The sequence below is a fragment of the Prosopis cineraria genome, unplaced genomic scaffold (genome assembly GCF_029017545.1).
Source record: "Prosopis cineraria cultivar Desert tree isolate PC_DT_omini unplaced genomic scaffold, ASM2901754v1 PC2, whole genome shotgun sequence".
Classification (NCBI taxonomy): Eukaryota; Viridiplantae; Streptophyta; class Magnoliopsida; order Fabales; family Fabaceae; genus Prosopis; species Prosopis cineraria.
In genome coordinates, this window is record NW_026555333.1 from 13,607,032 (window position 1) to 13,679,120 (window position 72,089).

Genomic DNA, 72,089 nt, shown 5'->3' on the forward strand with positions numbered 1-72,089 from the left:
ATTATATAATTGTGCAATATTATTATAAATTTATTTGATTATTGTGGGAGGTGTTGGGAGACTTGCTATTGTTGTTGTATTTATGTGCCACGTGGTAGCCCCTATTGGAGCTCAATAGGTGGGTTTGTAAGGACTCGGGCTAATCTACCTTTGGCCGGGTAATTTAGTACCGAGTGAGGTCTACGGCTCGAGGTTAATGGAGGGATATAAGGATGGTTGTTTGTGTTTATTATAATATTCCTTATATTTGTTGGAATTATATTATTTTTAATTCTCACTTAGTAAGCACACACTTAACTGTTTGTATACACTATCATAAATTGGCTTTGGTTACTGGGACTTTTGAGTCTCATTATGTGGTTAACAATTTTCAGGAGAAGAGCCACGAGTGACACGTGGAGGAGTCCCAGAGGCTTAGTGGTATAGATCCACTGTCTCTTTTGGGTATTTAATTTATGATTTATAATGTATATTGCCAATATTAGGGCTTTTTGTTTATTGTCAATTATATGAATATATAAATGTAATCATGCCTTTCAAACTATTTTTATTTTTGGTACAATTTGGATGACTGTAATTTTAATATTTGGTTTACTTTGGATTGGTTAAAATGGCATGATTATAAGGCCAAATAACTGGCTTGTGTTGAAAATTGACTAAATTGCTTATTTTACTTGTTGGGAGTATAAGGATGGACAAATGTGATTTAGTTTACTTGTTGGGAGTATAAGGATGGACAAATGTGATTTAGCCTAATGGCATGTGGGAGGTAAAAATTTATCTGAAATGTTATAGTGTGTGAGTTGAAGCCAATTATAAAATATTTTATATCAAAATTATTGATATAAAAATGTGTTGGGTGGCTGTAACCCAACTATGGTTGAGTTAAATTATAAAAAAAAAAATTTGGTGTGTTACAAATTTTGGTATCAGAGCTACATGTTTCCAATTCTTATAAATTATGAAATTGTTATACATTAACCTAGTTTATTGGCAATATACATTATTAAATCATAATGCTTCTCTATTATTTTTTCTTGTCTTGAGATTAGTGTTAACTTAATTATGTGACTTCCATCCTTTAGGAGGGGAGAGATGGTGTCTAAAACTAGGAGAGGTGGCGAAATTGTCGGTGATTCTATAGAGCCAATAGGAAATGACATACCTTCACTGCCACAACCAGAGCCCACACAGCAACAAATTGGGCAGGGCGAGCCCATACAGTCACAACTAAGGCAGGATGAGCCAACCATGAGACAAATGATGGATCTACTATATAATCTTAGTGACTGCATGAAGAGACAAGAAGAAGAATTGGCCGCTTTAAGACAATATAAGGAGAATTCCAACCGAGAGGGAAATGGCCAACAAGAAGGAAGCCATACCAAGGTATTAAATGCGAGCCAATTTGCTGATGAAGGCTTACCTCCCTATTCTCACCATGAGACTAGTTCGAAGAATGTGAGTCTTCACTCTGACCAACAGACATCCACGATCACAAAGATCTGGAGTACTTTTCGTAAGTTTAATCCTCCTACTTTCGATGGAAATCTTAAGCCAGCGGTGGTTGAAGAATGGATAGATCAATTGGAGAGTATTTTTCGTATGGTTGTGTGCACTTCTAATCAAAAGGTGCAGCTGGCAATATTCCTATTACAGAAGAGTGCTAAGAAATGGTGGGAAACATCAGGACCGAAGGATGATTCCTCTCTTACTTGGGAAGATTTTAAAGCCATATTGTTCGAGAATTATTTTCCTACTGCACTGAGAGCAGAAAAGGAGGCTGAGTTTCATGCATTTCGTCAGGGTGATTTAGATGAGGATGAATTTATTGAACAATTCTCAGAATTATCTAAATACTCTACTTACCTCCAGAAACATGAAGACACGGAGTGGATGGCTGAACGATTACTAGAGAAGGCGAGGCCTGATCTAAGGGAACAGTTAGCCCCTTTTGAGATCAAGACCTTCAGTGAGATGTGCAATAAGCTTCGAATAGTTTCTTGGAGGAAGAGAGAGGCTAGATTAGAAGCTGATAGAGAGAGGAGGAAAGAACCTCATGGGAAACCCCCTATCCATACCAGACCCATTGGTGGAGTAGAGAAGAGGAGCAGTCAAAACTTTGGAGGCTTTAGAAATCAGAAGAAGAAGGGCTACTACTATAAGGGCCAAAGCTACAGAGGGAATTAGAGTGGGAGTCAAGGGTCTTACAGGAGCTCAGCTACCTTTAATCCTACTCCTGGTGCTGCTAGTAATCAAGCATGCAGTAAGTGTGGGAAGTTTCATTCTGGTGATTGTTGGGTTTGTTACATCTGCCAGAAGCCTGGTCATATTGCCCAATTCTGCTATCAAAATCAGAATAGGGGTAATGATCAGAGACCTACAGTACCAGCACGAGTGTATGCCCTCTCTGGGACAGAGGCTGCTAACAACCCTAATGCTATCCGAGGTATAATTCGAATCCTTAATAATGATGTTTGTGCTTTGTTTGATTCGGGTGCTACACACTCTTTTGTGTCTGATGAATGTATGAAAAGATGTAAATTGCCTGTGTGTACCTTACCTTTTGATGTGAAGATTTCTACTCCTGCTGGTTTGACTGTAAGGACTGCTAAGGCATGTCTAAATGTAGAGGTTGAGTATAAGGGTCGAAAGACCACCATAGACCTCATTTGTTTGTCTTTGTCTGGGATTGATGTTATTGTGGGGATGGATTGGTTGTCTGCAAATGGAGTTGTACTTAATTGTCAGAAAAAGAGTGTGTCACTTTCAGCTCTTACTGTAACCCCTGTAGAGTCCCAAAGTCCTATGTTGTTGTCTGCAGCTCAAGTAGAACAGTGTATAAGAAAGGGCTGTCAAGCTTTTATGATTTTCTTCTCAATCAAGGCAGAGATTGAAGAAGGTGTAGATCAGATTCCAGTAGTGAGAGAATTCCCTGACGTCTTTCCTACTGAAGTGATCGGTTTGCCTCCAGAACGAGAGGTTGAGTTCTCAATTGAGCTCGTACCTGGTACGGGGCCTATTTCTAAGGCACCCTATAGGATGTCTCCATCGGAGTTAGCTGAGTTAAAGAGACAAATTGAAGAGTTGTTAGAAAAGGGATTTATCAGACCGAGTGTATCACCATAGGGGTCACCGGTACTGTTTGTGAAAAAGAAAGATGGAAGCCTTAGATTGTGTATTGATTATAGACAATTGAATAAGGTAACCATCAAGAACAAGTACCCTTTACCTCGAATTGATGATTTGTTAGACCAATTAGTCAATTCAGCAGTGTTTTCTAAGATTGATCTAAGATCAGGGTATCATCAATTGAGGGTTAGAGCAGAGGATATCCCTAAAACTGCTTTTAGGACTAGATATGGGCACTATGAGTTCCTAGTGATGCCGTTTGGGTTAACAAATGCCCCAGCTGTCTTCATGGATTATATGAATCGAATCTTCAGGCCTTATCTCGATGAATTTGTTGTAGTCTTTATTGATGACATACTTATTTATTCTCGAGATGAGGTAGACCATGCTAGACATCTTAAAATTGTTTTGGAGATATTAAGAGAGCACAAGCTCTATGCCAAGTTGAGCAAATGTGATTTTTGGCTTAAAGAAGTCAAATTCTTAGGCCATGTTGTTTCAGAAGAAGGGGTAGCAGTGGACCCTAGTAAGATAGATGCAGTGATGAAATGGGAACAACCTCGAAGTGTGACAGAGATTAGGAGCTTCTTGGGTCTTGCAGGCTACTATCGTCGTTTCATTAAGGGTTTTTCACAAATTGCAATGCCCTTGACTAAGTTGACCAGGAAAGATGCTCCATTTATTTGGACGAACGAGTGTGAAGTTGCCTTCCAGGAGCTAAAAAAGAGGTTGACCACCACACCGGTGCTCACCTTACTTGTTCCAACTTCTCCTTATATCTTGTATACTGATGCTTCTAAGAAAGGTTTAGGTTGCGTATTGATGCAGGAGGATCGAGTAGTGGCTTATGCCTCTCGACAGTTGAGACCTCATGAGGAAAATTACCCTACTCATGACTTGGAGCTTGCTGCTGTAGTATTTGCCTTGAAGATTTGGAGGCACTATCTTTATGGTTCTTCTTTTGAAGTCTTCAGTGATCATAAAAGTTTAAAATATTTGTTTGATCAAAAGGAGCTCAACATGAGACAGCGCAGATGGATTGAGTTTTTGAAGGATTATGACTTTGAGTTGAAGTATCATCCAGGGAAAGCTAACGTAGTCGCCGATGCTCTGAGCAGGAAGCTTGTACATACTGCTCACATGATGGTCAGAGAACATGAATTATGGAGTAGTTTTCATGCAGTAAATGTAGAAGTAGTCGAAAATCGTTTGGCTGCTCTACATATTACTGAATTTGAGAATAATTTTTGGGAAGAAATCAGAATTTCACAGCAGAAGGACGATTATTTGAATAAGATTAGGGTAGAGATTGGGGCTAGAAAGGCTGAACATTTTGATGTGACCGATAATGATGTCGTAAGATATAAAGGTAGAGTGTGTGTGCCTAATGATACTCGATTGAAAAATATCTTACTTGAGGAGGCTCATCAGAGTAAATATACCATTCACCCAGGAGCAACTAAGATGTATCATGACTTAAGACGTGGTTGGTGGTGGCCAAGGATGAAGAGAGATGTAACTGAACATGTAACTCGTTGTTTGACTTGTTAGAAAGTCAAAATTGAGCATCAGAAACCAGCCGGGATGCTACAGTCTCTTGATATTCCAGAGTGGAAATGGGACAGAATTAAGTGAGAGAACTGTTTTGGGGCCGGACATTGTTGATGAGACTACCCAAAAGATTTCTTTAATCAAGCAAAAATTACTCACAGCTCAAAGTAGACAAAAGAGTTATGCGGATAAGAGGAGAAGACCGCTTGAGTTTGAAGTAGGTGACCATGTATTTTTAAAAATCTCTCCGGTAACTGGTGTTGGAAGAGCTATTAAGGCTAAGAAGTTGACACCAAGGTTTATGGGGCCTTTTGAGATCTTAAAACGAGTTGGACCAGTAGCGTACCAAGTAGCATTACCACCCCAAATTGCTGGAATACACAACATATTCCATGTGTCACAACTGAAAAAGTATCAACCAGATCCTTCCCATATAATTGAACCCGAGGAAATTGAACTCAGGGAGAATTTGACATTCAAAGCTGAACCAGAAAGGATTGTGGATTACAAGGACAAGCAATTAAGAAACAAGACCATTAGATTGGTTAAAGTAATTTGGAAGGGCACGACTCCAGGTGATGCTACGTGGGAGACCGAGGACAGTATGCGACGTGATTATCCTCGTCTTTTTGATTAAGTGAGTAGTTAATAGTTACTAATTTTAAATTTTGAGGACAAAATTTCTAAAAGGAGGGGAGAATTGTAATATCCCAATATAAATTTTAATAGTTAATTTGGGTTAATAGAAAATTTAAAAAAATAAATAAAAAAATAAATAATTTTTAAAAAAAATAAAAAAAATAATAAAATAATATTATTAAATTATTATTATAATAATAAAAAAAAGAGAAAGGAAGAAGAAGAAGAAAACGAATTTGCTTCGTCCGCCGCCTCAACAGTAACAATAATAAAATAATAATAAAAAAAAGAAGAAGAAGAGAGAGAAAATAATTTAAAAAAATGTGGGACCCACTGAATTTTTATAAAAACTCACCTGTTACTTCATTTCTTCATTCCTTCTTTCGTGCGTGAGCTTCGGCAGAGAGAGCATCTGTGAGCCAAATTCACCGGTGCAGGGTTTTAAGGTAAGAGTTTTTAATAGGATATTTAGGGTGTGATTTTAAGCTTTTCAAAACTAAGTAAGTGTTCTAAAATTTTTTCTTAGTCATCCTTTTCTTTGGTTTCTGAGTTTGTAGTGGTAGAAAATTTAAGATCTGGAAGAGGGATGAATTTATGTTGAATAAATATGGTTTTTAAGGTTGTTAGTAGTATAATAAATATTCTAGAGTATAAATTTATTGGTGATCTTTGAATTTGTGGCTTATGGATCAAATTCTAGACTAGATCTAAAAATATATGTTGATTTATTGAGGTTTAGATGATTATTTGGGATGAGAAATAAATTATTATGGCTATAGGATTATGATTTTAAGCTAGAGACTTAATTTTTAATTTTTGGGTATTTTAGGTACGAATTTATGAAATAAAAAGAAAATTTTGATAATAAAAATTAGTTTAGAAGTTGATTTTTAGATTATTAATGTTTATTGATAATTAAAAGAGGAGTTAAAAATTATACTTAATAGTATTAACTATAGATTTGTATTAAGATTGAGATTAAGAATTATGTTATATTTTTAATTCTATTATTAGAATTATTTTATTAGTTTCAAAAATTGAAACTAATATTTATAAATAATATGTTATTTGTAGATTGTATTACTGGTGAAGATTGTGGTGAGAGAGAAATTTTAAGGAATAATTTATTGAAAAAGCCACAAGGTAACCATGCTTTTAATTTGTGATTAGTGTTACTTCATGTTAATTGGGTGATTATTGAAAAAATTATGAAATTTTTTAATATTATATAATTGTGCAATATTATTATAAATTTATTTGATTATTGTGGGAGGTGTTGGGAGACTTGCTATTGTTGTTGTATTTATATGCCACGTGGTATGCCCCTATTGGAGCTCAATAGGTGGTTTGTAAGGACTCGGGCTAATCTACCTTTGGCCGGGTAATTTAGTACCGAGTGAGGGCTACGGCTCGAGGTTAATGGAGGGATATAAGGATGGTTGTTTGTGTTTATTATAATATTCCTTATATTTGTTAGAATTATATTATTTTTAATTCTCACTTAGTAAGCACACACTTAACTGTTTGTATACACTATCATAAATTGGCTTTGGTTACTGAGACTTTTGAGTCTCATTATGTGGTTAACAATTTTCAGGAGAAGAGCCACGAGTGACACGTGGAGGAGTCTCAGAGGTTTAGTGGTATAGATCCACTGTCTCTTTTGAGTATTTAATTTATGATTTATAATGTGTTATATTGCTAATATTAGGGCTTTTTGTTTATTGTCAATTATATGAATATATAAATGTAATCATGCCTTTCAAACTATTTTATTTTTAATACAATTTGGATGACTGTAATTTTAATATTTGGTTTACTTTGGATTGGTTAAAATGGCATGATTATAAGGCCAAATAACTGGCTTGTGTTGAAAATTGACTAAATTGCTTATTTGACTTGTTGGGAGTATAAGGATGGATAAATGTGATTTAGTTTACTTGTTGGGAGTATAAGGATGGACAAATGTGATTTAGCCTAATGGCATGTGGGAGGTAAAAATTTATCTGAAATGTTATAGTGTGTGAGTTGAAGCCAATTATAAAATATTTTATATCAAATTATTGATATAAAAATGTGTTGGGTGGCTGTAACCCAACTATAGTTGAGTTAAATTATAAAAAAAAAAAATTTTGGTGTGTTACAAGGGCTGCTCTGCTTCTTTTTTTTTTTTTTGTCCCTGGAGTTTGGTATAATCCGATAAAATATGTTTGATTTTTTAACCAGCAGAATAAACATGTTTGATGTGCCGTGGAAGGAAGTTCACACTTATGTTTATTTGCATAATAATGTCCTCATACAAATATGTTAAAAACGAGTTATTAATTTTATAATTAATTAAGAATTCAATTTTAAAATAATTTTTAAAAATAATAATTAAAACGAAAATAACTAATTTCTTGAAAATAAGAGTGAAAATTAATTTTATAACCTCGTAATTTGAAAATGAAAATAAAAATCATGTAAAATTTATTATAAAAAATAATATGATAATTACAAGATAATCAATTACATTAACTTGAGTAAATAAACAGAATTAGTATTAGATGATCATATCCAAAAGAAAAAAAGTTATATATTTATGATATTATTTTTAATCAAATTAAGATATGTGAATTTTATTTAATAAAAATATATTAAATATATAAGTTATTGGAAAAATTAGATATAAGTCGTATGGAATTGACTTATTTATAAATAAGTCCTATAAAATTGTAAAATAACAATTAGATTGAAATTTGCATAAAAAAGATAATGTCCCTATTAAATATATTTACATTATATCAATGAAATAATTTATAATTATTTTATCAATAATTTATAACTATAACTTTAACTTTTTATAACTGTAATTTCACATATTTAATAATTAAACTGATTGAATATAAAGTTATAATTATAAAAAGTTGAAGCTATGGTTATAAATTACTAATGAAATAGTTATAAATAATTAATGTAAATTTTGTTAGTAACGTTTGATTATTTAACTATTTGATATATGAAATTACATTTATAAAAAAGTAAAATTATAGTTATAAAATATTAATAAAATAGTGATAAATTAATTATTTAATTAATATAATGTATGTTTAATAAGAATATTATTATTTTTATAATTTAATTTTAAATTATACTCAAATCTTAATAAACCTAACTGTAGTTTTTAAATTTTATAAAATTTATTTATAAAGAAGTATGTTTTATAAAACTTATTTATAATGTTTCCTAAGTTATTCTCCATTCAAAAATCACCGGGGGTGTCATTTCAAAGATGAAGGTCCTTTTAGTCATTGTACATTTACGGAATGGAGCTCCATCGTACAGCAGATGGAGGGGAATGCCGACGTTCAGCTTTTGTTTCTAGTTTCTTGAAGCCATGTCAAGGAATCTTTTTTTTTTTTTTTAACCTTGACTTTTTTTTGGTTATATTTTGATCATTTTGTTTTTTAAAAAAATGGAAATGCCGACTAGCAGCTTGGTAATCTTTTTGTAAGAATGATTCTCCCCATTGCAAACACATAAATGAATTCAAGTGGTTTGAACTTGTATGATTCAAATAGTTTGAATTTAAACCTTAGAGCCTGATCTATTTAATCAATTAAACAATAAAGAATTGATTAAAGTAAAATAAATTATAGAAATTTAATTCAAAATTGATAAAAACACATAAATGGATTCAAGTAGTTTGAACTTGTATGATTCCGATAGTTTGAATTTAAACCTTAGAGCCTAATCTATTTAATCGATTAAACAATAAAGAAGTGATTAAAATAAGATAAATTATAGAAATTTAATTCAAAATCAATAAAAACTAAAAGGAGCAACACGCTAATTTTCCCTTTTAATTTTTGTATCCACAGTTGCTAATGCATTAAGCAACAAGGACACACAGAATCTGCAATAATTACTAAACAATAGTAAGCCTTGATTTACGGTTTGCCTTATGTTTATGGTGAAACCTCTCAGAGGCATTATTCCCCAATTAGGTACCAAAAGCATAGAGCGCACCAAGTGAAAATAACAGTGTCCTCTCTCATTCATTTCATTCACATACTTTTTTCTTTTGTTGCTAATAATAATCACAAGCATAGACTTTTAAAGCATTGATAAACTGGGTCATTGTGATTGACGTTCCCGCCAAAATTCTAAATTACTAGTTAACAAACGATATGGTTGCTTTGTCTCTAATTAATCATATGCAATAATTAATTATACTTGATCCCCCTGGCCTCAGCATTCCGTCTCTGTAATAATTATTTACTGTGGATTCTACAATTCCACAGAGTCACACAAATGACGGTGGAAAGTTTTCATAAGGAGATGGGGTTAAAACCAAAAAGTGTTTTGGCATGTAGTCGGAGAAATATATCCAGGGGGAGACAAGAACTAGCAAAATTGTACAGAGCAGGTTCTTCAGGAATAATCATACTTGGTCTCCATTTGCTTGTCCCTTTTTCCCAATTCATATGTTTAATAGTGAGTTTCAGTTCTGCTAATTTTTTTGTCATTTTTCAAAACAACATGTAATATAAGCTTAACAACAAGCTAAGCTGCACTAGCTTTACATGAGAATAAACAGTGCAGTTTATTAGTCTAACTTTATACAAAATTTATGAGCCCCACGGTTCATTTTCTTAAAAAAAAATTACAAATACAAGATGTATGAGATAAATGGCCTACACGAATTCCCCTGTGTTGCGATTGCATACTTGCTTGCATTTTAAAATTATGGAATGCTGAAAACGAACAATTAACCACATCGGATAAAGGTTGAGATTTAACTTTTAATGGACGTATGAGCATATTTGCTGGAGCATTAATCGTGTTCTTGACAGAGTCTTCCTGTATGGGAGTGAAGTTGTGCTGTTTCTAAGAGTCTAAGGGCTTGACTTTGAAAACTCTCATTAAAAGAATATGGACACAAGGCCAAGTAAAGAGTGTCAACTGAAGTGGCGTACAATAGTTTCATGCACACTTATTTATGTTGAATAATTGATTCAAATCATTGTCTACTGTATTATTTTGGGTGGGTGAAACCGTATCTTGTAAAGTAAAAGACTCAAGTCTTTTAGACTTTTTAAAGTGATAATATTTTGTAATCATTTTGAAAATGGTAGGGAATTGTCAGCATATTTTTAAAATGAAAAGATGTTTTTTAGAAAATCAAATTCTTTTGAAAAGTCTTGTCTTTATAAATTTTTATGAAAATTTATGTAAAAAATTACAGTCACCAAGGTCATATTTCTTTAAATTTTAAAGGTACTTTTGGAATGGTAATAAAATCAAAAGGTGTCATTTGATGAAATGAAATGTATTTCAAAAAAATTTTATATATTAAAAGGATGTTTCTTTTCATCAAAGGTTGTTTTAAATATTCCTTGGTTGGTATTAATTATTAAACTATGTAAGTACATGAACTAACATATGGGTGTTCATGAGTTAATATAAGATTGTTCATGAATCAATATAAGGGTTATGAACTAACATTAGTTATAACTTTTGAGGAGAGTTTTATTACTTAAAATGCACCACTTCAAGGCATTGTTTCAACATCTATAAATACCCTTCACCATTGCCCATTTGGTACTTCAAAGAACATTCAGTTCTTGAAACTTGCTACCTTGATTCTTCAAGTGCCCTAGAAATGAAGTCAAACTTTTACTTTGTATAAACCATTATTGTCTCAACTTAAGCCTTGATAATGTAAACCATACTCAAGGATCTTTATTATATCCTAAAAGAGAATTGCCATCATAGTCGGGGGCTAATTAAGCCTTAAAGAAAGTGATGCCCATACCTTAAAAATGACGTGCACAACTTTCGTTTTTATCTCTACTTCTTTTGTTCTTTAGAGAGCCATGCTCGTTAACAATCTTTAAGCCTTTTTCCATTGTCTTCATGCTAAATCACTTTTAAAAAAAGGATCTTGATATCACTTGTTAGGCTTGAGGAGCATCTTAGGGGAGGGAAGAATATAGTTGGGCTGTCTAATGGTTTCAAAAGAATATATATATCTATATATAAGTGAATTTAACATTACATGTTAAATCAAAATTTTAAGTCGTTAAGTTTATATGTCTTTTTCACTTGTATATTTCTTCTCTAACCTAATTACATACAATGTGAGACTTTTTCCCTATATTATGTCAAGCTTGGACCACACAAACATGCTCCTTCCATTTGCTCACACTTTGAAGACATTAACCTGCTACAAATAACTTGGCCTAATAACACTTATTGGCTTTCAAGGTTGAAAAGTAGTTGGTGGCCATAAGATTAAAAAGGGTAAATGTTAAGATTTTACTCTTGACAGACCTGTAAACATATATTTGTTGGAGCATTGATCATTGTAGTATTTTTAACAGAGTCTACTTGTATGGGAGTGAAGTGATGCCATTTTTAAGAGTTTAAGGGCTTGACTCTAAAAACTCTCATGAAAAGGATATGAACACAAGGTCAACTAAGAGTGTCAACTTAAGCGGCATACAATGGTTTGAGATCTTATATGTAAGTCATGCACACATGTTCACATGGAATAATTGTTTCAAAGCTTTGTTTATCATATTATTTTGGATGGGTGAAACCATGTCTTGCTAAGTAAATGTTCATGTATTTTAGACACCTTTATTGAAAGCATGATATGTCCGAAGTGATAAGATAATGACAGTTTTGTAATCATTTTAAAAATGGCAGGAGATTTTTGGAATATTTTTAAAATGAAGATATGTCTTTTGAAAATTTATGTCATTTTAAAAAGTCATATCCTTATAAATCAAGAAGTTATGTACTTTTAAGGAATTTGTATGAATGGTTATATAGAAAGTTATAGTCACCAAGGTTATGTCTCTCTAAATTCTAAAAGTATCTTTGGAGGGTTATAAAACTAAAAGGTGTCATTTATTAAAAAGAAATGTATTTAAAAAAATTTTACATATTAAAAGGATGTTTCATTTCATAAAAATTTATTATAAATAATCTTTGGTTAATTTTAAATTTTAAACTACGTAGGTTCATGAATTAATATAAGGGTTATGAAATAACATTGGTTGTAACTTTTAAAGAGAGTTTTGTAACTTAAAAGACATAACTTCAATATTTATAAATATGCCTCTCCACCGTTCATTTTGTATATTCAGTTATTAAAACTCATTGTTTTTATTATATCGTGAAGGAAATTTATCATCAACCTAACTTGCACTTGAAGACTGTAATAAGTTGGGGCGAATTAAGCCTAAAAGAAAGTGTTGCCAACACCTTGAAGACAACATGTACTACTACTCTCTTCTTCATCTCTATTTCTTTTGTTTTTCATAGAGTTATTCCTACCAACAATCTTTAGACTTAACTCATTAGTTACAATGACTTCTTTAAAAAAGTTGACAATGAACATTGTAAAGTTGAAAAGATTTGAAGAAGGCAACTTTCTCACGTGGCAAATGTAGATGAAATTTTTTTCTCGTGGCTTTAATTTTTTTTATCCTTTAATTTTTTGTTGGTTAAAAGTTAGTTCATCAAAAATTTATTTAACAAGAGTCTGTTATTGTAAATAAATTTGTATTTAAATATACATATTATTTAACGGTTAATTTGATAAAAAATTTTTGAACAAAAAGTTAATTTGATAAATTGAACCTACACCATATCAAACAAAATTACATAAAAAGCAATAGAAAATGAGATAAGTATGAAGTAAGCAAGATGCATTCATTCACACACGCACGCATGGAGTCCCCCACACGTGGAATCTAAGCGGGAACGGGAGGGACAGAATTGGGACAGGCGTTTGGAAAGTATGATTGGGGATGATGAAGGAATGTGGAGATTAATTAATTAGGATTAAAGATAGGGGTTTGAACCTTAAAGCATGATTAACGCAACACACCTGAAAAATATGAGTGGTTCATCTGTAGGCATTGTGGGAGGCTCTTCACTGTTCACCTTTTCCTTTCCCCATCAACGTTCTTCACTTTCCCCCGACATTCCCCGACACGGCCTCGTGTCATTCATCATGCCCTCTAATTCTCTCTTATACCCCCGGCGTCTTCCTTATTTTCATTTCTTAGTCGATCACTTTTAATTGTTTAAGTTCCAATTTTGAGTTTTCTAGATTCACAAATTTCTTCTTGTTTTCTTTTATGGCGTGATGGAAAAAATTGAATGGTGCCCTTATAGATTTGAATTATGTTAAGTGTTTTTGTTTTGATGTGGTTGTCTTTACAGGCTACAATGGGGCTTGGAAAGTGGGTGGAGTGTCATAATGGAATGAAGATCCAGTTTGTGAGCAGATATTTGATCCAATTACGTGGTATATGCTTTTAGGGAGCCATAATATGGCCATGCACTACTTTGTCACCAAACACCCAGGATTGTGATGGCATGCCATCATCACTTCATCTTCCTGTCTTTCTGCTTCAATTCCATCTTTTGTTTAATCACCACTTGCCCAACTTAGCTTGTAACTTCACATGATTTCACTTCTTTTTGAAATATAATCATGTCTGACTATATTATATTCAAGTATTGCCAGGTCCAATCATAAATAGTTCTCCTAAATTTTTTTTTATAGAATTTGAACTTGAGATTTTGTGTTTAAGCAATTATAACCCTTTCTATTATAACCAATGGATATACATGTTTCCATCTATACTATTGTATGGTGTAACTTGTTAGTTGTTATAAAGTTTATACTTTATGTTGAAATTGATGGTTTTCAGGAATTGATGTTGGTGTACCTCAAGCTGATGAAATGTGCCTTAAAAAAAAAAAATCTGAGTTAGATCCTTGAAGTTAGCAGAGCTCATCTTCTATATATCCTATTGGACTAAAGTGAATCTCTTCCATATGTGAGTATCTTTTTCCTCGAGGTTCAAGTGAAACATAATTTTTTTACGCAGACCGTTCCACTCTTATTGGATCAGTTCTCAGCCCATATATATTATATATATTCTTACCCATTTAAATGGACAGGCCCGAAGAAATAAGGAGAATAAGGCCCACACATATTCATTTTGATACATGCTCCCCATGCAAATGCCAAACAATGAGAAGCTTAATGATGAATCTCCATATAGACCAGCAAACAGCGGTAATAAAAGCGACAAGCCCAAATAATCAAAATTTGATGAATAGCAATCTGGTCCTTCAAGATATTATAATTTTATTAAAGTTTTTAAAAATTTTTGTACTCATAAATTTTAAATTAAAAAGATCGTCTTACTCTCATCATCAAGTTATGCTTTCTTGTTCAGTTTTTATGATTCTTTGAATAAATGTTATTCCTTAAATAAAAGTTGTGATTGATGTTTGTTATTTTGAGAAATTATTTTTCAATAATAAAATTTATATTTGATAAGTTATAATTTATCATTCAATTTATAGAATAAAAGGTATTATTCTCTAAGCAAAGTTGAGATCGAAACTTATTTTTCAATAACAAAAAGTTATACTTGATAAATTATAATTTTTTATTCAATTTTGTAATTCATAGAACAAAAAGTGTTATTTGTTAAGTAAAAGTTTTGATTAGAGCTTTTTTTCAATAATAGAAATTACACTTATAAATTGTGATTTTCTTTTCAACTTTTGCAATTTATATAATAAAAATTGTGATTGTGACTTATTATTTTTGATAAAATTAAAATAATTTTTTATTTTAAAATTTATTGACATAAAAATTTTCATAAATTTAAGTGAAATCATGATATTTTAAAAAATTAAATTATCATTTATAATCATAACAAATTTTAATTTCTTGCTTGTCTCCTTTATTATGTTTTTAAAAAAGCATGCAATAGATTCTCACTAAATATCTTTTCGGTTAATGTGACACTTCTCTAACCACTGAATGGTTAAATTATTAATTTTATTTAAAAATATAATAAACTTGCAATTTTATTATGTTTCAATAAAAATATTTAAACTTGTATCACATTTTATTTTATAATGAATGATTTTAAATAAAAGTAATATTATAAAAACATAATTAATATTTGTCAAATGTGTTACACTTCATTTATTTAATGTTATAAGATATTTTTAACTAAATTATACGTGTAATAAATTAATTTATTATCTTTAAAATTATATTATTTTCATATTTATATTTATTTAATAAAATATTTTAATTATAAAAGCTTATTAATTACTGTATTTTTTAAAAAAATTATTAATTATATTTTAAAAGATTTAAAATATTTTATATTTTTGAAGACCTTACCTAAAAATTATTAATAACTAAAGAATCTTATTAAAAGGCGTCTTATGTTATAGGCAGAAAGTATACATTAAAAAATCATTGTAAATACTAAATACTCAACAGTAAAAAATATATTTAATTGAAATATCAAAAGGCCCCGTTACTTTTTTAATTATCAATATATTAATTCAGTTTTAACGAGCAATATTATTTTTAATTGTTGAAAAATCCTCGGGGGGGTCGTTGTTCTCTTTGAAACCTAAAATGTAAAATAATAAATTTTCCCAACGGGGCCCACAAATGAGGTGAAGCTGCCATCAACCATCCAAGGCCGGCTATTCAGATAAGGCAGAGATAAGCCTCTCCCTCTCTTTCCTTCCCATCACATAATTGATAATTCCTTATTTTTCATTTTTCACACAATATATCACTCTCCACCTCCATTCCCACCTGCCCTTTCCAATCTCTCCCCCGCCTCACTGCTCCACCGCTCTCCCATGGCTGCCACCGCCACCTCATACTTCTTCGGTACCCGTCTCACCACCAACAATATCGCCTCTGACTCCGGCAGATTCCACGCCCTGCTCAAGTTCGGCACCAAGAAGAAGGCCGCCCCGCCTCCTCCGCCCCCCAAAAAAAAGCCGTCCTTCAACACCAAACCATCTGGAGATCGGCTCGTGTGGTTCCCGGGTGCCAAACCGCCAGAATGGCTCGACGGAACCATGGTGGGAGACCGTGGGTTCGATCCATTTGGGCTAGGGAAGCCCGCTGAGTATTTGCAGTTCGACTTGGACTCGCTGGACCAGAATCTGGCTAAGAATGTGGCCGGGGACGTGATTGGAACCAGATTGGAGACCACGGAGGTTAAACCGACTCCGTTTCAGCCGTACACGGAGGTTTTCGGGTTGCAAAGGTTCCGCGAGTGTGAGCTGATTCATGGGAGGTGGGCAATGCTGGGAGCGCTCGGTGCCTTGGCCGTTGAGGCACTCACTGGAGTCGCATGGCAAGACGCTGGAAAGGTACTCTATGTGTTTGTTTAAATGCTTGTGTGAAAATTGAGTATGCACCTGACCTAACCCACCATTCTTTTCAATCACTGAGATAGTCAAACAGTTTGGTGATCGCTGATCAAATGGAGCTTTCTTCAGTATAGCGTTATCACAATCTGCCTGTGTCGAACTAACAATGCTAAAACCTGTTAATGTGTATTGAATTTCAACGCTTGAGAGTGTGGAATTCCCATGTAGATGTTGATTTTTTTAGTGTTGTGTTGATGGATGTATGAGCTAGTGACGGTATGATATCGTTGTTATGAACCTCCCTGTATGTGGCGTAATACGCCTTGTGGTGCTTTTTGCTGAGTGTGGCTTATCGTGGTCCACTTGCTTACAGTATGAATATCACTGATTCACAATAGTGCTCAAGATGATTGATTATGACTCCTGTGGACAACAACGATGAAGACAAACTTTTTACGATGTTGTATACGTTATTCCACACTTCCAATTTCTTTTTCTCTCTCTTTTAAATTTCGCTTTTAGTCAGAACCGGACTACTCTTTCTTTTTTCTCTGTTGCTATTTCGCATGAAGACAAGAAGGGTGGGGCTCAGCGGAACCGCCTGTACGTGGGTCCCACCATCTGGTGTTTTTTTCTCTCCCACACAAATGTGTGGATTAGTTTTGGAGGAAAAATGAGTGATTTTCAAACACCTTTGACATAGTCATTCTTTTTTTTTTGCCAACACTTTTGACATAATCATTCATCAGAATTTCTATGTTTCTGTGCGTGTAGTTTATTTCACAAATAATCTGAACTTCACAGTTTGCTTGTAACGACTCATTATCTTCTTATAAATTGAGTGAATCTAAAATGTCATAGATCTACGGTGCTTAAGGTTTTTTTTTTTGGGGGTGGGGGGGGGGGGCTCTGCTCCAATGTTCTTGAATAGCAATATAACAAGAACTGCTTAAAATTAAAGTTGTTCACATATCATAATTTCATCCAGAAACCACATGACAAACACTAAAGAATTTGATTCAACCTTTTCTTAAAAGTTGAAATTTGTACGAAAATTAAAGTTAGACTGATTTTTTTTGCGTCATCCATATTGTCAGAAGGTTGATCAGTAGGGAAATATATCAGGTATAATGGTTTTGTTTTGGTGACTGCCATGATCAGGTAGAGCTGGTGGAAGGATCATCCTATCTGGGGCTTCCTCTTCCATTCTCATTGACCACACTGATCTGGATCGAGGTGGTACTGATAGGCTACATTGAATTCCAAAGAAATGCAGAACTTGACCCAGAAAAAAGGTTATACCCAGGTGGCAAGTTCTTCGATCCCCTTGGCTTGGCCAACGACCCTGAAGAGAAGGCCAGGCTTCAACTTGCAGAGATCAAGCATTCCAGGTTAGCCATGGTGGTTTTCCTCATCTTTGCAATTCAAGCTGCTGTTACTGGCAAAGGGCCCATCGCTTTTATTGCTACCTTTAACAAGTGACGTAACCTTACCCCACCAATGAGACTTCCATAGCTCCTTCTCCTCCTCCACTGGGTCAATCACCTCGCCTGCGCTCCAATTTCAATTCTTTTTTCTATACTCCCACTTGAGAACTGCTCTGTACAATCAATCAAATGTATGAATTAATGTATTCTGTATGTTTTTGTATGATGCTGTATGTATTCTGTTTTTGAATTGTACTTTATTCATGATATGGTATAAGTACAATAACCACCCATGTGTTCGGTGCTGGAAAAACAATTGAGAACATTACATTTTGAGAACTCAACTTGAAAATGCTTATGCTGAGTGTGTGTGTGTCTCTCTCTAAGCGACAGTATAAATTACAATGATAAGCTTACCATAGGCATGTATCTGGAATTTGGTTAACTGAAAAGGCACTTTCAGACAACTTATTTATGCAGCTGTCATAACTGTTTTTATTTGCATCCTCTGAGGTGCTTCTTGAAAGTAGTAATATTAGTTTTAGAAAAGCACAAGAAGCATTTTTTTTTTAATGGACGCACTAGAAGCATTATTATCAAGAAATTTTTAATTAACAGATTCGTGACTTCTGATACTCAGAAACACACAAGGCAGAATATTGTTATCCAGGGACGGAACACAAGTTGGAAAGAAAAAAGTACTGTGCTAACTAGATTTATGTCCCAGGAATGTTTTAGTTTTTGAGAATAAAAATAAATGTAAATATTTAAAAAATATTTTAATTTGCTTAAAGTAAATTTTATTATTTTTCCTTTATTTTATCTTAATTATAAATATTTTTTATTTTTAAAATTTATACAAATATATTTTGAAATCAATAATTAAGAGTTATAAATATAAACATGCTTTCTATTTTTAAGTTTTTATTTTCACCCATCTAGTCATTAACTGATAGTTACTATTTTTGATATATTTTTTTTAATTTTTATTTATATTTTAAAGTTATTAGTCATACAAACTAATTTATTTAGTATTTTTAAAAAATTAAATGCACACTCCATCTTTTGGAAAATATAAAATATTTTTAAATGAATCTCACCCTTAATAAAGTAGTTACTTGTTTTTAAAATAATATCATTTTTTCATATTCACTATTTGGGTGTTTCACTCTAAAATAAATTTAAAATAATTTATTCATTATGGAAATTTTTGAAAAAATAAAGTTAATGATTACATCTTTAAACACTGAAAATATTTTATATTTTTTAATATCCAACTCCCAAGAAATGACTCCTTTAACAAAGAGAGTAAATTTATTAAAATAATATTTCAAATATATATATGCAAAAAAAAAATTAATGGCATAAGAGATAAATTAGTTAATATAATTTATGTTTATGTTTATTTAAATTTTATAATCTTGATTAATGAGACTAAAGTGTAAGTTTTAAAAATAAAGAAGGAGTCTTTATAATTCTAACAAAATAAAAGGATTGCTAGTGTATTTTATTGTATAATTTATTAATTTGTGCAAATTAAAATTTAAAGAATATTTTTATTTTAAAATTTTTTATATTCATACATATTAAAAATATAAATAATAACTTATTTTATTTTAAATGTATTATCTCATGTAAGATAAAATTTAAAAAACACTTCTTCTTCTTTTTCCTCTTGTTTCATAAGACATTCTCACAATTGGCAAGTATGAGACTAAAATTTTAATGAGATGATACTTATGAAAAATGGCTTCTATTTTGTAATGTGCTATTCTTATACATATTAACAAATATTATTATTTTTTTAAAATTTCTCACATCTTACAATTTGAAATATAATCTAACTTGTTCTTTTCTAAAATGTGTTGCCCCGTATATCACTTTAAGAAAAATAAAACACACTCCATTTTATGTGATAACGTTATTTATAAATCATAATTATAATGGTTCTAAATCAACCAAATAATATAATCCATCTTTTACTACTATTTATCAATCATATATATAAGTATTGCAAGTAATACAATGATTATTAAGAAAAGATTAGATGTGCAGTGAAAGATAAATTCAATAATATTATATAATTAATTTATATCCCGTAATTCTTGTTGCTTAGACTTGAGGCACATAACTGCATCAATATTTTTAATAGGTGTACAAATCATAATCAATTTTTAAATATAAATAATAGAAAAATAGATTTTTATTCCTTATGCATTTGAAGCATAGAAACAAAAACTAGTTTTATATATGCTCATACAAACTATTTTGATTTGTTATCATGTGTTAATAATAAATACTCTCATCATTAAAAAATATAAAATATTTTTAACTAAATTTCAACTCAATAAAGTCATTACTTGTTTTCAAATTAATCTTTTTTTTTCATATTTATCCCTATTTAATAGGGTGTTTCACTTAAAATAAATATAAAGTAATTTATTTAATAAGAACACTTTAAAAAAATATAATAATTACACTTAAAAAAAATTAAAAATGCTTTGCATTTTTTAACATTCAACCTCTCAAAAAATACCTTATATTTTTTAAGGAGGGAATATTTAATATATTCTTTGTATAACACCTATTATTTTACTAAAATTTTATATTCACTATCAATTTTTAGTATAAAATCTTTTATGATGTCTCAAAATATAAAAATCTTATTATCTTTTACATCTTGTTTAAATTTTTAAAATTTATAAATGTAGACCGCACTCATATTTTTTTAATGGTAGGTCTACACACCACTTTTTTAAATCACATTACTTCAATTTTTTAAAAATTAAGTTTATTAAAATATTACATTTCCTTCGTTACACTTAGAGCCTCAATTTATATCAAGTTTAAAATATTTGAACATATAAAAAATTTATAGTTGAGCCTGATTCTTAACACCTTTAACTTTTAAATTTATTTAGGCTGATTTAACTATCCCAAATTATTAAAAATTATTTTATTTTATTTTTCTCTTTATTAAGTCCATACACTACATCTTGGCGAATATATATATTTAATTTTTTAAAAATTTACAAAATAAATACATTTAAATATTACAAAAATATTTTTGTAATTTAAATAATTGTTAGACAATATTTATATTTAAATAAGAGTATTTTAGTCCAACATACGTGAGTTAACGGTTTATTAATAGTTAGGTGGATGAAAATAAAATCTTAAAAATAGAAGGAGGGCTTGCATTTTATAACTATTCATGTTAAAAAATATTCATATATATTTCAAAAAATAGAAGTAAGGTATTATTAATTAATATAAAAATAGACAATATTTTTCTCATTTTTAAGTATAAGCTTTGTATTAACAATTTATTTTTTATAGATCTCACATGTATTTCTTTTACTATAAGGCTCACATTATTTTTTTCTTTTTTATTTACTATATAATATTAAAAAAGTTAGCAAATAAAAGTAAAAAAACAAGAAAAAAGAAAAAGTTGGATGTAACATTCCCATCCGGAAAGCTGAAAAAAGAAAAAAAAAAAAGTTACATGGGTAACGAATTAAAAAAAAAAACATAAAAAAGTCAGATCTACAGTACCATCCAACAGTGACAAATCTATAAATATAAATTTGGGATGCTTGGGGGCATTTTTTATTAATCACTGTTCATTTACTGTTCATCATGCATCTCAAATTTATATAAACTCGAAAATACCCCCTGTGCAATGCACGGAATTAAATAGAAAAATATTGTAAAACATTGATAAAGAAATAATTGAATTAAGAAAAAGCAATTGTGGGTCCCACGGCACTGTTAAATCTACTGTTTTATAAACAGTGAATCTTTTTATGTTTTACTATAGGTAAGATATAGATTCCTAATTTTGTTTTCCAAAGCTCCAGTGTTCGTTTGTATCAAGGGAGAATATGATTTTTGTTAAAAGAAGGGAGGGAAAAAGAATTTGGACGGCATGGTAAAATGCCAAGGTCTCAGTTTTTGCCACCAGGTCTTGTTGATTTGTATTAAGAGGCGGTAAGAATTTAGCTAAATTGTTTGCTCGCAGCTAACAAAATCACACCATGTTGCCTAAAGAACATATTGGTGTTTATTTAATTACTCCTTTAGATCACAATGCATGACATTGATGATTATTTTATAATTTAAAAAAAAAGTTAGAAATACAGGGCATCGGTGAAATATATTTTATAATCACAATACATAATATTGGTGAAATCTAATTTCTTAAAAAAATTGTATATCTTTTTTAATTACATTCTCATTAAACATTCCATGTAAACCTATAATAATTTTCAATGCATCAATTTGTCAAAAATAAAAAATAAATGTAGCAGGAATACATGGCTTGTTTGAAAACTTATTTTAAGAATAGTTTTATATTTTTCAGAACAAAAAAATAAAAAAATTTGTCTGGCAACATGTTTTCAAAAATTCTTTTAAAGAATAAAAAATAAATATTGTTATGAAGAATAAAAAAATATCTTTTAAATGTTATGGGATTATTGCTTTGGAGAAAAGAAAAAATCTAAAAAATACTTATTTTTATTATTTTTTTATTTTTAGAACATGTTCTATAAAATATTAATTTTTAAAATAATAAAACAAAAATAATTTCAAACAAGCTCAGAGTGATTCGGCGGGAGTATATATGAATTTTAAAATTAAGAATCATTTTTAACTTTAAGTGTTATCTCTTCTTTGACCCTAATTTAATATACCCCATTTGTTAGTGTTGGTGGGGCCAATAATTCATTTTCTTTAATATTTTTTCACTCTCTCCCCACCCACTCTTTCTCTGGTTTCTCTCAACCAATGCAAAGCTCACATAGATTTGGGTTGCCGTTGTCTTGTAGGACAGCAGAGGAGACACCTAGATCTAGATTTGAAGTTTCGAAGTCCCAAACATTTGACCCAAGCTCATTTACAAGGTTGAGGGTTCCAGATTCAATGGCCAAGCCATTACCAGTAGACCGATGACGAGGTGTCGCTAGAGTACACTATGGTAGGGGGAGAAGTTTGGGGTTGTCACCCAATCATCCGTATTTCACAAACTTGAGTGTATCTTCATTGGTTGGTTCTTCAGGAATGGCACACCAACGGACATGCATTCCTTGTCTTGATGTGTTATATTCATGAGGGGCACTAAAATACTTGTCTAATTATGAGATGCATGATTGGGCTTCGTGCTTAGTGAATGAGTCAAAGTTGGGGAGGTTAAAACATGCTTTAAAGCTGCTCTTAGAGGCTGAGAAACAATTAAGGACTTACAGTGAACACTTGGTTCAATGCCTTCACCAAATCTTATCTAGTTAGGTAGTAATAAGAGACAATGGGGGAGGAGGGAGGGAGGGGAGAAATAGACGAGAGAGAAGGAAAGGGAGGGTGTCACAGAGAGAGAGAAGGGGGGGGAAGAGAGAAGCAAATGGAAGGGGGAGATTGAAAAAAATATCAAAAAATAAACTGTAAAATTTACTTAAATATTTTATAATAAAAATATTTAAAAATTCATATGTGAATTCACTTAATAAAAAGTATCGTTATAGGCACAATGATTGAATTTCTAATATTTGAGAATAAATTGATAAACAATTGAGTTTAGAATTTTCAATAATATTTTAAATAGGGTGAAAAGATAAAGATAACTTTAATTTTTAATTTTGTCATATCAATTGCATGATGCTAGAGGGATTGAAGATGCTTGCAAACTCAAGGAGAAAACGACTATATAAGATGCAAATGCCTAATATTGAAGTGGCTCTTAGTACTTCTTTCAAAATCCAAATATTTAGTTTCACTTTCTTTGGATAAATTTTAGAAAACCTCATTTGCCTTATCCAATGATGGGGAAATATTTGAATAGAAATTGTATTTCTAGTTGGAATTCTTTCCCGTGAAGTTTGCAAATTATTGGAAAAGAGAAAAACGAAAGTCATCTACTTTTCCCCTCATTGTTTGTTTGAATGTCAGTTATAAATAATATCCCGTGTTTATCTCTAACATGATAACATGACAGGATGCCTTTAAAAACGTTCTTCGTTTTTGTTGGTAGAAGACTAGTGGATGATACGAAAAAAAAAAAAATTACAAATAAAGAGTTTTACATATAAACTATTATTCTTTTCTATTGTATATATTTTTTTAAAAAAATAAATCACGTCGGCTTATAACAAAAGCAGTTTATTAGAATTTTTTTATATTAAATGTATGGATATTTTATAATTTGGTTTTACATGCCCAAAATTTCTAGTATTTTATTTTGTACCTTTTATTTTGCAAGATTTAGCATCTTGCAATTTTTTTCATACAAATCATTGGGAGAATTTCACTGAAAGGTCCCTGAATGTGACATAATTTTTATTGAGATAAAAAAAATTCTTAAATTTCAATGTAGGAGTGGATGATCAAAATGAAATAAAATTTTTTAGTTGAATGATCAAAATACCATTAAACTATAATTAATATTACTGAAACAACAAGTTAAGTTATGCTTTTTTACGGTAACATTATCAGAAAAATAAATTAGTTTACGGTTTTTACAAATAATATTATTAGATTAAAAGTCAGGTTAGGGTTTTTACAAGAACATTAGTAAAATAAAAAGCTAAGTCATGGTTTTTTACAAATAATATTGCTATAATAATAAGTTAAGTTGTGATTTTTATAAGAAATATTACAAGAAAAACAAGAAGTTTCATTTATTCTAGTAATATTACTTTAAAAGCTCATAACTTGATTGATTATTCTAGTAATGTTACTTGTTAAAAACATAACTTATTATTTCAGCGATGTTAATTATAATTGAAGGGTATTTTAAATCTTTAATCAGGATAATTTATTTCATTTTAGTCATATATGCATGCAATGAAGTTTCATAACTTTTTGGTTTTCAATTAAAATTATGTCATATCTAAAAGCCTTTAATAAAATTCTACTTAAATCATTCAGTATTTGACATATTTAATTCATTCAAAATAAAAAAGTATCCTGCTTATTACTCACATAATCCCTTCGTCCTTGTATACAATGGTTTTCTGAAAGCTTATTTTTTTTTAATATAAGAGATATCAATGATATTTTTAAGTAATTAAAATATTTTATTTTTGTCTTGAAAAATAAAAAAGATATTAATTGTGTGATTTTTCCACCAGCATGAATCCATAATATTAATTATGATATTATTAGGAGAAAAATTAAAAAATTATTGTGATATGTGATTTCAAATAAATAAAATTTTTTTATTGATATATATGATTTGGTTAAAAATACATTATATATAGGGATGAAGAGAGTAATTTCTTATTTTGTAAACTTTTAATTTACAAGCTTAAACTCTAGGCATTTTTAAAATTTAAAATTATCCAACCTTTCTCATTCAAGTCAACCATTATTGCCAGTATCTAAAGAATTACTCTCTTTAAACCATAACATAAAGTATTTTTTAAAAATTTTATTTGATTCAAAATATAAAATATTGGATAACTTATATAATTATTTTTAACTATACCTTTATTTTATTTATTACTCATTTAAAAAAATAATATATTAAAATTTTAATTATCATTATCAAAACATTTGTATAGAATATTTAATAATGATAAAATAGGAAATATGTAAGTTTTTTTTTAAGACATTAAGGTTTCAACTAACATATTTTGTAAATCATAAATTAATTATCAATATTCTATATTTTAGTCAAAAGCATGCCACTAATAAGAATTTCTCTCTTTTGTGAAGATTAATATCTATGTTTTCATTTTAATGCCTTATTTTTCTTGGCCACTAATTTAATGTGATAATTTAATCCATTAGATGTAAATGGATGTGGGCTGATTTGATATTTTTAGATAATTTAAAATTTTTTATGTAAATTAATCTATTTTATTGAGATTTTATACGAAAGCTGAAATTACACATTTTAAAAGTTCAATTCCTATTTCGATAAATAAATAACTAAAGAATAAAAAATGATATATTTGGCACGTGATTTTATTTCATTATTCATATTCATTCATATTCATCCTGCCTTTACTAATTTTAGAAGATTCGGTCTTATAATTTTTTTTTTTGGTATGTGATTCGGTCTCATAATTTAGTTGTCATAAAGATTAAATCATAATCATAATAAGTTTAAAAGACAATCACGCATTAAGTTTTTTCCTATGCAAGCGAGAAACCACTTGCATAATAAATAATTGAAAGAGAATAAAATAAAATAAAACCGTGCCTTGGACGTCTTGTCAGATTCTGCTTTTAGTCTTTTTACAGGAGAAACGATAAATGTGATAGCTTCACCGTCCACATTTCTTGCTTCATCGTAGTATTCCAGAGGAGAGAGGTAATATTCGTCGATTCCTTTTCTTTTCATCTCTCGCATCTCCACTTTCCTTGCCCATGTTTAAATTAATTCATGGCTCAACGAATGTTATATTCTTCGCATTCGATCCCTGGGTGATCTCTAATAAATTGAATTGATTTTCAGTACGGCCGTTTATCTAAATCGTTCTTGACCTTCACATATTGCATAGAAATTTCAGACAAGTATTTTCTTGGTCGAGATTCCAGCCATGGGGAGGTTGTTTGTCGTCAATCTCGAGGGGAAGATCTATAGCTGCAAACACTGCCGGACCCATCTCGCTCTTGTTGAAGACATCGTATCCAAGGTTTGATCGCTTTATATCTTTTAATGGTAAATGTATTTTTGTTCTGGGATCGTAGTAGACGTAAATTGATTTTGGTCAGATTATTGTTATCTATCAATTGGATGTCTTGTTCTCTATCATGTGATAGCCAATGTAATTGCGCGGGGCGTTTGTTAGTTACCAAAGAAGAGTCTAACTATGCTAAGACATGGTCTTTTACGTGGGTGTCCATCATATATAATGAAGGGTTGTTGATGTTTACTCAATTGCATTTTGGTACTCGCCTTCTTAGAAGTGGAGAGCTTTACCTTCTGACCATGTATTTTATATGGTATTCTGTTTAGAAAATTTTGCTCGTCTTTTCCTAATCACATTGTGGCTACTTAATGTACAACGGCTAAAACGTGGTTTATGTTTCTCTAGAAGCTTACAGAGGCTTACTGCTTCCTGTTTCATGTTTTCATGCTTTCAATTGTTTTCTCTTGCTGTCTGCACTCGTGGAATTCAGAGTATGATTCTTTGGCTTCGTTTCTGGAATATAGTATATATTTATGTTACGTTTACACAATAGGAGGAAGTAGACAATTTCCTGGTTCACTTTGCATTTGTAGAAATTAGTCATCCTCTGATTTTCTCCTCTAGTCAACGTTGACATGGTTTTTTCTGCTGCTTCTGCATATTCCACAGATCGGCCATGAAATTCTACTTAGAGTTTCATAACTTTATGCTTTTAGCAAATATAAGTCATGCAACTATAGTTTGATAAGTAAAGGAGTTTTAGGCATGCTTTCATATTAACATGCAGAGAAGTGCTCCTCCTATAGGTAAAATTTTGTTCCATTTTAGTCGACTTGAACCTATTTAATATCTTGGTTAGAGAAAAGTTGAGCAGTAATTCTTTTGATGAAGCGTCAATTAAGTCACAATCTTTAATTTGCATCTTCATCTTTCTTAGCTTAGGCTTTTATTCCTTTTTTTTCTTTCTTTTTTGTTGTGCGTGTAGGAATGTTGTTGACTTGATAACAATGTTTTCATCCACAACGTTTTTACTGGACATTGACTATAAGTTTTGACTGTGTTTATTCAGTCTTTCCACTGCAGACATGGGAAAGCTTATCTCTTCAATAAGGTGTAAGTTACTCAAGACTACACTCTGGGTTCCTATTCATTGGATGATTATCAAGAAAATAAAACGAGCACTCATTCTTTTCTTATATTGAGTAATTACGCAGACCTTTGGTTATAGACACTAAAGATTGTTGTGTCCTCCAAAGGGAGCCGAGAATTCCCATATTAGTGATCTACTCCTGAGTAATGGTCATAGACGATTCAGAATACAGCTTATTAATTATCTTGTTTGCCTTGTGTATGTCCGCTGGGTTATTTCTTTTATTCTTTCATTCACGAGGAGCCTATCAATTTGTAAACCATATCTGCATCACAACAATGTAACAAGAACAGTGCATGGTTGTTACTAGTCTTGTTTAACTCCACTCCCTTCAGTATATCAAGACTCAACGCAGACATGGTAATTCTGGATCTTATAGCTGCACAACTATGTATAGCTGTTGCCTTTGGACCTTTAAAGCCTGAGACGTGATTATATAGCTGTTGGTTACGTTCATGGATTTAGTTCAAATGTTTTATTCTTTGACAGAGTGAACGTTTCTGTTGGAGAAAAAGAGGAGAGAATGATGATGACTGGGTTGCACACTGTGGCTGACATTTTCTGTGTGGGTTGTGGATCAATTGTGGGGTGGAAATATGTAAGATTCGGAGGCAGTGTTTCAAAAGTCACGGACTCTGATTCATGATTTTTGCCTGTTTACATGTAAGCATTGAGTTACTCTGATGGTTTCTTTCAGGAGACTGCCTATGAAAAAAGCCAGAAGTACAAGGAAGGAAAGTCTGTTCTTGAACGGTCAGTAGAAATGTTGAGTGAGAAAAAACGTTGCCAATTTAATATGAAGTCATGTTCTTGTGTTGCTATGTGGTGGTTCAGATGAGTTTATTATTGGGCAGGTACAAGGTGTCAGGTCCTGATGGAAGCAATTATTGGGTCAGTCATGAAGCACATGTTGGTGGAAGTGATGCAGATGATGCTTAATCATCTCCAGTCTCCTATTGTCAATTGTACATTCTCTAACCCGTGCTGTAATCCTTCAATGAATGTGGATTTGTATGGGCAATTGTCCATGTTGCCCATTAACTGTTGATGACTTTTGAACCTGATTGTTGATCCTGATATGAAATTGATGTTCAAAGTTGTGATAAATCTTTTCTTTTTAAATTTTTCGCAATGGTAGATTATTGATATAAGCAGGGCCTGTCATTTTCAAGCAATCACAGTACTACAGTAAAGTAACGGATTGTTGGAAAGCTAATCAAACGTCATTTAAGTAAAATTTACTTTCTTTAGCTTACTGAATCCAATGACACCATTGTTCTGAAGCACTGAAATAGCCTGTTGATATGCCAAGAGCCTGAGACTCGGATATTTGTCTCAACGCAGGAATGCATAGCTATGGGGCAAACTAACAATAATTTCTTCAGGGGTGGCTCCACTGTACATCTCGTTTTCATTATAAAAATTATAATTTCCTTGAAACTGAAAAATAATCATTATATTTATTTTGACTAAAATGCCCTCAGCAGTATAAGTAATCCTTTTATAAATGTTGTTTAAAAAAAATTGATAATGTTTTGCTTAAATCAATAAACTTATTTATTCTGAATTTCTTGTACATGTTTGGTCATCCTTATTCTGATTAATATATATATATATATATATATATATATAACTAGTCATATGAGTTAGTTCAAGGCGGGGCAGGATGTGGATTGTCTTGGGTTTGAACTCTTCAGATTGCAACATAAAAAATATATAAATTATTATTTTCAAAGTTGTAAAATTAATCTAAGTTATTTTTTGAATATATTTTACCTTTTAGTGATTAAAGTAAAAAAAATTTAAAAAAATGTTATGTTAGGGTGTATTTGATTTCTATTTTTAAAAACTTTCATTTAAAAAACAAAAAGATAAATTCTGTTAAATTTAAAAATAATTTTAGTCATTAAAAGATGTTTTATTCAAAATTGAGGTAAATTATATTTTAATTTCCTTATTAATCTGAAAATAATTTAACCTTAAGTAGTTTATAATTAAAGAGAAATTCGTGCAGTCAAATTTTCTTTTATGAAACAAAATAATTAAGAATGACGACTTAAATAATTAATGCAAAATTTCACGATCAATAAATATGATCATTTTTTTGGCCAACTATAAATAAATATGATCACGGTAATAAATATATTAAAATAAATAAAATCGTATTTCATATTTAATATTATTTAAAAACTAAATATACCGATGTCACCAAAAATATAAAACCATCACTCGTGTTAACGTAGACGCAGATATCTTTAGTTAAATTACCCTTGCTAGAGATTCCGCAAATTATCAACTGGTTCATGATTCGTATTTAGACTTGAGGCATTAATGCCAAAAGTCTTTACCTTTGCCAAAGATATTGGAAAAGAAGATAGAAGTAACGGTGGACTGGATCCAAATATCAATGCTAGTGCGGTGGTGCCAGTTGATGTTGACTTTGAAGTCAAGGCCCCTAGTTTCTAATTTCCATGTTCAAGGCCGGCCACCTTGATTGCTGCTAGCGCCACTATATCTAGTCTTTTAAAATAATTTTCGCACTACTTTTCTCTCTCTTAAGCAGTGGAGGAAGATTAATCCTATTCCTATATATTATAGGAGTAGGATTAAACCTGTCTATTCCGGGCAACTAAGGAGTTTTACTTTCTTATATCAGACATCCCAGGAACCTATCAAGTTTCCAAAGGGCCGAATCTACCTGGAACCTGTTCCTTCCCATAATAAGATAGGATTAATCCTACCTCTCACAACCCGGTTTGATAGGAAGCAAACTTGCAGGAATCTGAAAGCTAATAAACTGCTTAAACTGAGCAACTAACTGGTGAAAATCCAAAGCCCAATCTGCAATTCACTTTGCCGGTAAAGATATGTCATCAAAGAATGCAAGAACATACATGCAAAGACTTTATCATACGGGAAACGCAAACAAAACACCAAAAGATAAAGCAATCCATAAATTAGCAACAGAGTTTCCTGGCCATTTCCTCATTTGTTGTGACGCCAATTCCATTCCTAGAGGTGATCGAGCATCAACTGCGGCATACATGGGTCATTTTTATCTAAATGATAATCTTCCATCCTGAGTTATGTGCAGTCGTCTTCACGATTCTAAGGCCATATCTCAAGATCATCCCAGTGAATAGACCATTCGCTCACATAACTCTGGACCCACAACCCTCTTGTATCTCCGCAACTGAGATTCCAATAAACTCTGGTCCTCCGGACCAAAGGCACCTCGCATATCCTTCATATACAAGGAGTGTGTGTCAGGGGGGCAAGAGAATAAAAGCAGTTAAAGGGCAAAAGGCTGAGACAAGGAGTTTATGCTAGATGTTTTAGTGCAAGTTATATGCGATTACTGACTAGCCCCCTCAGAAGCTTACCTTTATCCCAGAGCAGTTTATTTCGTAAAGAAATTATATGATACCAAATATTGGTTTGTTTTAAATAATATCAATTTATACAACGCTATGGTGGGATAAGGCTAGTTGTTGTTGCATACATATGTTCCACAGGGTATATAAGAGTAACACCAAACTGATTTCCACAGATCGAAAATAACTAATAACTAATAATTTATTTTCTACAGTTTTTCTTCAGAATTTTTAAGTACGTTGAGCTCCAGGAAGAGAGAGGAATATCTGGGTTCAGAGTATTCATGCACCCAAGGCCAAGACTTCGGCAGTCATACCTTGTATCTCAAGCGAGAATCATTCAACCCAAGTAAAACTTTGCTGACATCACCGTCCGTGTCACTGTATGAGGTCATTTCTGCACCAGGCTCATCGTCAGAACCTTCCGATTCAGACTCAACCATTTCTTCATCTTCATCCATAGGAACATCATTTGCATCTTGTTGGTCAACATCAAGATGCCTTTCCAAAACATCTTCAGTACCTTGAGGCTGGGACGACCCTCCATTTTGTACAATGGAAGAATCTGATAAAACAACATATGGCTTTCTGTCAAGCAAAGGCTTTGCGATATCAAATGAAACCCACCTGTAGATCACGCATTACTCATCAGCCTCATCGAAACACAGTAAAGGATGCCGACAAAAAGTGATCAGAATCCAAGAGGCAAGCAAGGTCAATATAACACATCTACAGGCTGGAAGATCATGATGGCACGTGTTGATCATTTTGCATAATCTACAATTAAAAATACAGTGTCTGACAACATTACAAAGGAATACAAGCTATGGCATGAATTGATAACCATGGCAGAGATATTGAAAAGCAACCACAACAATTTGAGATAAAGATAGTAACTTCTATAGATATTCATGAAAGAAGTACATCATGATGAAATAGCAAATTTCTTAAAGGATTCAGATTAAATAACTTACTGATAACGAAGAGGACATAGAAGCTCTGATGGGCGATAAGCAGCTTTGTATCTCATCTTGCTGCAAGAGTGAATATAGTAGCCAAGGTAATAGTACTGAAGACTGGGACAATGAACTTGGTTTTCTTTCACCCAACCTATTTCTTGGAGTGCTGAATACTTGCCCAGAGATAAGAAGGCAAAGTCAGGATCCCAGAACAAATATTTACTAGATAAACATTTTGGGAGGATATCTATGACACCAACTGCCACTAATCGGCCATCTATTAAATATTGTTGATGAAAGGAGCCAAAACCACAAGGAGGAACTGTGCCATCCCCAAAGGAAGCAACATATGACAATGGAGTATCAACCAGAAACCTCCTATATGAGCTCTCGGTGACATGGTCTGGTTTATCATTATGTACTTTGAGCTGATATCTTCTATACAAAGCAAATTCTTCTGGATCAAAATTTGATCTTTTCAAGCGAAGCTCAAGCCTTCGGCTTTTCACTTGACTACATTGAGGGTTATTCAAGCAGTTTCCTTCGCTCCCATGCTTTATCCCAGATTTTTTAGGAGCCGAAGCATTTTGAGCACCTTCACTTGAGGAAACTTGCTTAGTGGAGGAATAAAAATTCATATGTCCATTGCAAGATCTTATAGATATATCTGAACATTTTAAAGTTTGAGCTAAAGATGTTGCCAACTTTTCAGCAATAATTTTAGGAGACAAGTCATTCACTTCTGTACAATCTCTTGTAAGTTTTGATTGATGGGCATTTTTGTCACCTAACTGTGCTCGCTTTATAGAAGCTGCAATTTGGAATGCTATGTTGCAACTGAATAGGAGATCTTCTGATCCATTAACTAGTAACTTCCTTTTACCAGGTGAAACTTTTTTGACTGAAGCTTTTGGTAACTGAATACCAGAGGGAAATTCTCCCTTACTAGTGAACATGCAGACTGCATCACCAATTTGATCTGATAAGTAGCGCAGAACTTTCTCAATCTCATTTTTCTCTTCATTACAGGTAGAGAGGGGGTCTTCTGAGACGGGGCTCGAGAACTCATGTTGGACAGAGCTTTTGGATTCATTAGAAGAAGTTGGATGCTCCAAGGCATTACCTTTTTTGACATCCAATTTGCCATCTAGAAACCTAGGCTCAAATAATTAATAGAAAATTAAGAAGTATAACAGTTGCAAGATGTTTGAAGGTAGAAATATCAAGTGATATAAATGGCCCTCAAAAGATAATATTCAACCCATTGCACTCAACCATCAAAAAACACCAATTGAGTGAAGCAGAAAAGAGGAAAGAAGCTCCTCCTCATTCCCTCCAGGAAACACACACAAACGCATTAAAAAAAAATGGATTAATGCCCTGCTTGGTAGCATGGAATTGACATTGGAGAAGTGGAAGTGGAACTGAAAAATTGGTTGTTTAGTATAATGGATATCACTTCTTCAAAGAATGCAGTTCCATCAAAATTGGTGGAACTCACTTTCATCACAATACCAATGGAATCCACTTCTTCCCTGACTTCCTCCATAAAAAATGATCCACTTTCCTGTGCATATCATACATGTTTTAAAACCCCATTTCCATCTCACTTCCACTTTCACGAAAAACTCTTCCATGTTACCAAACGGAACATAAAAAGAACTCATATTTTCTAATTTATTTAAATAATAGGTTAAGATCTCCTGTGATACTCATAAACATTCTACATACTAGAGAATAAAAACAATTTTGATGTTGTCAATTTAATATTACTTGCTCTGGGACGAAAGAAGGATACCTTTGCATCCTTTTAGATACACGATGTTGCTCTGTAGAAGGAACAAAGTCACTAGCTTTCAAGCGAATTGTATAAGAAGGACAGCATGTTCTTTCCATCTCTGGTTTGTAAAGAAAACATCCAGATCTTCTCCAACCGTGATCAAGAAGATCTATCAAAACCAAACACTATAAAATTGAATTGCACAACACAAAGTCATAAAAGCAAATCCATTCCAGATTTTAGATGTTTAGATTGAAGAATGTCCATTTTTCATGATCAGCAGAATGAGAAAAGCTAAGCATCACATCTCTCCAAGAACAACGGAAAAATTTGAAACATTATGAACTGTCCTGAAGACTTCATTACATTAACCAGAATAATGGCACGATAAACGTGAGCAAAATGTTTTAAGAGGAAAATTATTGAACGCAATTGCATCATTCTTGATTTGAGCAAGAAAATGTAATGGCAACAGAAAGTTCTAAACCATACCATATAGCTACAACATATTAGGCCCAGACCAGGCTTCAAATTATGATAAAGAAATTATTTAAGCCTAGTAGTTTAGGATGAGATTGAGGAGAACTGTGAAAATTGTCAAGTGCGTGCAAAGATCCCTTTACATGTTTGTATGCAAATCAATAATAAAAAGGACCAAATATGCTACACAAAGTAAAATTCCATATGCACTAACCTTGGTAATCATTCACTGTAAGGCTTTGTGCCCACAAGCCTGCAGGAATGGAAAATGAAAGTGTAAACTAATTTAGAAGATTCTTAGGTTGCATTTACAGGCTTTTTCCAAAGCAAAAATAATTCCATTATAGTAAGATGGCCAGAATACAGAGACATTATACAATAACAACAACAAGTCTTATCTCACTAGGTGAGATTGGCTACATGGATTATATAATGTCATTGTGTTTTATTATTTATTAAGCTTTTAAAAATATTATTAATTAAAAAGTCTCGATCAACAACTTTTAAAAGTATTCTCTTTAGCTTTCCTCTACCTTTCTTGATAGGACTCAAAATTATTTATTCCACTCTCCTTACAAGTGCCTTTCATGGTCTTCTTTGTATATGTTCAAACCACGTCAAACGATTTTCTACCATTTTTCCTTCAATAGGTGCGATGCCCACTTTTTTCAGTATGCACTCATTTCGGATTTAGTCTTTATGTGTATATTCGCAAGTCCATCTCAACGTTTTCATCTCTGTTACTCCAACTTTATGCTCTTGCTGTCTTGTTAAAGCCCAACATTTACTACCATATAATATTGTTGGTCTTATAACAATTTACTAAAACTTCCCTTTAACTTTATTAGATACCCTACGATTACAAAGAACTCCTTTAGCTTTTTTTCAATTAAACTACCCAACTTGTATCCTATGTGTAATATCTCCATCAATTTCCCCACTATGTTGAATAATTACTCCTAAATATTTAAACTTTTCCATTTGAGGTATAATCTGATCACCCAATTTCACATCTAAATTACTATTCGTTGACCTTTTATCAAAATTGCAATGTAGATATTCCGTTTTACTCCTACTCAAATAGAAGCCTTTTAACTCCAATGTCCTCCTTCATAATTCAAGTTTACAATTAATCTCTTCTCTTATCTCCACAATAAAAACTACATCATCTGCGAAAAGCATGCATTTAACAATTTCCTTTTGAATATGCTTAGTCAAAACATCTAGGACTAGAACGAGCTTCACTCACTATCTTCTTAATTTTCCTTTTAGCCATACGATACCTTTCCCAAGTTTCATCATTATATACAAATGGATGGCTTTGAAACACTCCTTCTTATACTTGATTTTTTTCTATACACTATCACTCCACCACCAAGACTCCTTAACTCTTGGACCAAAACCTCTTGATTCTCTCAAAACTTTTTTTGTAACCTTCCTCACCTTCACAATCATATCCTCCCACAAGATGTTAGCACTTCTTCAAAACTCTCAAATTCCATTGGCTCAAAGATTTCTCTTAAAAATTTCTCGCTTTTCTCCTTTTAATTACCACCACCTAATCCTTGAAGTTATAATTTCTCAACGCTTTTGATTTTTACTCATAATACACACATCAATGACAAAGATCCTGTGTCATGTCATTACAATATCCCCAGGAACCACCTTACAATTTTTACAAAGTCTTTTATCCGTGTTTCTTATTAAAAAGAAATTAATCTGTAACCTTAAAGATTCATTTTTATAAGTGACAAGATGCTCGTCCCTCTTCTTGAAACAAGTATTAGCTCCACAGAGACATTATATTCAGTATATTTGCTCTCACACATTTATAAGTAGCTATTGGGCAGTTTCCACAAATCCCCACTTCATATCCTCCCATTGCATCGAGAAAGTGTTGTAATCTTGACCACTACTAACCTTTGATATAAAGGTGGTTAGCGACTGTGACTCGTCTCACCTCTCACAATAAGGTTATAAATCATCTAGGCATGAGCGTGAATTCACTGTCAGGATACAAGTGATTTCCAGGCTCGTTCTATTTTTAGCTTAATTGAAAGAGAAGCTAGTTCTGGCTCATAATGCCAACTAGAGAAAAAGTTCAGGAAGAACACTGCTGTTTTTACATTGCCTTATTCTGAAATAGCATGTAAACAGAGTCGTACGTGAATTTGGAAACTCCTCAGGTACTCCTAGCAATTAGTGCCATCCAGAACCTTAGGCGTTGCAAGCGTAACCTCCAATGTTCAAATTTATGACAGAAAAAAATTGTTCGAAGTTACCCAAGCTTTAATCCGATGCATTGTGTCCTTAGTTAAATCGAAAGACTTTCTAGGAGAAAAGTTGATAAAAACGATTTTCATATCCAGGAAGTTAATAATTTTCCACAAAGCAACTATTCTCATCACATTTCTGTTTTGGGTAGGATGGCGGAACAAATTCTAACACTTACAAGTCGGTTGAGCAAACGAATTTACAGGCGTACCAAATCCCATCAAGAATACAGCTTCATGGGATAAAAACCGATAATTCGGGAACCGATTGAATGGGGAAAAAAACCGGGGCGGCCGAAATATGAAAGGGGAAAATAAAAAATGAAAACGATCAAAATTTGGAAGAGACAAACCGTGAGAGATGCTGGTGCCACCAGGGGATCTACAGTAACCGCAAGAGCTTCGACGTCTTCCACAATCGACCACGACGCTTTCCGTTCTGCTGTTGCTGCTACTGCTTGCCTCGTTTCTCATCCTTCCGGCCATTTCTAAGTCCTTCGTCGTGAGCTCAATTCTTCACCAGATTCTTCATATAAGGAAGGGAATGTTCTAATGAAAAGCAAACGAGTAAAAGTGAATTCGGATACTTCTTCCTTTCCTCCCCCGTAATACGCGAAGAGTCTTCCACCCTGTGGCTCGAGTTTCTACGTTTTTGGTTTATTTTATGATTAAACAAGAAAAATACGCACTATGCCAAACTCGCAGTGCAACCTCACAACGTGAACGCAATATTTATGTAATTATGTTAATTGAGCGCCGATTTGGTTTTCTTCCGTTTTATATTTAAAAAATAAAATTTTATTTTTTAAAAAATTAAAAATTATTAAATAAAATATTTTATGTAAAATTACATTCTTAAAGTTCATTCAAACAGTAATTAAAAATAAATTTTTAAAATATAATTATTTAAAATTTTTAAAAAATAAATTTAAAAAGTAAAATGTTATTTAATCATATTACCTCAAATTTAATTTTTTATTTTTTATTTAAAAAATAATTAATTTATTAAAAATATAATTAATAATTATTATTATTATGTATCAGTTTTTAAACATTATAAATTAAATAATCAATCATGTTAATTTTTAGCATTAATATATAATAAAATTATAAATCTTTATCACATTTTTTTTAAAAAAATATAAATAGCTAGAGATCAAAATTTTAGCATTATAGATCAAAATTTTTATTATTTAAAATCTTTATCACATTTTTTAAATATTTTAAATAGATTATATTTATATAATAAAAATTATAAATTATCATAAATTAATATCTTTTTTGATAATTATATATTTAAAAACACATTTCACTATGATAAATCAAACAATTTTAGCATATCAAACTAATTTTTAAAAAAATATATTTAAATATAAATTTTATTATAACAACTGACTTTACTTTTATTAAATGAACTTTTACTGAATAAATTTTTAATAAATTAAAAACCAAGTGCACACTAGGTATGAAGTAAAATCTTCTACCCAAAAAAAAAAAAGAAGTAAAATATCAATTTTTGGCCAACAAAATGAAACCAATATTCTCACCATTCTTTTTAGTCACTAGTCGCTAATGAATTTTTAATCAAATATAATGATATGGGCTGTTATAAAATTAGTTAGTGAATTGATTAATTAATTTATGTATTTAAATATAGTGAGTGACATAAATCTACTCACTTCAGTATTTTAATTATAGTGATTTTTTTGCCAATTAATTATAGTAATTGAATTTTATTTATATTTAAAAATTATTAAGATATATTTTTATTTAAAAATTCAAAACAATACTCATGATACGAACACTCTTCACATATGACGTTTCCTTCAAATATTTGATATTTAGTATTTTTTTAGGTATTATGTAATAAGATCTCTAACAACTGTTTAATTAAATCAAATGATTGTTATTATGTTATGTAAACATTAATCAAGTGAGTGAATTTATGTTATCCAATTTCTAGATCTATTATTTATTCCATGAAATGGTAATGTATGCTGTTTTTAGTTTATCAACATTTGCCTTTTTTATTTTTATTTTTATTTTTTGCTTATATATGTGTATATATTGTTTTTAGGAAAATATATTTTAATATCAATCAGTTCATAGGTAATATGTATTTAGTATAGGAAAAAATGTATACACTTAACCTTCTATACTTAATATATTTATTTTTAATTAAATTAAGATATGTGTATTATTTACAGATTATTTATTCTATAAAAAACTATTATTATCAATATTAGGGTAAAATACAGTGACCTAACTTTTGTCTTTGTTAAAATTACAAAGATCTCCCTCCTATTTTTAAAGCTTACACTTTAATCAAATCCTTAACCTATTAAAAATATTTTGTTGAAGATTCTAAAATACTTAAATTTTTATTTGTAATTATGTTAAAATTTTTAAAATTATTAATTTATCCTTATGATATAATTGTCTGCCCTCTCTCCCAATTTTAAAAACTTTAAGTAATTAAGATTGTCAATATTGAAATAAAAAATTTAAAATTTTTGTGTTAAAATTAATGAAATTAAAAAATAAACATAAATTATATAGAGTAATTTATTATATTAAATTCTCATTTCATAATTTTTTTATAAAAATTTTTCTTAAATTTTTTGAATTGCTTGTTTGAATATTGTTTTAGCTAATTTATGTATTTAATTTTTTAAAAAGTACTAAATAAATACATTTACATAATAAATAATTAAATTAAAATATAAATGAAAAGGTAAAAAAATGTGCATTAATGTTTAATGTTATTGAGAATAAAATATTAAAAATAGAAGGGATGTGTTGTGTTTTGTGACTTCATTTTAGGAAAGGTTTATATAAGTTTCAAAAATAAAAAGGAGGTATTAAATTTAAAAAAACGAGCAGGCTCAGCCTGTATGGCCTAGCCCATAAGGGCTTAACCCTTTAAGCCTAATTTCTCATTTTTCACCCCTTTTCTGAGCTAAGTTGGGTTAGTGGTATCAAATTCAGTCTTAACTTTATTAAGTAGAAAAGGTTGGAGGATCAAGCTTGGAGAGGCTCTCCTCACGGTATTTATTGTAGAAAAATAATCCCACATACTATTGTGGGAAAGTCTTGTCTCCTGACACTCTGTTAAGAGGATTTGTCTTGTGTGGAGCCTAAGGAAGGTGTGTCCAGCACGGTGAAAGTGCAGGAGAAGAGGCCCTTGGTGAGTTGGGGTTGTTACATAAAAGGCGCCTTTCATGTAACAATCCTCACCCTACCCTTCCAGAGATCTATTAGACTAGAACCTTAACCACTCGCATAATGGGCCCAGTTTTTTCTAAAGTGATAATTGGATTATTTCTCATCCCATAAAAGAGGCGACTCAGCCTTAATTTCCTTAAGGTGGTAGAGGTTAAAGGTTTAAATTTGGGAAAGCTCCAAAAGACCTCTTTGGTAAGATGAGAAATAACCTAAGTATCATCTTGAAAAAAGCTAGCCTCCACTGCAATGATGTGGGTAGGCTCAGTTTAAAAGACTCCAGTGGAGTAGGGTGAGGACTATTACAAATAACCCTCTTAAGGACCTTTAATTGCCTGTGTCACTAGGAGTGGCAACATAGGTAATCCTCAAGCTTTGGTCAAAGACTTCATCGCCAACGATGACAAGCGGCTCAAGATGAAACAACTCTTTATCCCAACATGCCATTAATGTTTTAGAAAAAATTTATTCCCTTAAGGTTTGAAGGTGATGATATGTATAGTAGGATGAACTCCCTTGGCATTAGTTTTCTTGTTAAGTTTGCTTATGAGTGCATTCAGAGATTGGAACTAACCAAGTTGACTCTAGGTAGGTTAAATTTTGGAGATAGTCTATTCTTGAGAAAGTCATAATCTTCTTTTGGCAAGTGACTTGTGAGAGACTTCTCTTAAACTCTCTTAGAAATAAGAGAGGGATTATTAGAGATAACTTGTATCTTTTTTAGTGTAATAGCGAGAAGAGCATCATAACACACTTTGTGATTGTGAGAGAGCAAAATCTATCTAGTGCAATTTTTTAAATGCCACTTTACTTCACAACTTCTTTTCTAGTGATTTATAGGTATGGCTCAGATGCAACTTCGATCACAACCCTGAAAATGGCTATTTTCAACAATAGCTTTGGGCTCAAGTTTTTAGTGTTGATTGCCAGTTTTTGTGGACTACCAGGTGCAAAAAGATCTTTGGCGAAAGAGTTGTTTCAATTAGAAAAACCATACATGCTGTATTTGCTCAGCTTTTGGAGGAATCAGTAAATGCCAAGTTCAAGCATAGGATCTTTCATCCTTTGGTGAGGTCACATGTTGTTCGGAGTCCTCCGCCTTAAAGATCATATTAGAGTCGATGTCAATGCACCTCTTATCAATAGTCACAAAGCTGCATGTGGTGGAGTGATCAGTAATTCTAATGAGACATGGATCAAAGGTTTTCAAAGAGATTTTGGGCCCATGGATATTGTTATTGTTGAAATTTTTGCAATCAGAATAGGTCTAGAGATTTGTAAAATGCTAGGATTCTCAAAATTCTAGCTTTTCTTTGATTCTCATTCTCTAGAAGCTATCGACACGTTGATGAGGGAGACAAGGTCCAGTAATACTGTTAGGAATGTGTTGAATCAAACAAGAGTTTTTTCAGACTAGGATATTTAGATTTCACATTCTTGCAGAGAAAGCTTTTAGTGGCGGATATGCTTGCAAGCAGTGCCCATGGTGTGGCCAAAGCTATTGTCATTCTTCATATGAAATGCCTTCTACTTGTAATGGACTGTTGTAGCGCAATCTTTGTGGATGCTTTATTTTCTTTTTATGTAATGTTTAGGTAGCTTTTTTGTAGAGTTCTTAGTAGTCTTAGTGTCCTTTCAAGCTTCATGCTTGCCGTGTGTACTAAAAAAAAATATTTTTTATTTTTGATAGGATGATGATATATATAAAAGGGAGTGAAAAATAAAGAAAAAATAATGAAAGGAACTGAAGAGTAGAAAATTTAATGGAATGCTTATTCACTCCATTTATTTTCATAAGTCTAGTCTAACACGTTTTAAAATTTTAAAATTTATTGTCTCTCTAAAATTTTAATAAATTTTTAATTTTATTCTATTAAATATATACATATTTTATTTTGATTAATTTTTAAAGTGATATTACAAATTATAAATTTCAATGAATATTTAGTTCTGTAATGTTTACAACTCAAAACTATTCATTTTACTGGATAGATTGTTCCAGACTATTCTATATGACATGTATTTATTCAAGGTAAAACATGAATGATAAACTTTTTTAGAGATATGAAACTAGTTATTAATATATTACATATATTGATAAATGATATCTATATTTATTAATATATGTCTGACCTAATTTTTTTAGCAAAATATGTCCAACCTCATTTATTACTTAGATAATATAGATGAGCCATGGAGTGTGTGCGCGGACGGCAGGAGTGTATACTATTTTTTAAAATTCAATCCATGTTTCCTTGGTAAGTCACTTCTAACTATATTATTAAAATTAAAAAAAACTTTAAATTTTATAAATTTTATTTTAAAATTTAACAAATTTTTATATTTATTCTTAATAAATGTTTTTAAATCTTCTTATTAATATTTTTACTTAAAGCATTTAATAGGATAAAAATATAAAGAGAAATATAGAGAATTGATAAATATTCTATAAATAAAATCATATTTTTTTCTCTCCCCGAAGCTAGAAGAGCAGGCTTTTTCCGTGCTCGTTCCCAGAAACTCCCACGTTACCCTCCATCCCACGCAAACTAGTTTTTTTTTTTAATTGTTTTCAGAAAAAAAAAAAGTCCAATCATAAGCTCGTTGGGATGACGTAGAAAGATTTTTTTGATTCCACTGTGTTGGAAATTTGAGAGTTTCATTATCCGACTAATCTAAATTTCACCACGTGAGACTGTCATTATCAAAGATGGCCGGTAAGCTGATTCTAACCCTCGACCCGTTTGACCAGCCCCTCAATAACGCTGAAGGATTTTGAGGGGAAAGGCAATAGAAGTTTAGTGAAGAGGCAGTCCCAAATCCGTTCGAACCCATACTTCTGTGTGGGTCTATCAAAACCAAACCTGTCCTTCTTCTTCTTATCTCGCATCGTCGCCGTGTCCGTCCGCTGCATCTTCTGCCATCTCCTTCATTCGTTCACTGTGATTGTGCGATGCTGTTCTCCCTTTTCTCAATTCTCAAGCAACCTGATAACTCCTTCCTCCATTAGTACTGTCTCTGCCATCTTCGCATTCAAAACTGAGGAACACCCCTCATATCTAGACGCACTCAGTCAGCTTCTTAATTTTCTTGTCTGCTCCTTGAGCTTCGGATGATTGAAGAATTGGGAATTTCGAGTGGTTGGTGAAACTTCTGCTTTTGTTTGGTTTGAAATGATTCATGATTGTTTGTTGTCTGAAGAAAGGTGTAAAGGGTAGGATGTCTATTGTTATGTTGCATTCCAAGTCTTTGATAAAAGGAAGTTGGTGGCTGGCTTGCTATGATGATTGCCATCTTTACAAGTCTCTTGTTTATCAGATATTCATTCCTCATATTACTATTATGAAAACAATAGGTGTGCCTTTCAAGCTTTGTTAGAGTTACTCGGTGAGAGTTAAATATAATTGAGTAGGTAAGGGTTAAATATTGTTTATCATGGAATGTATTCTCATGGAATGTATTCTCATGTGTATAAACACACAATGCCATTGCACTATTTTTTCTGTTTTTCTACAGTGTAGTGAACCATGCGCTATCAATAGTTAATTTTTATTTCTTTTTATTGGTCCCAATTGAAATTTCCTTTTATTTTTTTATTCAAATCTCCCTAGCTCTTTGCATTCTGTTTTCAAAATTGTAATAGATTAAATATATTTAAATTTAAATGAATATTTTTCCATAATATAATTTTCATTTATTTTAATTTTGGTATTTTTTTAAATAAACTATGTAGTGAGTAAATGTTGGCTCACGATTATTTATAAACTATGTTTTGATGCCTTATTTATATTTTATTTTTATTTTTATATAATGATTTTCACTGTTTTAAAAGGTCAAGGTTTTCCGCAATTGCCAAGTGTTTTGAAAAAAGGTTTGAATTATTTGAGATTTTGTTTTGCATATTCATATATTTTTATAACAAATGTATAAATCAAGTCATGAACGAGAGATAGTCTGAAATTTTGTTGATGAAATTTATGTAATATGTTAGTCCAACGTGATAATTAATACACGTGGGATTGAAAGAACATGTTTAACATGTAATAAGAATTCATGATGGACTAGCGTGTTGAGTCAAGATTGAACGATGTTACTTATTATATACCTACGTGGGTTTTCCATGATGATGCATGTGGTACTTGATTTTGGTAAAGCCCTTTTTAAATGAACTGGTTTTAAAGGAAATAATATAATTATTTCGGTCTTCTGAAAATGGAATTTTCCACTCTTGTTATTTGTAAACACACTTACAAGAAGTTTTGACACATGCTGGTAAGCTCATTATTCTCAAGCATTTACGTGTGAGGGTTATAGTGGCAGGCATGTATTAGTATACGTTAGTTTAATTTCAAGCACTTATAATTGGATTATTTTCTGGAGCTATGACACACACTCACTCTCTATACAAATATAAAAATAATTAAAATTTTCTAAGTCAGTTTGCAGCTTGCCTCACCATCAGAACTTTGTGGACAGGAGCTGCGGCGAAATCAGCAAGCATGTCAATGAAAAAAGTGCATATATAATCCTCAATACAAAAAATAAGATTAACTATTTCAATAAATCCCTTTCACTTAAACAAGAGAGAATCACGCTCAATAACTTGACAAGAGAATTATTTGCTGGATAAATACTAAAGTAATAATAACAATTATTCTTAATTTTTTTTTGTCATTGTTTTAATAATAAACAATTTCATATTAATCTTTCGCTGTAAATAATTTTTTTAAAAGGTATTTGGATGTGATTTTTCTTTTAAACAAATATTTCATTTAATGAGAAGATTATTAAATATTAAACTCATTTATCACAAATAAAATTTTGGATTATTTAATAACATTTAATTCCTTTAATTATGAAATTTCAAAAGCAATTTTTAAAAATTGCAATCTAGGGCACTGCTTAAATCATTTGACTTTTTGTTACCTCAATGTATCATTACTATTAGCATTTGTGAACTGCCAGGCATGCACGCTGGATCGAACCCATGACTTACAAAGTCAAGCCAAGATGCTCCATCTGCATATTAGTAGTTTTTTTTTTTTTTTTGGTTGTTGTTGGACAAAGCATAGTAGTAGTTCATTAGTACTATTATATATATATATATATATAGAAAAAAACATAAAAATGTATAAAAGACCAAAATTAAAGATTTGTAGTTGACTTCATAAAAATTAATAACTGATATCATCATCCATCCATTCAATGATTCAAATATAGTACTTTTACAATTGATCTTGTGTATTAGGATTAAATGATGTGTCGTTTTTTTTTTTTTTTGCATGAAGTTTAACTACTTAGAGATACTTTATCCAGGCAAAAATAGGACATGATATGAATAATCATGAAAGATTTAAGATGATTTTACCACAATTTTGGGCAAACTGAAAAAAAGAATTACTACAGTGAAAAACTCTCCCACTCGAATCCACTCAATTATTATTGATTATCATTATTATTGTATTGTAACACTGACTAGTCGAATAGTGAATCAATGAATGGCTGCCTGAATATTATAATCCAAATTATTGAAGGCGGAAATTTGAAAATTGAAATGTCCAAACAGGGACGAACAAGGAATTAAGCAAACCTTGGGGGGCATGACAGCAAAATCACGATCTTGAAATTCAAAAAGGAGAATATAAAATGAGGGCATTACCGTGATTATCCACCGATGTAAAGGCCGAAGCTTGTAGCGTGAGCTTCAAGTGAGAGAAACAACACCAGCTGTACGGCGTCTCTTCCTCCGTCTTCCCCATTTCGCACCTCAAGAATCTCTCATTTACCTTTCACTGCCACTTTCCCTTCACAGTTAGCCTCTCCGCTTCCGATCTCTCCCTCTTACACCCTTCTCGGCCACAAGCTTTGATACGTTCAATGGGGTTCTTTGTGGAGCCCGAGTCTTTGCGGAGGTTCCGTCTCTTTCTCCTGTAGCTATTTTTGGCTCAGTGTTGCAATGCTGTTCTATTTGAGTTGAGAGCATTTTTTTCTTCCACAAAGATTTGAGCTTGGCACAAGATTCAGGTTTCGTACGGGATGTTGATTTGAACTCAATGCTGAAGAACTGCAGAATATTTGTTTGCTAAGGGTAACTTCAAATTCGCGGCATAGTAGAAGTCAGATTCTGAGATCTAATTGTGTTCGTTTAGGTTTCGAAGAGTTGATGGGGGTGATGAAAGTGCATATGATTTAGAAAACCACACTTGGTGGTGTGAACGAGAAGCGAACTTGGGTTCTCCCCGTTGGGGGCCTTGCGCTTTCCATAGTTCACCTCATTCTATCCTTGAATATTAATCCTACTTGGGTTGGTTGGGTTTGGATTTTTGGAGGATGAATCGTAGTTTCAGGGCGCAGGAGTCGCAAATGCAAGCGGCCTTAAAACAGAGGCAGCAGCAAATGGGGGGATTAAGGTCTTCGATGATGAAGGAGAAGGATGAGGAACTTGCACTATTCCTGGAGATGAAAAAGCGCGAGAAGGAACGTAGCGATCTTCTGCTTCACAGCTCTGAGGAGTTCGATGCCCCACTAAATTCAATAGGTATAGAACATATGTTCAAGAGCTTTTATTTTATCTGAGATCAGTACTTGAATCTGTTTTTTGTTAGTTTACTGTTATCCTTTGTTGTAGTTTAAGAACTGCAAAATCCTTGTTCTTGTATTGACATTATTTACGGTGTTGTATAATTTTCTCCTTGTTATCCGCTCTCTTTTAATATTGCAGGCTCAAATCCGGGTACTTCACCCATATTTAATATTGCAGCAACTACGCCAGCTCCTCCACGTAAAACTGGTGCTGATGATTTTCTCAATTCAGAAAATGATAAAAATGACTATGACTGGTAATGTGATACCGATCTAGTCTTTTTCTTCACAATTTTGCTATTGTTGATTACTCTTAGTACAATGCAATAATTGGGATCGAGACTTTTCCCTTTCTGATGGATGAACGATTGTGGGATGTATTCATGAAGAATACATTTTAGTGAAAAACTCACATTCTGCCATTAACAGTGTACATTTTTTAAAAGACTTGATGCGCTCCAAATAATATAGTTTTCTTAGAGTAACTGAAGAAAGTAGTTGTCTAACGCATGAAAAATGCATTCCTCAAATTTTCAGCCTTCATGCTGTGCTGACAATCCGCTTGACAGTTTTCTGTTTTGGATTTCTTCATTAAATTTCTAGTCATTTTAATTGTTAGCATTCATTAATTCCGCAGATATGTCATATTGTTTCACTGGTCGCAATGTCAATTTTAATGTTATCTGCCTCTGCTTACATTTCTAGTAGGATAACTTGTCTTATGGCATATTTCTAATTCTAGAACTGTTCTTTTGATTTTTTTTATTTCAGGGTAAACATTTAATAATTTGCCTTGTTCTAGAATCCTAATCATCTGGAAGATATATGCTTTATTGAGTGCAGCAACTTTCATAGAAATCCCCACAGAACCTCTCAAAATGGATCATGGTCCTGATATATAAATCCAAAATAATGAGAAGTGATAGATATCTTCTGAAACTATGTGCAATAGAATTCAATAATATCATAGAAACACTGGATTTGATACATTAGCAGGCAAGCATTCTGTTTTTTTCCCCTTCTGATAAAATGATAAATAACTTATATTAAAAAAATGATGAATAACTTGAGAATTCTTTTTAAGCTTTTTTATAAAATTAGATATAAAAAATTTCAGCTCAGATGTGCTATGTTTATGATCTAATGAGAAAAAAATCATGAACATCTTAGATATGCCAGCCATGGTTTTTAAGACCTGTTCTTTTGTGATATTTCTGATCCTGGACATGTTCTTTTGATTTCTTCCTTCATGAGGAAGCTTTTGATGACTTAACTTTCTTTTAGAATCTACATTGTTCAGGAGTTTTACACTTTACAGTTTGTAGCAGCTTTCATTGAAGTTTCCACGAATCTCTACATGGATCATGGGCCTTAACATTTAAATACAGAATAATGAAAAGTTATACATGTCCTTTTAACCATATGCAATAGGATTTGATAATCATGGTCAGAAACACAGGACTGTGGGCAAGCATTCTGTTCTTTACTTATGATAAAATGATAAATAACTTAGGAGTTCTTCTTCTTATATACATACATATAGTGAAATTTGTGGACTAGAAATAGAGAATAAAATTGGTGAAAATAAATTTCAGGCACAGACTTGCTAGGTGTATGATCTAATGAATACTAGACGTGTTTTTTGTTAATGCAGCATGTGCTTTTTCTGGGCCCAATTGCAGTGCATGCAACTGAACATGGTTGCAATTATGTTTCTTACTAATGAAAACTGTAAATTATTGTTTTCCAAAATGGTGCTGAGTGAAGCTCATCATTTCAGGCTCCTAACTCCTCCTGGGACTCCTCTTTTTCCTTCTCTGGAGATGGAATCACGAAAGACTGTCATGAGTCAGCTTGGACCTCCAACCACACGTCCCACTGCACTGAAATCAAGAGTAAGTACTTTTACTGTAGATTTCAGAGCTTGTAATTTTGCTTGTGTTGATTGGCAGATTTGCAACTTTTGTGCCTGGTTTTAAGTTGCCAAGAGGATTGTGAGTGTATCATGGAGGAGATATGAATTTAGTTGTCAAGTTGGTGTTAGTGACAGAAGAAAGTTTAGTTAGTCAATTGGTGTTAGTAACAGAAGAAAGTCAGTTAATTAAAACTCTGACTAGCAGAGTCATTAAATATCATTGTACATAGTGGAGTAACATAGTGGAGTTAGCTTTGACAGTTAACGACGTCTGAATTCATCTACTATTTCCTCACTTCTCTTCTATTCCTACTTCTTTCTTAGCTGTTGGATTGTCACACTCATTATGAATTCTTGGTTTTGAGGAAACAATCTTTTCTGCAAGCAATATCATTCTCAGGGAGTATGCATAAACTTGACTTAAAGAAGATATAGATGATTTACTTGACATGTAGAAACCATACTGATTCCACATTTTTTAGTTGCTGATGCCTGCCTAGGTAGTAGGGATATCTAGTTCACATGTGGCATTCCTCAATCCAAGGATTTCCATGGATATGATGAAACCACCTTATCATCATCCTATCACATTTTTACAGATTGGACTTCACTTAAATTGTTTGTTTATGAAAAGAAACTGTCAAGATCCGTTGTCATCTTGTAAATTTATCACTATTGATTCTTAGTTACGAAGGTGATGCTCCTTATTGTAAAATTTAAATATATGCCATATTACTACAGAATTTGGAATCTCTATGTTTATAGTTAGGAAGTCATTGTTTTTCTTTTGTTAATTGCTTCCTTGTGGCTATAGTTGGCAAATCCAACACCAGAGCCTGCTGGAAGGAGCAACTTAGCATCTAGACAACCGGCTGCCTCCCCTGGATTGAGCTCTTCAAGCAGTGGCACACGTAGGCCCTCATCATCAGGGGGTCCAGTATCAAGACCTGCAACTCCTACTGGACGCTCAACATTGACCTCAGCTTCAAAATCATCAAGACCTTCAACACCTACTTCTCGCACCACTGTGCCTTCAAGAAGCACTATAACTGCTACCAAGCCCACAGTGTCTGCCACGAAGGCTGCAGTTTCTGCTTCCAAGACCATAGTCCCTGCAGCTAAATCCACAACTCCATCAAGATCGTCTACACCTTTGTCCAGGTCTACAGCTAGGTCGTCAACACCAACTTCCAGGCCTACCTTGCCTCCATCCAGGCCCACATCAAGGGCATCAACTCCAACTCGCAGGCCCTCAACACCATCAAGTGCACCTGCTGCTCCTTCAGTTAAGACAACTTCTATTTCCAGGTCTGCTCCCATGACATCAAGGCAGCCAACTCCTGTGACATCGAGGCTGCCAACTCCTGTGAAATCCAGGCAACCAGTTTCAACGGCATTAAAGCAATCAGTACCGTCACATGGCACTTCACCAACAGCAAGACCAAGACCTTGGAAGCCATCTGAGATGCCTGGTTTTTCTCTTGATGCTCCACCCAATTTGAGGACAACGTTACCTGATAGGCCATTGTCAGCTACTAGGGGCAGGCCTGGAGCACCTGTTTCTCGGTCCTCATCTGTTGAGCCCGGTCCTAGTGGAAGACCTAAGAGGCAATCATGTTCTCCTTCAAGAGGGCGTACCTCCAATGGTATGGTTCATACAAGTGGAAGCTCTATGCCAGCAGTTAGCCGTGGGCACTCCAAAGTGAATGACAATGTCAGCCCCGTAGTAATTGGCACTAAAATGGTTGAGAGGGTTATAAATATGCGTAAATTAGTGCCACCAAGAATGGATGACAAAAATTCTCCCCATAGTAATATCTCAGGCAAGTCATCTACATCTCCTGAAAGCTCCGGTTTTGGAAGGACACTGTCGAAGAAATCCCTGGACATGGCTATCAGGCATATGGTATGGGTCTTTTGTGTATTCTATTACTGGATTTTTATTTTTTCTTCTGTGAGTTGAAGGTAAACTTGGTACATGCAGCTCATAAACTACTATTGTTTATCTTACGCATTTTATCAATCTACTATTGATTTTAATTGGAATGATGGCGTTGAATGATGATCTTAAATAAATTTTCCTCATGTTTTTGCCTTGGACGCAGGATATAAGGCGAACCATTCCTGGAAACTTGCGGCCCTTAATGACAAATATTCCAGCATCATCTATGTATAGCGTGCGGTCAGGGTCCCAGCGAAGCCGGACAATTAGCATTTCAGGTTCTCCTCATGCCACAAGCAGCAATGCTAGTTCTGAAGTGAGTGTAAACAACAACGGACTCTGCTTAGATAGTAGTGAAGTAGATGATGATATTGGCAGTGAGAGAGGCGGTCAATCTCCTGCCAGTGTACGAGGCAGGTAAACAGCTATCACATTGGACGTGTCTCGGCTGAAACAAAATTAGGAACCGGGCTCATATCCAGAGTTCCTGGCATATTGGAGTTGGATATGGAACTAACCATGCTTGTTCTGTTGTAAAGTTTATTGGAAGTGATGATCATGTAACCTTAACCTTTTGTATTTCGAGGAATCTTTGACATCAGGTAGCTCCGTTTTATGCTGCAACGCTAGTGCTCATTTTTTAAAGCAGGCTGAGGTCTGTGTCCTTTATGAAATGAAGGTTGAGCTCGTTATGGAAAACCATGAGACGATCCTTCTAAAAATATTATGATGTAATTTGCTCCTGATATGTTAGCATCATCGCTGGAGAAGTAATTCTGGTGTTGATTTGAGTGTCAGGTAAAATGCCGAAATTAAAATTGGCAGTCTTGCGGATTTCTCCTCCAGGTGTAGGTTGTTTTGGTTGTCAAGATATTTGTTTTCATTAACGTACTTTTTCCGTTCAAAATTACAAGAACTAATTTTTACCATTCAGGAAAACAATCAGTTATCATTAAAAATATATTTATTTTTATTGGTTAAAATATATTTTTAATCTTCTAATTTTATATGAGGTTTCATTTTGATTCTTTTATTTTATAATTTATTATTTTAATCTTTTAATCCTAATATCCTTATTTTTAAATGATTATTTTTTATATCAATTATTATTATTTTAAAAAAATTAAAAATATTTTATTAATATTTAAAATTTTAATGTAAAAATTTATTGAAATGAAATTAACAGTGCTAGGATTAAATTAGTAAAAACACTTTATAAAGTTATGGGATTAAAATGAAACCTTATGGAAAGTAAAAAATTATTTTGGTTATTTTTATTTAATGGTGTGAATCACAAATAAATAAATTTTTTTTAATTTCAAATATTCATTAAGGGTATTTTTGAAAAAAATTTCATTTAATACTAAAATGCTTTGTATTTTTAAATAAGACTTTTGTGAAATTCTTTTCATAATTTTGAATATAAAGAGTATTCATTATTTTGGTAACAACAACACAAATAAAACTTAGTAAGTGCATCATTTTTTTTTTGTGATTTGATTAAATTTATTACTTTTATTTTAACAATTATACGTTTTTTTAAAAAAATTATTTTTATTAATGATTTTTTTAACATAATGCATCTCTTTCAAACATAAAAGTATTCTATTGTTTTAACTGTTGTATTGAAGAGAGAATTACTATTTCATGCTAAAGGTTAACATTAATATGATTATGTTTTACTATAATTATAATAAGTAAAAGATTATAATGTTTGGTGAATGTTTTGAGCCTGGGCTTGTGCTAAACAGTTCCTCCGATTCAGCCCTGCCTTTACTGGGCCTTGCCCGTTAACTCGTGAAGTGATAGGCCGAAAGGCGAAAACGAAGTCTGCGAACTCAGAAATACCGTTAGGTACTGATAGGACACACAAGTGCTGGCCTTGTTGCCGACTGGTCATTTTGTGTGAAAGATGCAATTGCAAGTTTGCTCCTTGGGAGATCTTGGGGCCACTTTTTCGGTAGTCCACCAAAACCATTCAACCACGACGATGGCCATTTTGGTTGAGACTTGGGATAGTAACTATGAGAGATGTTTGGCTGGAAGAAAAATGGAGATTATGAATGTTTTTTTTTTTTTTTTCTGGCACATAACAGCCTCAGTTTTGCCACTAATTGACCATCATCAGTGTACATAAATAATATAAAAATCTCCACAAACCCAATGCAAAATGTAACCCTCTTTTTGACAAAAACAAAACTACAATTAACATATCCAAGTGATAAACCAAGTTTTTCTGAGTTCTAGACACGGAACGAAATATAGGTACATTCACTTTCAAAAGCCATGATGCATAGAAATTTTCCCACCAGTCGGGGGCAACCTCTTTTTAATCGCAAGCAACTCCGCCAGAGCATCTTTTATCCCCATCCGTTCACCAGGCAAATCTACTGAACATGCCACTCCAATCCTGCCAAAGCTGATCAAAGACTCTCGAATTTCAAGTTCCACGTTTGGCTTCTTCATCACTTTCACGTGGTCTTGTTCAAATGGTCTCAGCAAACTTGAGTCCACTATCTCAATGACTCTTCTGGCAGTGCCAACTTACAGAACTTGTGTAGGCTTAGATCTTCTCCAAACATGCTGTCTGTTGGCTTTTTTCCAGTGAGCATCTCTAGCAATAGAACGCCATAACTAAAGATATCCCCTTGTGGCGTCACAGGCCCACCTGCTTCATACTCTGTACAAGAATCAATTATTTAAACAACGTAAATGCATGTTGGATGTTCAAAATTATTGTTGGGCAAGATTGAATCCTTTTGCGATAGCTTTTTGATCAAGCTTCAACTTTGAATTCTACTTACTATTTTACAAAGTGGTTATGTAAAAATGACATTAACAAGACAAAAAGTAATGTACCTGGAGGAATATAACCAATGGTTCCTTTAATTGCTGAAGAAGTAGTTTGATCTCCACCAGAGTAGCTTGTAACCTCACGAAGGAGCTTAGCTAACCCAAAGTCTCCTAAGTGAGCAACCATTTCATCATCGAGAAGAACATTACTTGGCTTGATGTCACAATGAACAATAGCTACCTCACAATCATGGTGAAGATAATCCAAGGCATGAGCTACATCAATAGCTATGTCTAATCTTTGTGCAAATTTTTGAAGTGGATTTCTTGACTCACCATTTTCATCCATTGACAACCGCTTCTCCAAACTCCCATTTGGCATAAACTCAAAAACCAGGGCCATAAAATCGACTCCCTTGTAATCAATGCTGGAACAACAAGATAGGATCTTTAGAAGGCTTCGGTGGCGGACTTTACTTAGAGTTTTGCATTCATTGATGAAACTTTTCATCGCCCCGTGTGTCTGAAGATTTAGCACCTTTACAACAATAGGTTTCTCATAATGGTGAAGAGTTCCTCTGTACACAGAACCAAAGCTTCCAGAGCCCACCAAGTTAGACGAAGAAAACCCATTGGTAGCATCATGTAGCTCTCCATAGGAAACCCTTAAAAGCCCATTCTGCATAGAAGATGAGGAAAGAGATAACACGTTTGGCTTTCTCCTCCAATAAATAATGATGGAAACTACAAAACAAATGAAAGCACTGCTTATCACAATGATGAGGATGATGATGGTTTTAAAAGGCTTCTTAGGCTTATTTGAACATGCAGGCAGCTTCAATTCAGGTACCCCACCACAGAGATCCTCATTTCCTGTGAGTGAGATAGCAGTGATGTGATCAAACACTCCTCCTTTTGGAACCTCCCCGTGAAGATGGTTGAAAGAGAGGTTCAAGGCCTTCAAAAATGGAAGCTTTTTTAATCCATTGGGAATTGTGCCTGACAAATTATTTCTCGAAAGATCCAAGATTTCAAGAGATTTTAGCAAACCAAAAGATGAGGGAATGCTTCCTTGGAAAAAGTTTCCATTCAAATAAAGCTTTGATAACTCAGAACATTCGCCTAGTGCAATTGGAATATCACCAGAAATTTTGTTTTCAAAAACATATAGTTCCACTAAATGCTTCAGCTTACCAAACTCTGATGGAAGGGGACCAATCAAGGAATTGTAAGACAGGTTCAGAACTATTAAATCTTCTAGCTGACCAAATGTACCAGTGGGTATATTACCACCCAAGTTATTTGCGGAAAGATACAAATGCTGCATACTCTTGCAACGTTTGAGGGCAGGGGGAATACTTCCCTCAAAATTGTTGTTGTTTAAATACAGATCGAACAACTTGGTAAGATTGCCAAGAAAGGTAGGAATATTTCCAGATAATTTGTTTATTTGGAGGAACATTCTTCCAAGATTTTTCAATTTTCCAATTGAATCTGGAATTTCACCACGAAGAAGGTTATGTCCCATATCGAGAAATGTTAAGTCAGATAGTTTCCCAATCTCTTCAGGTATGGTTCCAGAGATCTTATTGTGTCCCATAAGAAGTGTATCCAATGGTGAGGTGAAGTTTCCAATTGACTTTGGCAATACACCACCAAATCCATTTCCTTGTAGGCTCAATTTATGCAATTGGCTACAGTTGGTTAATGAAGAAAGGAAATCCAAATCACCATTGCTTCCATTCCCCAATATATTGAAGTCAATGTTCAATTCAAGAAGATTTTGCAGTCTTCCCAAAGAGTTTGGAAATGGCCCACTAAGACGATTTGCAATTATATCTACCATTTGCAATTGAGAGAGATTGGCAAATGAGGGAGGAATAGTTCCAGTTAAAGAGTTGTTTCCAACCCAAAAAATTTGAACATTAGGGAAAGAAAGGTCTATATTTGATGGAATAGCTCCAGACAAGTGGTTATCTCCCAAATCGAAGTCCTCGATATTGGAAAGATTATAGAGTGAAGAAGGTATTGTACCAGACAAATTATTTATGTCTAGAAGAAGAGCGTTCAAACTTGACAACCGGCCAAGAGTTTGAGGTATACTTCCTTCCAGATTATTTTTTGGAAGACCCAACTCCCTCAATGAAGAAAGATTTCCCAAGGAGTGTGGAATACTACCAAAAAAGTTATTGGCAGAAAGGAACAAAGAGTTAAGCAATCTCATTGAACCTAACCAGGGGGAACTTTACCAGTCAAGTTATTGAAGTTCAAGTTAATAACTTGCAGATTTGAACAGTTAGAAAGCTCAATAGGGATCTCTCCCTGGAAGTTATCATGTCTTAGGAAGAGAATTTGCAACCGTTTGAGACGGCCAATTTCTCTGGGGATCTCCCCATGCAATCCGGTGTCAGAAACATTAAGTAGTTTAAGGAAGGTTAGATTACCTATTGCTGGCGCAAGACTCCCATCCAAACTCTGACCTGTTAACAACAGTGCAGAGACTATCACGTGGGGAGTATTGCAGAAAACACCATCCCATTTACAGAAGTGGTGAGACTGGTTCCATGAAGGCAGAACTTGAGGATTGCTATTGGTGAGCTTGTCCTTCAAAGCCAGCAGAGCGAGCCTATTAGTTTCTGGACCCATAGGCTTGGCAGATGTGAGTGGCAGCAAGGTTTGTGATGCCATGAAGAGCAGCGGAAAATTGATGGTGATGACAAAGTACGGGATCATTTTGTCTACCGATCGAGAAAAAGTTTGGAACTTGAACCGGAGTACTGATAGAAAAGTAGGGGAGGAGTGGATTTAGATATGTTGCCTAAAGCGTGCTTATAAAGTTACACACACATCTAGGTCGGTGACTTGAGAAACATTTTGAAGCCACAGTCAAAAAGCTTGCACAAGTCACTTTCACACACACATATATATATATATATTGATACAGTACAGTTGGTGAAGAACTTCCAAACTTGACTGACTTGCTACGATTAGAGTAACGAACAGGGAATTTCCACCCATCGCAAATTTCGGGCATGGAAAAGTCAAGGAACTTATGTGGTGGGTCCTGTGATTCCCCTAATGCATTTTCATCAATTGTTCCCAGTTATACTTTGATATCACAGCACTCTCCCAAGCCGGGAGGTCTACTCTTCCACTCGCACCTTTGGAAAAATTAGCCAACTTGGTTCAGTTCCCTCCGCTCAAACAGTGAAAATTTTTATTCTAAATTTCTAACTAAATAATATGTCATGATATAGTTTTTTTCATTTCGAACTCTTTTAATGATTGGTCAAAAAAATTCTTTTAACGTAATTTAATATATAAAAAAAAGTCTATTCAAAGGTGATGACACAAGATAACAAAATGACCTATGCAATAATTAACTTGGGTGTTGAAGTGTTTGCCGCATAGTTAACTTCAACTAGTTGGCCCCAAAAAAAACTTTAGAAGAAGAAACTTTAGCCACACAAGATGACCCAAAACTACGGTACTATTAAGGGATAGGGGTCTAAATTAAAGTTGGAAAAATAAGTTGATTCCACTCTTTTAAGATCACTTATTTTTTCAGCATGACGGGTCAGCCGCTCTAGGCTTCAAGCCTTTTCACTTTTTTTTATTAAACTAAAAATATTTCAATGGGTTTAGATGGGCTTAAAAAGTTTAGTTTAGATGGGCTTAAAAAGTTTAGTTTAGAATTTTTTTTATATAAAAAAAATTAAAAAACAAATGTAAGTTTAAATAGGTAGCTCTTGATCAGTTCGAGCTAGTCCCTTTAAGCCACTTAAAATGGGACATATTAGGACTAGTCTTTTTAAACCCATTTTACAATTTCATCTCATATATGTAAGCTCAGTCCTTCTGTTAAATGGACTTAAACAAGCTGCCCTGTCAAGCTTGGTTTATTTTTTTGACTCTAGTCCAAATGGGTCAAGACCAAGTTAATAGCCATGCAAGGTTAGTTTGGGTCCATCTTTAATAAATTATTATAAAAATTAAAAGGAAGATAATAAATTCATATTATTTATTAAGAAAAATATAATTATATCCATTTAAAATATTTTTTCTTGAAAAATTAAATAATATTATGATAAAAGGAGCTTCTTTTTAAATTATAAAAGCTCAATAATTATTTCTTTAACTTCATATTATTTATATGTCTAGTGAAAATAGTGCACATTTAATCATTTAGCTTCATAAAAGGTTTTATTTTAGATCTTTAATTTTATAAAGTACTTTTTTAATCTTTTAGTTCTAACAAAATTATTGACATTGAAATTTTAAATATTAATAAAACATTATCAAGTGTTTATATTATTAAGTTTAATTTAAAAAAACAATAATTGATATAAAAATTCATTACTTGAGGCTAACAATGTTAGTGTTAGAGAACTAAAAAGAAATTTTATAAAATTAAAAGCTATACTAAAATTTTATATAAAGTTAAAAGATTAAATGTATACTTTAGTCAAATTTTTTTATAGAATGTATATTAAGTTAAGAAATCAGTTTAAGTTTTAAATAAAAGTAAACTATTGAATTTAAAACAAAATCATGATAATAATAAAATAAATTTATTTCAAATAATGTATTGAGAAAAATAGCATCATAAAATTAATCTGTTAGTGCTTATAAAAATTAAAAATAATATAAATAATATATATTCAAATTTAGGAGATCAGGCTACGATTCAACCTAACAATTGACCTAGTCTAATCTTTGCGTTCAATCTTGGAAGATTATCCAAATCTCACTCAACACAATTAATTATTTCCAAGTCTATTGCCATCTGAGTTTAGAAGAATGACAACACATTTGTATTGAGTGGGATCTTAAAATAATTCTCCTAAACTCAATTTTTAATAAACTTGAGAATGATTAATTATGTCAAGTGGGATTTTAAAGTAATTCTCTTTTTTACTCTTTATCTATTGAGCCCTTCAGATGGGTTGAATACCTTTCCTACGGCAACACAAACTTACACACCAAAACTCAAGACCAAATGGCAGGTAAGAACATGGCAAATTAATAGAAGGAAAAATGTTATGTCCTGAAAGTAGAGGGTGATCGGCACAGATGCAATCTATTTAACACATTTTTGTAAATCTCAAAATGAAAAATTCATTCCATTTTTAAAAGAAGAATTAATTAGATTATATGAAAATTCTAATAACTCGATACTAATTGTCATAACAAAGTTTCAACATTTTTGTAAAAATTTTGGCAGAACCTTTCTTGTAAATAAAATTTCTTGAAAGTTCTACAACACAACATTTTTTTATAAAATATAGCACCATCTAGGAGCTAAGCTCCTTCCAGTCAGTAAACAATATATAGATCAAATTAAAGTCCTAACAACAATTTATGTAGAGCTACTAATCTTTCTTCTAAATTAAAATACATAAGATTTAAATATTTACATAAAAAAGTAAAAATACCAAGCAAAATTTTCACCTAATATTGCCCCTTTGAGGTCAATGATAGGATTAGCATCAACTAATAAATTTGATATCAAAATAAATTTTTCAGTGAGTAGTATTCTCAAAATAAAATTTAAAAGAATTAAAATAATAAATCTAATTAATAGTGTAAACTAATTGAAAAGAGGATAATTCATCAAAATAAATTTGAAAGTCTATAAATCATAATTATAACTACAAAATAAGAGTAAATTAAAAGCAATTTATTCATCATGCTTAAAGAAGATAATTTATTCACACATAAAAAAAAGTGATATACTTACTAACCAAAACCATTGAAATTTTGAAAACACATTGATCAAAATTGGAATTTGTGAGAACTCAATAGAACAGGTAACAAATATGAACACATAATCTACGGGAATAAATAATCAAACGCAGTTTATACCACAAAAACAAACGTGAACACACAGCCTATAAGAGTAAGTAGTCAAACATAGCTGCAGCTATGAAAATAAATGTAGCACACAGTTCATGAGGGTGATACTAACTAAACGTGGCTTAAGGCCATGAAGTTAAATACGGGTATAAAGCTCATGAATAACAAATGTGAGAACAAGCTCACAAGGCAACTAGCTAGTTTTTAATAACAGCGCGCTACAACTAATGAAACTGCCATTAGCAGAAATGTTTTGTTTAGAATTCTTTTAAAAATCACGCTTTAAACATGCGAAAAGAATAATCATTTTTGAAATATAATTTACATTTTCAATACTAAACTCGGCATGAATCATTTTAAATTTCAATTTAGTACTTGTGAAAAATAATATTTCATAAATAATGTATAAGCTTGCATTAATTGAATAACCAAGAATTTTCATGGATTAATAAACAAATAATTTCATAATCTTCGAAATATATTTCTTGAGGAAATAAATGCACATATCATTATTTAATTATCCATCATCAATATTCCATAATTTTCAAAACTAATGTAATTCATTAGAGTAAAATATTTTAATAAAAATATATTAAAAATAAAAATAAAAATAAATTAAAGGGGATGCTATTTAGTTACACAGCGGAGTTTAAAATTCTTAAAAGTATCATTCTTTTAATTTTAGTCAGGATCTCGTTCTTTCTCACACCCTATCAAGATATAAGTAAGTAAATAAAATTTTTATAGATTTTCAATCTTTAATACAATTCCAAATTAACCATCATCATCTGAAATTTAAAGCTAAATTTATGATTTAAAATTGATCCAAACATTATCACTCATCCTCAAAACTTCCTTCATGAAGTTTTAACCATGCCATTCATTTCTTTAATGTAAAACTTGCTATTAGGCATTTAATCAAGCTAATATTAATATTCTTCTCCTAAATTTCAAACAGAACCCCAACCTGCCACCTCATATTCCTTTTTTGTACAACTACAGTTTCCCTTTTAATTAAATTTCTCTTTCATATATGCACATACAGGCACGAACAGCAACAGGGGAGCTAAATTTATACCACTTCAATTTTCAATTCTCATATATTCCTATCAAGAAGGCATTAAAACTTGAGGCTTCCTCACCTGAGACCTTCACGGCAAAAAAAAAAAAAAAAAAAAAAGAGGAGAGAATAAAATAAGCAACTAAACACACGCTACCCTCTGCAAATATCACGTACACATGCACAATTGCCCCCATTCTCATGTACAGCAACAGAAAACTACTCTCATAAGCACAGCTGAGCTGATACTAAAAAGGTATTGAAACTCCTCACCTTGGCAGCCACAACACTCCAATGAGAAGAAGCTACAGCAGAGCAAGGAAAAAAGCTAATGATACTACACGTTACAAGGATAAGAAGAATCAGCTAAAATTCCATAGTCTTCTCTCACTCCTTGGGTAGCTAGTAACGCATGTACAACAAAAGAAAACGAAGCCTACAGCTGAACAGGGAATATATGCCGAACACCACTCACCAAAAGGAAAAGGACACAATCAGCTAAGACAACCCCGCCCTTGATAGCACCATCAACATCTCCAGCTACTTAGCTTCTCACTCCAGCAGCAGACTGAACGTAGATGACACAAACAGAACAGCAGACGGAGAAGGAGAAACAGAGACAGTAGATGTGAAAGTGGACCTTTTGGATGTTTTAGAGCCATGACAACCTCCACTCTCATCGACGGCCACTAAAAACGAGAAGAGGAACGGAGACACAAAAAAACGGAGAGATAAAATGCACCAAACTTCCAGACTTCTCTGCCACTTTCTCATACTCTATAAAACTGACTCAAATAAGACAGAGGAGAGAGAAAATTATATCTGATGGAGGAAGGATATTCTAGTAATTTCATAGGAGCCAAACAAAATAAAAATCGCATTTCTTGCACCAGGCATTCAAACTTGGGACCTTCAAATGACTTGGCATGCACACTTCTACCCTACCAATATTTTATATTGTTATAATTATTTTAAATAAATAAAATATATTCTTAATAAGTTATTATATGTTAGATAAATATATATATATATTTATATGTTTTTAAGGTTATTATAGAAAATGATAATAAAATTCTTTTAAAATATATGAATGATAATTGGATCTCTCGAAATGCAATAATTTCTCTAAAGTTTTTAGGGACTTTTCTATCATTAATGAATTTATATAAATTATTAAATCACCCTTGTTGAAAATAAATGATTTACAAGTTTTGTTAAATATTCGCAACTTTTCTTCTTATACTCGCGACAATGCAATAGCAAATCACAACTTCTCATGTTAATTCCTTATTTGTTGTTACATTGTTGTGAATATAAAAAGAAAAGTTGAGAATTGTAACATTCTGATTTTTAGATAATAAAAAATTGTGAATTTAGGTTTTATTAAGGAAAAAAGTGATAATAATAGGAATTTATATTATTTAAAATTATTTAAAAATAATAAAATGGTTTGGTATTTAATTATGAATTAAAAATTTAGATTTAAAATCATATAAGAAATATTTAGTTAAGATATAATTTTAAGATTTAAAATATATAAATAATTTGTTTGTGTGTGTGTAAGTAACCACAAAAAAAAAGAGGTGGAAGGAACAAAAAAAAATAGAGGTGGAAATTTTTTTTTTTTAGGTCCCACATCGGTTAAATGTGGGAAGAGAAGATGTATCCTCATATATAAAAAGAAGAAAGTGTGTGCATTAGGGAACAAGAAGGGTTGAGATGCAATTTGGAGAAAATTGTAACTTATAGCTCAAGAGTTTAAATAATTAAATTCAAACCTATAGTCTTTTTTTTAATATAAAAATGGGATTGTGGGTCTCACAATTATATTAAAAAAAAGACTATAGGTTTGAATTTAATTATTCAACCTCTTAGGCCATAAGTTGCAATTTCCTCCAAATTGCATCCCAACCCTTCTTGTCTCTTGATGCTCGCACTTCCTTCTTTTTATATATGCGGATACATCTTCTCTTCCCACATTTAACTGATGTGGGACCTAAAAAAAAAACCTTCCACCTCTTTTTTTTTGGTTACTTACACACATAAAAAAATTATTTATATATTCTAAATCTTAAAATTATATCTTAACTAAATATTTCTTATATGATTTTAAACCTAAATTTTTAATTCATAATTAAATGCCCAATCATATTATTATTTCTGAATAATCTCAAATAATATAAATTCCTATTATTATCATTTTTTCTCAATAAAACCTAAATTTTACAATTTCTTTATTATCTAAAAATCAAGATGTTACAACTCTCCCCTTCTTTTAGAAATTTTGTCCTCCAAATTTAAGGCTGGTAAGCTTAGAAGCTATGTACCTAAGCAAATAAATATGGATAATCTTGCCTTATATTCTCCTCAGTCTCCCAGATGGCATCACCTAAGGCTGCACCCTTCCAAATCACCTTCACGAGTCATATGGTCTTATTGCGCAGTTGCTTATCCTTAAAGTCCTTAATTCAATCCGGTTCGGATTTAAAGGTCAAATTCTCCTTCAATTCCACTTCTTCAAGTTCAATAACATGGGAGGGATCTGGGTTATACTTCTTCAACTGTGATACGCGGAACACATTATGGATACCTACAATCTGTGGAGGTAATGCAACTCCATATGCGGTAGGTCTAATTCGCTCCAAGATCTCATATGGACCCATAAATCTAGGCATAAACTTCTTTGTCTTAATGGATCTACCAATGCCTGTCACCGGAGAAACCCTCAAAAATACATGATCTCTTACTTCAAACTCTAACGGCCGTCTCCTCTTATCAACATAGCTCTTCTGTTGGCTCTGAACTGTTAGCAATTTTTGCTTAATCATAGCAATCTTTTGAGTGGTCTACTCTATAATTTATAGGCCAATGATACTCCTCTCACTTAATTCTATCCAACATAAAGGCGATCTACACTTCTTTCCATATAAGGCCTCATAAAGTGCCATCCCAATACTGGAATGATAGCTGTTATTATAAGCAAATTCAGCTAATGGCAAATGATTATCCCAACTACTTAGTAATTTATGGCACAAGCTCTCAACCTGTCCTCCAAAGTTTGGATTGTCCTCTCTATTTGTCTATTTATTTGGGGGTGGTATGCGGTGCTAAAACTCAATTTGGTACCCATAGCCTTTTGTAATGCACCCCAAAAGTTTGAAGTGAACCTCAGATTATAATCTGACATGATTCTAGAGGGTATACCATGAAGGCTAACGATCTTCTTAATGTATATCTCAGCAAATTTCTCTAATGTAAAGGTAAACTTGATCGTCAAAAAGTGAGCCGATTTAGTGAGTCGATCCACAATTACCCAAATAACATCCTTACCAATGGTGTTCTTGGCAGTCCAGTGATGAAATCCATGAAAATATCATCCCATTTCCACTCTAGAATATCTAACAATTGCAGCATTCTAGCTAGCTTTTGATGTTCTATCTTTATCTTCTGACACGTCAAACATCTAGAAATAAATTTCGTTACATCTCTCTTCATTCTTGACCACCACCAACCTCACTTTAAATCATGGTACATCTTAGTCATACCAAGATGATTGTATATTTACTCCTGTGAGCCTCCTCTAAAAGGATATTCCTCAATCTTGGATCGTTAGGCACACACACTCTTCCTTTATACCTCATAACTATGTCATCAGAGATGGTAAAATTTGAAGCCTTGCTTGCCACTACCTCTTTCCTTATATTCCTCAAGTAGTTATCACTCTGAGATTTGCCTAAAATTTTCTCTCAAAGTTCACTACCTAGAGTACTGCCATCTGATGCTTAATCACATCCACTAGAACATCATGAAAACTGTTCCATAAACAATATTCACAAACCATCAAATGTGCAGCATGAATAATCTTCTTGCTTAAAGCGTCAGCTACCACGTTAGCCTTACCCAGATGGTAATGCAATTCAAAGTCATAATCCTTCAGAAATTCCATCCATCATTGCTGCCTCATATTAAGCTCTTTCTAATTAAATAAATACTTCATGCTCTTATGGTCGCTGAAGAATTGAAACTTAAATCCATACAAGTAGTGTCTCCATATCTTTAAAGCAAACAAAACTGCAGCCAACTCTAAGTCATGTGTAGAGTAATTTTTCTCATGTGGCCTCAACTGTCTAGAGGAATAGGCAACCATTCAGTCATCTTGAATCAAAACACATCCTAAACCCTTTAAAGAAGTATCAATATACAGAGTGTACGGCACCACAGGGTCAGGAATGGTTAACACTGGAGTAATGGTCAACCTCTTTTTCATCTCTTGAAAAGCAACTTCACATTTGTCAATCCAAATAAATGGGGCATCCTTCTTAGTCAGCTTAGTCAAGGGCATCGCAATTTGTGGAAATCCCTTAATAAAGCGATGATAATAACCTGCTAAACCTAAAAAGCTTCACATCTCAGTCACAGATTTAGGCTGTTCCCACTTCATCACTGCATCAATATTATTAGGATCCACTACAACTCCAACTCTAGACACAACATGGCCCAAAAACTTCACTCCTTGGAGCTAAAACTCATACTTGCTCAATTTGGCATAAAGCTTATATTCCCTTAAAACTTGCAAGACAGTCCTTAAATGCTCGCCATGAGCCTCCTCGTCCTTCGAATAAATAAGAATGTTATCAATAAATACTACTACAAACTTATCTAAATATGGCCAAAAGATCCTATTCATGTAATCTATGAATACTGTAGGAGCATTAGTAAGTCCAAATAGCATCACCATGAATTCATAATGCCCATATCTAGTTCAAAACGCTGTCTTCAGTATGTCCTCCGCTCTTACTCTTAATTAGCGGTACCCTGATCTCAAGTCAATCTTTGAGAAAATTGTTGATCCCACAAGTTAATCTAGTAAACCATCGATTCTTGAAAGTAGATATTTATTTTGATGGTTAATTTATTTAATTGTCTATAATCAATGCACAATCGAAGGCTTCCATCCTTCTTCTTTATAAAAAAGACTGGAGATCCTAAGGTGAAACACTTGGTTTGATGAAACTCTTCTCAAGTAGCTCTTTAATTTGCTTTTTCAGTTCTGTTAACTCTGAGGGGGACATCCGATAAGGAGCCTTAGAAATTGACCTTGTACTAGGTACCAATTCAATTGAGAACTCCACCTTGTGCTCTGGGGGTAAACTGGAGGCCTTGTTTGGAAATACATCTGCAAATTCTTTGACAATAGGGATATTCTTCACGCCTTCATCAATCTCAGCTTGGATAGAAAAGAAAACTATATAGGCCTGGCAACCATTCTTCATATATCTATCAACTTGTGCCGCTGATAAGAAAACATGGCCTTGAGCCTCAACTAGAGTCACCCACAAAGCAGATAAAGACATACTCCTATCTCTGCAATCCAGGATAGCACCATTTGTAAACATCCAATTCATTCCCACAATTACATCCATACCTCTCAGTGATAGGATAATTAAGTCCATAGTTGTCTTCTTATTTTTAAACTCGACCGCTGATAGTGCATTGCTGAGAGTTCTCTATACTCGGGGTAGGGGTAGATACTACTGGGCCCCTTTGTGACCTCTAATAACTACTATGATGGCTCCTCTGTCCTTGGCCCTTTTGAAATGGACCCTTCTGCCTTCTCTGGTTTTATGAGCCACTCGAACCCTGATGGTTCTTCTTCGTAATGCCTCCGGTAGGTTGGGGGTCTACTATATGAATACCCTCTCTTCTCTCTCTCAACCTCCCTCTTATTGCGGGCTACTACTTGTAGTTTTATACACATTTCACCAAAGTCTTAGATATCCAGATGAGCCAATTGCTCCTTCAATTCTGGTCTTGCCTTTTCCAATAAGCACTTGACCTTCCACTTAGAATCATCCCTATACTGTAGGTAGGTGGAGTATCTAGATAACTCCTAAAACTTGACAATGAATGTGTCCTCATCGAGGTTCCCTTGCTTAAAGGCATAGAACTTAGCTTCCTTCTCAGACCTAACTTTGATGGGAAGTAATGCCTGAACAATTTTTCTATTATTTCATAAATAATATTAGCTTTCTAATGATATGATTATTTTGTAAAGTAGAACAAATATTTTGATTAGGATTTTTTAATAGGATAGTCAATCTAATGATATGATGGATTAAAAATACAAGTTGAAGTTTTTAGGGATTATAATAAATATTATAGAATATTTTTTGAGGTTAAAACTCATGTTTAAGAATTTTTGACTTAGACTCTATATCTATATGGTTGAATTTATGTTGAATCTGAGATGTAGGGATGAACATCTGATTATTAAATATTTATTTAACTATGAATAGATATTTTTAAGGCTATAAAGTGTTGGTTTGAGGCTTCAGGGTAATTCTAAAATTTTTAATATATTTTTGAATGAATTTTTTTAGAATATAGATGGATGAAATTATGATACTAGAAGTGATTTGAGGCTTGAATATAGTTTATTAGGGTATGAGAATTTTAGAGAAAAATTTAGAAAGTTAAATGAGGCATAAACCTTAAATTAGTGTTAATATGGATCTTAAACCTAAGACTTTCTAACTCTTTAAATTAGAGTTATTTATTAATTTTAATGTAAAATTAATATATAGTATTATGAAATAATTATGTAGATTGTATCAATAAAGAGAGTGGTGAAAGAGGAGTTGTGAAGGGAAACTTATTGTTCAAGACACAAGGTAACTATTATTAATGTGTTGTGATGGATGTGTATGTGATTGGTTATGTGTTGCTTGGTTGTTTGAAAAAATTATGAATTATGAATTATTGAAAATAAATATTGATATATACTTGTTTGGAATTATTGCCAAGTAGGTTAAAAATTTTTTTTGTCTATCATGATGAGATATTATTATTTAGTTATATTCTTGTTTGGATATTTAAATGATGTATAACTTGTCAGGGTATTTTAATATATGATATTATTGAAGATTTCTGTCTAGTTAATTATTATCACGTGATAAGCCCTCATTGGACCAAATGAGTTTTGTGTAGCTTGGTCCAACTCATCTTCGGTCGGGTGATTTAGCATCCAGGTATGGCAAAAGGAGTATATAATGTGTAGTCATGCAATTAACTACTTGTTTGGTTTGCTTGGAAATATTATTCGGTTAAATGTTTTTGTGCGCCCACTTAACAATCGCATGATTAGTTATATCCATATGCATCATACATATCAATTTTTGGTTACTGAGACTTTTAAGTCTTATTTTCCATAGTTAATATTTTTACAAGAGCGAATTCAACTGAGAAAGCACTAGAGGCGTGATTTTGGTGTATGAAACATCATCTTTTACATTGCCTCTTATTTTGGATCATGCAATGTATCTAGTGCAAACTTAGGACATTTCTTATTTTGTGAAGCTTATAGACTCTAATCCTTTTTATTAACTGCATTTATATGACCAAGAGGATCATGTCTGTCCCTCTTGATTCTTGACTCGATTTGAATATCATGCCATAAGGATCCTGTCTGTCCCTCATGGTTCTAATTGCTTTTTGGTTCACATAACAACATTAAAAAAATTGTATTTAAAAATTGTTTGGGACTCTGTCAACTTAAGATAGGATTTTACACTAAATGCTGATTTAAAAATTATTATTTTTTATATGAATTGTTTTACATTGTTTTTCATTAGGTAAAATTTTATTTTCAATTATCATGATAGAGCTTATTCATTATGTTAAATTCTTTCTACTATAATAGGTTATTTGTAAAATATTTTATTTGTATAATAAACTATTTTCTATCATAGTAGAGTTTTGAAAAGTAATTTAGTTATTTATTATCATGGTAGAAATTTTGCTATTATGATAAGGGTTCGATGATGTAAAAATAATTTATTAAACTAATAATTTGTGAAAAATCAATTTGAAAATTTTAGAGTGTTACAAGAATATTTAAATAAAACTTAATGATTTATTTTCAACAAAGATAATTTAATAATTTATATAAATTCACTAATGATAAAAAAGTCCCTAAGGACTTCAACAAAATTATAACATTTTAAGAGATTAAATTATTATTTATATATTTCAAATGAATTTTATTATCATGTTCCCTTCATAGAATCAACAAATGGAAAGAATACGTAAAAATCCTTGTGCGTACCATATAGAAAAATTAGTCGTGTGGTTGATTAACCTTAACTTGGCATGACTTCATTTAATGCAACAGTTATATGATTTAATTTTTAAAAGACATTTCTAAGCTGGCTTCATCTACAGCTATTATTAAGTGTGATCATTATATCCTTGTGTGCTGGAAAAGCGTTGGTCGTGTAGTTAACTTCAACTTGTTGACCGCGTGACTTTGCTCTACGAAATAGTTGTATGGCTTTTAGATTGAACCCTCACCGTCATGGTGAAGAACGTTATCATCACGTCTATAAATTATTATTTTTTAAATAATCTAATAGAGGTGGCATTTCTTCTTCTAATTTGTTTTAGATGCCACTCTTGTATTATTTTCTTTAAATATTTACATAAAATAATATACACCCAAATTTTTCTTGTGCAAGAATTCTAGTAATACAATATCAATTTAGCAGTCCAGATTATGCACAGCAAGGTACAAAACATACTTTTTTAACCAATACAACAAATAAATTTACAACTATATGTATCAATCTATATAGCTCACCAAGCTAAGTAGTCCATATATTCAATGACAAGTTCCAACAATTTACCAACAATGACAATGTACAACAATTCAATTTCATTATTAATCTTACAACTAAACTACAATTTCACCAACAATAACAATGAAAAATTCTTATATACAACTCAATTTTATCACTAATTTTACAACTAAATTTCAATTTCTTTTGAACACATACCAAGCTTTTGGTGCCCTCCCTTCAAAACATAAGATGATCACTTTTCAATTAGATTATAAATTTTTCAATCACTATATTCCTTGCACTTTGTATCTTTATAGTACTACAAAACAATTATTAAAATATGATGTCAAAAACAACTAAAAATTATGGAACCAAATAAAATTAAATAAACTAAAATTTTCATACTAATAAGAGGACAAAAGTTTGATTAATGAGTAACCTCGTCTTTTATGAATTTCATAATGTAATACCTATAATCATTGCTATTAGGTTGAAAAAGGTACTACAAAAATTATCAAAAAGTTATCTAAACTTATGAATCTAATAAATTTATTTTCATTAAATCAATAAATTCTTATAAATATAAATATACCATAATCTTAACCTACTCATAACTCTTAGTGAAGTTTTTATTTCTAGAAAAAGTATCGCAACATGATCTAAAAAACTATTTAATGCCCTATCAAAATGGAAAACAAATTAATCAATAATGATAATAATTGAATCATATATGTACATATATGTAAATGAATATGTATATGAATAAATATAAATACTTATTGAAAAACTTCAACATAGCAATGCGATCTTTTGGCATAGATTGATAATTAATATTTAAGTAACTAGATAATTAATAAAAATATATATAATTAATTGACAAGGGTCAAGCATAATAAATGACGTAATTAACAAGGACATAGGTTATGTTTCCAACTGTTAAAAACGCTACTTGTCATCCTAACTTCTTTTAGGTAATCAGTCAACCAAAAATTTAATATAAAAAATTTATTTTAAAAAAGAGAAGTGGCATTTTCAAGTTGAAAAAATGCCACCTCTCTCTTACAAATTAATTTTTTGTATTTAATAATTAATAGATAATGTTTAGTATTTATATGTTTTATTAAAAACACTAATTAATCAATAATGATAAAAAGGTTACATACTTTTATAAATAAAGAAAATAATAATTATGTAATTTAACAGTAATTAGTAAATACAATAATTAATAATTAAACAAATAGATAATAAATAAAGCTATACATAATTAATTAACAAGGCTCAAGTATAATAAATGACATAATTAATGATGACGAAGGTAGCGTCTCCCATGATTAGAAATTCCACTTGTTATCCTAATGTTTTTTTTTTTTGGCAATTAGCAAAAACTATTTAATGTCATAATATATACTATAAAAGAGAGAGAGGGAGGGAGAGGTGGTGTTTTCAATTACAATTTACTTTTATATTCAATAATTAATAACTAATATTTAGTAATTATATATTTTAACAAAAACACTAATTAATTAAAAATAATAAAAAAATTAAATTAATATATAAGTAGAACAAATAATAATTATAAAATTTAACAATAATTAGTAAGTACAATAATTAATAATTAAGTAATTAAGTAATTCATAAAACAATACATGATTAATCAAAAAGGGTCAACCATAGTAAAATATATAACTAATGAGAATAGAGATGATGCTTCTAGCGATGAGAAATGCCACCTGTGTAACATTTGAAAAATTAACCTCCTATTAATTGAACCAATCAAGGATAGTTAAGCATATATTAGTAAGGTATGTGGTTAGAGAGGATTAATAAATACTTTAGGATGTGCTTTCAGCTCTAGGTTCGGGTCTATAATAAAGTTGAGTCACTTGAACCTCAAAAAGGAAGAAAAAACAAGGAATAATGTCTCTATGTCAGATGCCACTATGCATGCGTCATGTTTCGTAGCTCATTTGGCTAAAAAAATGCAAAGGGTCTTTTCTATATCACATGCTGCAGCACGTGTGTCAAGATAGATCAGAGAGAGATAATAGAAATTTGAGCAAGAGAGATATAGAGCACTTGAGGAACTTTGCTAAGGTTTGAAAATTTGAAGATTTAGGAGCATTTTTGGACTTCTAAACACAAGATGTAAGTTTCCTAAACCTCATCTTCCTTTCTCTCTCATTTTTTAGAAGTTTTGAGGTTAGGATTTATTGTTAAATGTGATTTTTAGTTCATGGATCTGAATTCATTCACTTAAATAGAGTTAATGATAGTTATTTTAATTGTTTAAACCAATGATTAATGATTTTACATGGTTTGGTGTCTGATGGTGCATTAATGGCTAAAAATTACCATTTATTATAGTTGTTAGAGTTGGTTGAAAGCCATTAATGGCAAGTAAAGGGTCTAATGAGGTTAGATAGGGTTGATGGAATTTAATAGACCCAATGGGTAAGCTTGAACACTAAGAATGAAAATTATAGGGAGTTTATAGAATTGAAATTAGAAATTTAAAGTGTGTAAATGGTGATAATGATAAGTTTGAACATGATTAATTGTAAGTTAATCACTAGTTTAAGCTTGAGAGCAAGCTTGAAAGCATTTATTTGAAGGATAAACCTTTAACCTCTTAAAAGTTTGAGGTAACTAGGAGAAAATTTATTTAGTGTAATTGTTTGTTAATTGATTGATTTTTTTGAAAATCAAATGATTGACATGAATGATTGAATTTCATGATTATAAATATGTGCTAAAAACACGAGTAGTTTGTGGATGTGAAATATGAATGATTGTAATACTTACTTATGATAGCTTTATGGTGGGAATCAAATGAACTTATGTTTGTGTATGAGAATATGTTGAAAACGTAAGCATAAATTCATTGCATGATCATTTAGTAGGAGTTTGCTAAGGGAGAGGAGTAGAAAACTCCACATGGTATTGCATAGCTGCCTTTTGGTCATTAAATGTTAGCCTTACCACATTATTTGTTGAGGAACTGTCCTATTATTTGTCAAGAGACTCGAACCTAGCTATCTCTACATGTTTATTGAAGAGACTAGCTAAGGTTTTACAATACCCCAAAGATTCAAGAATGAGAAAAGTCATGATCTGAGAGTAGAGTGTAGTAATTTTTAACTAAGTCACTCCTTATGATTAGTGAGTTTAGATAATTTATTCACACAGATGGAGCCCTATTTAAATTATAGCCCACGATTTCAGTTGGAAGATATAAGGAGGATATAAGGGTAGTTCGATTATGCATATTATTCGAAGTGTCATATGGTTGTTAAGTTTGTGGCAAGTTTTGATTATTAAAGTGCCATTATCACATGCTTGTCAATATTATGGCAATGAGCATTATTATGTGATTGGAAAGATACATGATGATCTGGTATGCATGTGATATGAAATAAATGTCATATGTGGCTATGTGATGATATTGCTTGTGTAATCATGTTTAATGCCAATTAATATGTAATTGTATAG

At 32.1% G+C, this 72,089-nt stretch overlaps 4 protein-coding genes and 1 pseudogene across 7 annotated transcripts; 3 read left to right on the forward strand and 2 right to left on the reverse strand.

The window, feature by feature from the left end:
- The first annotated feature begins 15,926 nt into the window (after window positions 1-15,926).
- LOC129298880 (chlorophyll a-b binding protein CP29.3, chloroplastic) lies at window positions 15,927-18,307 on the forward strand. The gene is made up of 2 exons (XM_054937328.1): window positions 15,927-16,536; window positions 17,698-18,307. The coding sequence occupies exons 1-2, from the start codon at window positions 16,015-16,017 to the stop codon at window positions 18,016-18,018; spliced, it is 843 nt and encodes a 280-aa protein (XP_054793303.1). The 5' UTR covers window positions 15,927-16,014; the 3' UTR covers window positions 18,019-18,307.
- A 7,867-nt stretch (window positions 18,308-26,174) lies between these two features.
- Window positions 26,175-28,856, forward strand: LOC129303190 (protein yippee-like). Of its 3 annotated transcripts, none has more exons than XM_054942317.1 (6): window positions 26,175-26,277; window positions 26,477-26,602; window positions 27,669-27,712; window positions 28,239-28,347; window positions 28,447-28,502; window positions 28,604-28,856. In XM_054942317.1, exons 2-6 carry the CDS (start codon window positions 26,507-26,509, stop codon window positions 28,686-28,688), a joined length of 390 nt encoding a protein of 129 aa, XP_054798292.1. In that variant the 5' UTR covers window positions 26,175-26,277; window positions 26,477-26,506; the 3' UTR covers window positions 28,689-28,856. The 3 variants fall into 3 exon arrangements, with proteins under 3 accessions (XP_054798292.1, XP_054798291.1, XP_054798290.1); XM_054942316.1 differs by having other exon boundaries at window positions 26,176-26,277; window positions 26,468-26,602; XM_054942315.1 differs by having other exon boundaries at window positions 26,261-26,277; window positions 26,422-26,602.
- A 1,715-nt stretch (window positions 28,857-30,571) lies between these two features.
- LOC129303347 (arginyl-tRNA--protein transferase 2) lies at window positions 30,572-37,294 on the reverse strand. 2 transcript variants are annotated; one of them, XM_054942617.1, is made up of 6 exons: window positions 36,969-37,283; window positions 34,557-34,595; window positions 33,881-34,031; window positions 32,098-33,237; window positions 31,441-31,750; window positions 30,572-30,993 (listed from the first exon to the last, which is right to left on the reverse strand). In XM_054942617.1, exons 1-6 carry the CDS (start codon window positions 37,099-37,101, stop codon window positions 30,877-30,879), a joined length of 1,890 nt encoding a protein of 629 aa, XP_054798592.1. In that variant the 5' UTR covers window positions 37,102-37,283; the 3' UTR covers window positions 30,572-30,876. The 2 variants fall into 2 exon arrangements, with proteins under 2 accessions (XP_054798592.1, XP_054798593.1); XM_054942618.1 differs by lacking the exons at window positions 30,572-30,993; window positions 31,441-31,750 and adding an exon at window positions 31,757-31,900 and having other exon boundaries at window positions 36,969-37,294.
- Window positions 37,295-45,525: 8,231 nt separating this feature from the next.
- On the forward strand, window positions 45,526-50,978 carry LOC129304021 (flocculation protein FLO11). The gene is made up of 5 exons (XM_054943642.1): window positions 45,526-46,375; window positions 46,559-46,676; window positions 48,200-48,314; window positions 49,149-50,240; window positions 50,440-50,978. Exons 1-5 carry the CDS (start codon window positions 46,168-46,170, stop codon window positions 50,695-50,697), a joined length of 1,791 nt encoding a protein of 596 aa, XP_054799617.1. The 5' UTR covers window positions 45,526-46,167; the 3' UTR covers window positions 50,698-50,978.
- A 1,462-nt stretch (window positions 50,979-52,440) lies between these two features.
- Window positions 52,441-55,836, reverse strand: LOC129302186 (putative receptor-like protein kinase At3g47110; annotated as a pseudogene).
- Window positions 55,837-72,089: the final 16,253 nt, after the last annotated feature.

Bases quoted from the DNA above. Each gene is read 5' to 3' on its own strand.
- LOC129304021 (XM_054943642.1), top strand. From the start codon at position 46,168: ATGAATCGTAGTTTCAGGGCGCAGGAGTCGCAAATGCAAGCGGCCTTA. The intron at 46,677-48,199 runs GTAATGTGATAC...TCATCATTTCAG, and splicing joins GATAAAAATGACTATGACTG to GCTCCTAACTCCTCCTGGGA. The intron at 50,241-50,439 runs GTATGGGTCTTT...CCTTGGACGCAG, and splicing joins ACATGGCTATCAGGCATATG to GATATAAGGCGAACCATTCC.
- LOC129298880 (XM_054937328.1), top strand. From the start codon at position 16,015: ATGGCTGCCACCGCCACCTCATACTTCTTCGGTACCCGTCTCACCACC. The intron at 16,537-17,697 runs GTACTCTATGTG...TGCCATGATCAG, and splicing joins CATGGCAAGACGCTGGAAAG to GTAGAGCTGGTGGAAGGATC.
- LOC129303347 (XM_054942617.1), bottom strand. From the start codon at position 37,101: ATGGCCGGAAGGATGAGAAACGAGGCAAGCAGTAGCAGCAACAGCAGA. The intron at 34,596-36,968 runs GTTTGTCTCTTC...CCATTCCTGCAG, and splicing joins TGGCACCAGCATCTCTCACG to GCTTGTGGGCACAAAGCCTT. The intron at 34,032-34,556 runs GTTAGTGCATAT...TGGTTTTGATAG, and splicing joins TACAGTGAATGATTACCAAG to ATCTTCTTGATCACGGTTGG.
- LOC129303190 (XM_054942317.1), top strand. From the start codon at position 26,507: ATGGGGAGGTTGTTTGTCGTCAATCTCGAGGGGAAGATCTATAGCTGC. The intron at 27,713-28,238 runs GTAAGTTACTCA...ATTCTTTGACAG, and splicing joins GCTTATCTCTTCAATAAGGT to AGTGAACGTTTCTGTTGGAG. The intron at 28,503-28,603 runs GTCAGTAGAAAT...ATTATTGGGCAG, and splicing joins GGAAAGTCTGTTCTTGAACG to GTACAAGGTGTCAGGTCCTG.